The 63,255-nt window shown below is 35.2% G+C and overlaps 3 protein-coding genes and 1 non-coding gene across 9 annotated transcripts; 2 read left to right on the top strand and 2 right to left on the bottom strand.

Moving 5' to 3' along the window:
• Nucleotides 1-23,324: 23,324 nt before the first annotated feature.
• Nucleotides 23,325-26,754, bottom strand: LOC100802634 (uncharacterized). Its single transcript, XM_026125414.2, has 2 exons — nt 25,454-26,754; nt 23,325-25,375 (listed from the first exon to the last, which is right to left on the bottom strand). The coding sequence occupies exons 1-2, from the start codon at nt 26,742-26,744 to the stop codon at nt 23,325-23,327; spliced, it is 3,342 nt and encodes a 1,113-aa protein (XP_025981199.2). The 5' UTR covers nt 26,745-26,754.
• A 14,379-nt stretch (nt 26,755-41,133) lies between these two features.
• Nucleotides 41,134-47,240, top strand: LOC100787635 (probable pectin methyltransferase QUA2). Of its 4 annotated transcripts, none has more exons than XM_006596285.4 (9): nt 41,134-41,335; nt 41,915-42,928; nt 43,018-43,150; nt 43,613-43,853; nt 44,643-44,856; nt 45,017-45,192; nt 45,317-45,620; nt 46,209-46,344; nt 46,600-47,240. In XM_006596285.4, exons 2-9 carry the CDS (start codon nt 42,210-42,212, stop codon nt 46,756-46,758), a joined length of 2,082 nt encoding a protein of 693 aa, XP_006596348.1. In that variant the 5' UTR covers nt 41,134-41,335; nt 41,915-42,209; the 3' UTR covers nt 46,759-47,240. The 4 variants fall into 4 exon arrangements, with proteins under 4 accessions (XP_006596348.1, XP_003544795.1, XP_014622564.1 ...); XM_003544747.5 differs by having other exon boundaries at nt 41,134-41,457; XM_014767078.3 differs by lacking the exon at nt 41,134-41,335 and adding an exon at nt 41,569-41,585.
• A 9,197-nt stretch (nt 47,241-56,437) lies between these two features.
• TRNAY-GUA (transfer RNA tyrosine (anticodon GUA)) lies at nt 56,438-56,531 on the top strand. Its single transcript has 2 exons — nt 56,438-56,474; nt 56,496-56,531. It is a non-coding gene; the product is annotated as a tRNA-Tyr (tRNA).
• A 783-nt stretch (nt 56,532-57,314) lies between these two features.
• Nucleotides 57,315-60,938, bottom strand: LOC100801034 (uncharacterized). 3 transcript variants are annotated; one of them, XM_006596284.4, is made up of 5 exons: nt 60,476-60,938; nt 59,745-60,185; nt 58,394-59,645; nt 58,060-58,206; nt 57,315-57,945 (listed from the first exon to the last, which is right to left on the bottom strand). In XM_006596284.4, the coding sequence occupies exons 2-5, from the start codon at nt 59,796-59,798 to the stop codon at nt 57,482-57,484; spliced, it is 1,917 nt and encodes a 638-aa protein (XP_006596347.1). In that variant the 5' UTR covers nt 59,799-60,185; nt 60,476-60,938; the 3' UTR covers nt 57,315-57,481. The 3 variants fall into 3 exon arrangements, with proteins under 3 accessions (XP_006596347.1, XP_003544210.1, XP_006596346.1); XM_003544162.4 differs by having other exon boundaries at nt 60,520-60,938; XM_006596283.4 differs by having other exon boundaries at nt 60,571-60,938.
• Between the last annotated feature and the right edge of the window lie 2,317 nt (nt 60,939-63,255).

Here is a 63,255-nt window from a genome sequence, read left to right as displayed (position 1 = left end):
AAAACAAGCATTAAGCATAGAAAAAGATCAATAAAAATGCTTTATTGAATAAAAACAAGATAACAATTACATGAAAGTAGGACCAATAATTAAACCCTAACAAAAAAGAAGATTTAGCTATTGGCCATGGAGGAAGAAGCACTTGATGGAGAAATAATGGAGAATGAATCCCTCAACATCCAAAGTCGTCAAGAACGTCCTAGTGTCTCTTCATCTTTCAAATGTAAAACTGTCGAAACCTTTGACTGGGCAAAAAAATTCCTATTTGAAGCTATGAGCTAAATAGAATCTAAGCTCCCCCCCCCCCCCCCCAAAAAAAAAGGTAAAATTCTCATAGGGATTGTTGAAAAATGTGTGAGATCTATTGCACGGGTGTGGAATTTTCACACATTCAAAATTAACCTTGCACAAGTGTGCAATTATGTTGCACGGATATGCAATGTTTATAGACTTCAACCAATGGGATCCTTGATGCATCAAAATCATTCTTGGAGCACCTCCATTGTTTGGTCCTTACTTCCACAAAGCTCCTACAAAATAGAAGAAAACAAACTAGAAATCAAGCATAAAAGGCATAAACTAGAAAATATTAATTAAACCAAGTTTTTTGTTCAAACTTAATTCAAATGAACATGAATAAAGTTCAAAAACATAGAAGATATCAAATAATTGTCCCAAAATATAGGAACATATGACAATTATCAATATATTCATACCTTTTATTTAATTATTTTTCTTTTTTATCATTTCATTTATTATATTTGTTAACTTTTCTTTTGTCTTTCTACCTCTCATTTCTTTCTATCTATTCTTCTATCACCCCCATAATGCAATGGAAGTTTTATTATATTTTGTACATGCTATACTATTATCATCTAGATGAATCTTTCTATGGGCAAAAAAAAGGTGCAAGATGCCATAGAACAATATTAGAGGGTAATTGTGTCTGACACTTAGATCAACAAGTAATACATGTATATATATATATATATATATATGTAATTGATTTTTATGATTTATGCATGCACTTTATCAACTTGTGTTGAAGGAAATATTTTTTTTTTATTTTTAACATATCTTTGCATTGTACTTTTACTGCTAGGAGTAAGTTTTAATTAACTTCTATGGAATTTTTTTTTACTTAACCATTAATGATAAGTAGAGGTGGGTATGTGGATAATCCCACCGGTTTAAGCATACACCCACAACTCGCAACCCATATGACTCATTCATTAAGTTTGCATTTTAATCAAACTTCAATTTTGGAAGCCCACAACCACACCATTTATCTCGTGGGCTAAATGGGATAATCCACATCTATAAATTAAAAAAAAAACATAAAAGCAATTTTTTTAAAAAATCTGAAAATTGACAAATTTTTTATAACCATTTTAGAAACAATGATCTAAAAAATAAAATTCAAAAATTGAGTAAAATAGGAAATGAGTGTAGGATAAAATTAGTTTTAAATTAAATTCATGACTTGATTAACATAATATTAAAATCAGTTTGAGTGGAACTCATTTTAATATTAAAAGCAAAGTATCATGCAATGGTCCCAAAGTTTTAATAACATTAAGTAGTTTTAACATGAGTTTTATTTTATCATTCAGAAAGGAAACATAGAAAACTACTGACAAAGGTACAAAGTACTTATAGCATCAGTTGTAACAAAATCATTCAAAGAATTTGAACAAGTATCCAACAAAACTAAAGAGAAAGGAGAATGAGATCCCATCTCTTAGATAGACCATCCACACAAGTATTCCTTCCTGGTAACTATGATTAAACTTCAACACCTAAGGGTAAGAGGTAAAGGCTCTTATCCTCGAAATAATAATAGCAAAGGGATGATGATCAATAGACCATGTTGAATCAAATGAATAGCCATCAACAAATCTGACTCACAAATGATGTGAGACAAATTAGCTTCCCACACAATACGCAGTCCCTGATAAATCACAAGGAGCCTCGCATGCATGCATGATGGTAGTGTGATCATAATTTCCATAATAGCTAGTTAACCATCCTCCATGAGCATTACGAATGATACCTCCAAAACCTGAAATTCCAGGATTACCCAGGGAGCTATTGTCAGTGTGATCATGCATGATGGTTCTTGCTTAGCGCATTAGGCTTGCTTAGCGATCTGTAGCCACTTAGCGGGAAGATCTCGCTTAGCGTGAGGAAGCTGCTTGGAGAGCTTGAAGTCATGAAGATGCGTTAGGCGCGTGTTGCACGCTTAGCCCCAGTCACATACTCATGCTTAACGCGCATCCACACTTAGCGCAAAAACCGTGAAAACATAGATCAGTAGGGTTTTTAAGTGAGAAACATAGGGAAAAGAAAGACACTTCTGTGGGGGAATAACACAGAAAACCTAGATCTTGAAGGAAAAGAAGTAGACAACCATTGGGAGCCACCAACTTCCTCCACGCCTATCTTCTTTCCATTCCTCCACATAGTATTATTCCTTTTGTATAGTTAAGCCTCTCATGACAATGAGAGGCTAAACCACCCATTGTTGGGGAGCTTTCCACCAAACTCTCTTGATGTAATAACTCTCACTATCTATTTAATGTTATTCATAGTTTTCATTGTATCTTTATGTGCTTATTCACATATATTTGGTTTGATCACCCATATATATGTTATGTTTAGGTTTTAGGCATTGGGAAATATCTTTTTTATCCTTAGAACTGGAAAGAACATCTAAATACTTTAGTGCTAGGGATAGTGTGAAGTTGTTTAGCCTGTTGATGCATCTCCGTTAATCATACAGTTCAACTAATTTAATTCTTGAAGGATTAAGAAAGATATTAAGGGAATTAGGCTCTTTCATGTGAGAAATCACGGTTAGGGTACATTAATAAATGTAGGTGATAACTAGGGTAATATTGAAAAAGGAAAAATTACTTATATCGCATCAAGAGTAGTTTCAGTAGGAAAGCCCCCAACATATTCAAATTATGCGTTCACGACACTTCGCCACTCTCAGTGTTTGTTTTTCTTACTCAATCATAGCTTAGATTAGTATAGTTTGGTTACTTCACAAAAATGCCTCAAATTACTCTTCATAAATTTATTCATTAATTGTACAAAAATTGGATATACATCATCTTAAGTACAAATGAAATCCCTGTGGAAGCAATACTCAGACTTACCATTTTAAATTACTACTTGGATGAATTGGTGCACTTGCCAAGGAGTTAACGTCCACACCTACAACAAGAAGGTAAAGAAGGAAAATGTCGCATGAAGCGAAAAAAGCTAATAGGCAAACAACCCTATAAGTGAGTTGGATGAAGTGTTTTATATTTGGCAAGTGAGCCTAGGCCCGACTTTCTTCACGGGTATTTAGAATGGTGTTGTCATGGTCTAACCACTTAATGAAAGTTTTGGTAGAATAAACTCCAATTGAGGAAGGTTTCCAAATGAAAGTATCTGGAATATCCTCATGCAAACAGATATTCTGGAACATATCTATCACCCCTTAAGGAACCACAATAGATAAAGCATTCCAATTCCAAGAAACATTATCATAAATGTCGCATAGGCGCAATTGAGAATCACGAATATGACTAGATCACATTTTCTTCCCCTACAAACAATTCTGGTACCATAAAGAATAATTCCCACTCCCCACATGGAAATTGAATCTATTAGTGATAATGTGACTATAGACAGCAACACAACAAACCTAAGGGAGGAAGATACCAATGTCAGCAGGCCCAAGAGAACCATTACCAAGCCTATGCATTTCAGAGAATAAGAATAAAAGTTTGTTAGTAGATTCCATATGAATATAAGTTTGTTAGTGGATTTTGAGTTTGTTAGTATAGACCATGTGTTGTCATGGCCGTTAGCTTGTCCTTTCCTAATATTCCTTCATTGTAGTGATAGAGAACCAATATACACACATGGGGTACTCTTTCTATATATAGTGAATGAATGAATAAAATGGAGAGCAGAATTTCAGTACCTTTACTCTAAGAGGTCCCTTGTCCTCAAATTCAAGGAAATCTTGTAGTGACCCTATCAATTGGTGCTCTCGTTGTCTTTCATCATGGCCGATCAAACCTGCGACACGTCCATTGAACGCTTGGAGGAGTCTATGAAACTCCTCTCCATGTCACAATCTGACCTTGCTTCCAAAGTCGATTCTATCCTCACCCAACTTGCCAACCTTACTCCCACGCCTTCTTCTTTACCCCGTAAACACCACCTGAAACTAGATGTTCCCCATTTTAACGATACTAATCCCATAGGAAGGATCTTCAAAATTTCTCAATTTTTTGAGTTTCATGACACACCTGAGCACCAGTGCCTATCTGTTGCCTCCTTTTATATGGATGGCCCCACCCTCAGTTGGTACCAGTGGATGTACCATAATGGGCTCATCACCTCTTGGTCGGCCTTATTAAGCTTTGGAGTCTCGTTTTGCTCCTTCATTTTACGATCGCCCTTGCGGTGCTCTATTCAAGCTCACCCAGCATGGCACAGTGACAAAGTACCTTATCGGCTTCGAATGTCTCACAAATCACATTGTTGGCCTCCCTCACCCTTTTCTACTCAGCTGCTTCATTTCTTGTCTTCAACCAAAAATCCGCTACAAGGTTCAAGCCTTACAACCAATGGCCTTACCACAGGCAATGGCCCTTGCAAAGTTACAAGAGGACAAGTTAGAGGATTGTTGTCATTTCAATTGCTCTAAACCTCTCAGCAACCCCCTTCCACCACCTTTGCCACCAGCAAACCCACAACCTCAGCTCGTACCATCCACAATTGCCCCAATCCGCTCTGTTGCTCCATCTTCTCTGGCAACACCTCGACCCCACTATCATCGTTTATCCCTGAACGAAATAACAGACTGTCACGAGAAAGGTTTGTGCTATAACTACGATGAGAATTTCGGCCCCAAACATCACTGCAGGGCCCATTTCTTCTTGCTCATCACCAAGAACGAGGATGCTCATGCTCCTCCGAGAAGCCCAGCCAAGAACCGCTACCTCCACAAATCAGTTTTAATGTGTTGTCCAACCATCCCACCTACGAGGCTTTCTGTTTGCAAGGCTCTATCAACTACAACCTTGTTACGATTCTCAATGATGGAGAAAGCACACATAACTTCCTCCAGACCAGGGTCGTTAAGTTATTGGGTCTTTCTTCGCAAAGAAATAGGGCCTTGTGGGTCATGGTGGGTGACGGCTTCATCATCAATTGCCTGCACCGTTGTTCTAACATTCCCTCTTCCATTCAAGGGCACCATTTTGTGGCCGACCTCCATGATCTGCCCATCAGTGGAGCTCGTGTGGTCTTGGACGTCCAATGTCTTAAGGAACTGGGCTCAATTGTGATAGATTATAGGGCTCTTACTATGTCATTTATTAGGGACGGTACCCTCGTTGAACTCCATTCCCCCCTACTCACCATCATTGGATATTTCAGCCCAACAGGTTAAGAGTCTGGTCCAGACCCACGCTGCCTCGGCTTTCTTCCACATCCAGCTACTTCCAACACCCAAGCTCCCTGTCACTGGTTGTCCTGACCACCGCAACCCCCACCCATCCTCCTTGCTACACAAATTTCATCACATGTTCACTACTCCCCAAGATCTTTCACCTGATCGTCCTACTAACCACCAAATTCACCTTCACCCCAATTCCTCTCCAACCAATGTTCATCCTTACTAGAACCCACATTTTTAGAAATGTGAAATTGAACGTTAGGTTGATGAATTACTGCGTCCAGGCCTTATCCAGCCAAGTCAGAGCCCCTATTCTTCTCCATTGCTCTTGGTGAAGAAGAAAGATGGCACCTGGCACTGTTGTTTAGACTTCTGAGCCTTGAATGCAATAACGATCCGTGACAGATTTCTCATTCCCACCATTGACAAATTGATTGATGAATTGGGTGGTGCTTCATGGTTTTCCAAGCTTGATTTGCACCAAGGATTTCACCAGATACGCATGCATTCGGACGATGTACCCAAGACCGCCTTTTAAACTCACCACGGACACTATGAATATAGGGTGATGTCGTTTGGGCTTTGTAATACCCCGTCCACATTTCAAGCTACCATGAACAAGACCCGGGCTCTATTCCTTCGATAGTTCGTTGTTGTTTTCTCCGACGATATCCTTGTCCATAATTGTTCCTTGGTGGAATATCTCAAACATTTGGCCAGTGTCTTCACTTGTCTTTAGGAGAACAAATTCTATCTATGAGGTTCCAAATGTATAATTAGCCAACGTCACCTCGAGTACCTTGGTCATATTATATCACAGTCTGGAGTTGCGTCAGAACCATCCAAAATTAAAGCGATGAATGATTAGGCCACTCCCTCTTCTATTCGAGCTCTTCGCGGATTCTTGGAACTCACAGGATTTTATTGCAAGTTCATTAAAGGGTATGCTGCTATTGCCAATCCTCTGAACAATTACTCTAGAGGGGCTCTTTCCAATGGTCATCCAGTGCTCAACAGGCTTTTGATTCCTTGAAGAAAGCCATGACTGAGGCCTCTATTTTGGCCCTTCTAGATTTTGCCTTACCATTCATTTTGGAAACAGATGCTTCAGGTGTCACTATGGGGGCAATCCTTATGCAATCCAATCACCCCATAGCCCTTTTCAGCAAGAACTTCTGCCCCACACTTAGTTTGCACTTCCACTTACATTTGCGAACTACATGTTATCACATCTACTGTGAAGAAATGGTAGCAATATTTATTGGGCCACTTTTTCATTATTCTCACAAACCATAAGAGCCTCAAGGACCTCATGAAGTCAGTAATATAGACCCCTGAGCAGTAAGTTTATCTTTCGAAACTTTTGGAATACGACTATTAGATCCAATATCGTGTCGGACGACATACTGTGGTTGTTGATGCCCTTTCCCTCCTGGACAGCCGATGTCTGATACTTTATGTACCTCAATTTGCCTTCCAAGACGAGCTTCGGCGTAGCCTATCTTCAAGTGAGGCATTCCAAACTTTAGTTCACAACATTAACAAACACCCTATGGAATTTTGTGATTATCGCATTCACCAAGGATTGGTTATTTTCAAGGGTCGTATCTGAATTGATCCTACCATACCCTTTCAAACCATTTTGTTACAGGAATTTCATCAAACACCTATCGGAGGCCATACGGGTGTTACCAAGACCCTTGCTCATTTACAGGAGAACTTCTTTTGGAAGGGTATGCGCGAGGATGTCAAAAACTTTATAGCCCAATGCATCAATTTCCAATCTACAAAGTATGAAACCAAACGACAAACTAGTCTGCTCCAACCATCACCAGTTCCCACTACTATTTGGGAAGACCTTTCCCTCGACTTCATCACAGATCTTCCTTCATCCAATGGAAATTCAGTTATTCTTGTTGTTGTTGACCATTTTTCTAAGGCAACTCATTTTGGCGGTCTTTCGAGCCACCTCACGACTTTCAAGGTTGCTCAGTTATTCCTTGCATTGGTCTACAAACACCATAGGTTACCCTGTAGCCTGGTCTCTAACCGCGACCTTATCTTTGTTAGCAAATTTTGGTGTGAACTCTTCAAGCTTAGCAGCATCCAACTTCGCATGAGCACCGCCTATCACCCCAAAATCGATAGACAGATGGAGTTCCTCAACAGTACGTTGGAACAATATCTCCATGCCTTTGTGCATTCCAACCCGTCGAGATGGGGAAAATTCCTCACGTTACAGAATGGTCTTATAACACCGCTGTTCATTCTGCCACAGGACTGTCACCTTATCAAACAGTTTATGGTAAACCTCGTCCATCCATTCCCCATTATTTGCTTGGGTCCTCTACTATTGAGGCTGTTGACCAATTGCTTTCAGAGTGACAAGCTATGTTGCAAGCTCTCCATAAGAAGCTTTTCAAAGCTCAAACTGCTGTGAAGGTGCAAGCTGACAAAAAACGCATGGAAGTGTCCTATAGTATTGGTGATTGGGTTTATATTCGTTTTTTCCCCTACCATCAAACGTCAGTTTCCAGGATGACATATACCAAACTCGCGAAACGATTTATGGCCCATATCAAATGATTGAATGTATTGGGTTGTGGCTTACAAACTGGTTTTTCCCCCTCACTCCAAAATTCATCCAATTTTCCATTGCGCTTTACTCAAATTGCATAGAGTTACCCCGCCGGTTCAGCCTGAAGCTCTACCACCCACATTCCATGATCATCATCCCTTGATTCAACCACTTACTGTTCTATAATCTAAACGAGACTAGGATTCTACTCCTTCCGTTCATTGGGTTTTGGTTCAGTGGTTAGTCCTTTCCCCTAAAGATGCAACTTGGGAACCCTGGGATGATCTCTCTCAAACATTTCACCTTGAGGACAAGGTGATTCTCCTAGGAGATGGCAATGTTAGTGATACTATAACTACAAACAACAACACAACGAGCCTAAGGGAGGAAGAGACCAATGTCAGCAGGCCCAAGAGAACCATCACCAACCCATGTGTTTTAGAGAATGAGAATAAAAGTTTGTTAGTAGATTCTATAGGAATACAAGTTTGTTTGTGGATTCCAAGTTTGTTAGTATAGACCATGTTATGTCATGGTCGTTAGCTTATCCTTTCCTAATATTCCTTCATTGTACTGACAGAGAACCAATATACACACATTGGGTACTCTTGCTATATATAGTGAATGAATGAATAAAATGGAAAGCAGAATTTCAGTGCCTTTACTCTAGGAGGTCCCTTGTCCTCGAATTCAAGGAAATCTTACAATAACCCTATCAGAATCTTTCCTTCAAGCATTTGAAAGCTTTTAAGATTGACCTCCAAGTAAAGGAGCTCCCTGATTTAAGCTCAACTTGGAAAAAATTGTTGTTACTCAAGTATTTATTAGATAACATACAGACCCATAACCTCTCAGGGTCATTCATTAGTGCCCAAGCATGCTTGCCAAGCAAAGAAATATTTTGATGCCTTGCTTTCCTTATTCCCAAGCCACCCTTATGCTTTGGCTTTTTTACTGTCCCCTAGTGCACCCAATGAGTAGCATTCGAGCCCTACACAAAACCTATAACCTTGGTATCAATTGCTCCCCACGTGCCCTTAGGGATTAACATGTTCTGCATGGTATAAGATGGAATAGAGCTAATGACAGTTTGTGCAAGGGTGACCTTTCCAGCTCTACTAATTAACTTTCTTTTCCATCTCGCCAGCTTGGAATTAATACGATCCAAAATAAAATTAAAATCACTTTTCTCCACCCTGCTAGTCAAAATAGGAAAACCAAGATACTTGCCAAGATTAAAAGTGTGGGGGAAATCCCAAAATAGAGTTTTATATAACTTTCTAAAATAATATATATTAAAACTTTTAATCTTTATACTAGAAAAGGACATTTTTAAATTAAGGTGTAAAAAAGCCCACGAGCTATCCCCGAAGCTTCTTATTAAACTCATTTAACCAACAATTTAAAGGAGCTAAAAAGTTTATATCTTAAAATCTGGAGGGCTACGAATTGAGCAGATGGCCCACAAGCTCAAGCCCAAATAATCGCCTCAAGTAACAAGAAAAGAAAATATAGGTAAAAATTTTAACCTTTAATTATGGATATCTTAAAATTGTAGGTAAAATAAGCTTTTAGTGATAAAATACATCCCATCACTAAAAATAATCTATGGCTACAAGGTAATTTTCATGTAGTGATGTTAACATATATTAAATTATATTATTGATTTAACATTTTATTTGGAACTCTTTAACTTAATGTTTAACTTCTATGGATATTGGTTTCTATTTTTTAATAAATTTACAAAATTATTTCCACTCTTCTTTTATTTTGAGTTACATAAAACTTCTGTTATTTTCAAAATCTACATAAAAATTCTTCCATTTTTTAATAGAAAAATGATAGATTATGCATTAATAATGTAAATGTTATCTAATCACATATTACTATGTATAGTAAATTTATTAACTGTTACACTAACTTTTTAAAAATCATATTAGGAATGATTTTTTATTGATTCACAATGTTAAAGTTTTTATACTAATAATGCATGATCATTAAACTCTTTATAGTTTATAATACATATGTTAGTCTAATTTTTATGTTGCACCTTACAAAATTATTAGTCAATAATAAACTATTGATTTTATATTTAATTAACAAAAGTACTCTTATGAATTGACTAATCATTTAGAACTCTATTTTTAAAACTTACAAAAATCCCTAACAAATATATTTTATTCAAATATCCTTTATTATAGTAAAATTTCAAAATTATTAAATACTTAGAATATAACAATATTAAAATAATGATAATTTTTGTGCATGCTTATCTTTGCACTCAAGTTTTATACAACAATTATCTAATTTTCCTCATTTATTACTTAGTTTTGTCTCAATTAGTTATAATTTAATGCTTTCTTAACATCATAGTTATTTTTGTGTGTTTTTGAAAGTTATCACTGAAGGAAGACTCGCTCAACCAGTTGTGTTCGCCCAGTGAAAAAGCTCATAAAGAGAAATCATGTGACAACTCAGGAATGGATGGAAAGAGCAATGTCATTAGGAAAACTAACCTAGTGAGTACAGCTCCAGCAAACAGATCCCATTGACTTGAAGAATTTGGCATTGGAAATTGGGATTTTTGAATAAGTCCCCCAACGAGTCAAGTCTATTGAGTGGTGACTTCTGGAATTCTCGAAGGAGTCACCCAACAAGCAATGCTTTATGTGAAGTGAGAAGACAAAGGCTATGGGTCCAATATAAAAGGAACATTCTCTTGGGATCACCAAAGCATCATTTTAAGGCATTATAAGGGCGAAAAACACCGCTTCATTGCCATTTCTTCCATTTTCTCCATTTTCATCTTCTCTCTCTTGCAAACCTTCATTTTGTAAGCCTCTCATGTCAACGAGAGGTTAATTTTCCCATTGTTGGGGGCTTAGGCACGTAACACTTTTTAATGTAATTATGTCTACCATCTATTTGATGTTAATTTTAGCGTTATTACTTTTTTCCTTTATTAATGTCTTGTTTATGATTTGATCACTTGTATGCATGTTTATATAATGTGAACGAAATTGGAAAATGCTTTTGACACTAAGAATTGAAAGGGATTTCTAATGAACTCATGTTTAAGGATAAAATGGTATTTATTAGCTCTGTTTTTAATCCTTTTATTGATCCAAATCACTTGGCTTGACTTTCTAAGGAATTAGGAGTTGAGTTAAGTTATTTGGGCCCTTTCATTAGAGGAATCTTGGTTAGGGTACATTTGCAAATTAGACTAACACTTATTTTAGCATTGAATGGTGAAAAAAATATTGATATTGCATCTAGAGTGATTTAGGAAGGCCAAGCACCCAACTCTTACAAAGAATTCTTCACAAAACCCACATTAGCCGACAAATTGTTCGATAATTGGTCTAAGAGAGCTTTTGTTCTATTGTCACTTGTTTATTACTTTAGTTTAAATTCTTGCGCTATCTCTTATAACTTAAATTATACTTTGCCTAGAAAATTTGGTTTTGCACAAATTTTTTAGTACAAACTTAGTCCATATGTACGATACTCAAACTTTTCATTTAATAATACTTATACGATTTGATACACATGTCAATAAGTTTAACATCATAGGAACACTAAATAATAAATAATAAAATAAATTTTAATTGTATATCTTCAAAGTAAAAAAATGCTAAACATCTCATCGCATGATCTATTACATACTAAAAAGATACATATAAACTAATTTATCAAAATCAACTTTCAATTAATTAAATGTTAAAACAATTAAATATAACATTTTTAAGAGATGGATCTAACTATAAATGTCTCAACAATTATAATTATTAGGATAAGATTTGTTAACATCATGTGTAAGTCTAAACACTTACCCCAAACATTATTTGTTGATAAAATTTAATTTAATGGCTAAAATAATTTGTCTTTACATACCTTGATATTTGAAGTTTTGAACTATTTTTTTTTTCTTTTTCTAGACTAATAAATGACAATCCTATGCATTTTAAATCTTTTATATGTCCTAGGTCAAAAGCTTTGAGGTAGGGCATAACACTCGTTCCAACACTTAGATCAAAGCATCAACATATAAAATTAGTTATTCATTAATGGGTTGATTGTTGCCATCAAACCATAGGGTTGAATGATCTTAAAGTTAACATAACCAATGAAAGGTAGATTTATAGAATCAGTAGTCTACCTGAGTTGGTCGAATAAAATATTTAAATTATTTTAAATCTCTCAAATTTATCTTCTATTCCTATAAATAAAAAGATAGATTTATAGAAACAATATATTTTTTTTATCTAACATCATATGTATTTTTCAAAAGAGACAAACTTATTCAAACTAAAAAAATCATAATATGAGATTAACTCTCTTAATAAGATTCAAATCAAATTTTCAGATAGCTAATTTATCCATTAGCCTTTTATAAGTTTGTATTTGGTACATAAAATAATTAAATGATTTTTTTTTAAAAAAATAACTTCTCTGAGAAGACTTATCTACAAATTATTTTTATTTATTTATTTGGAGTATGATATTTTCAAGAATTATTGTAAATATATATTTACTTTATTTTCTATTTATCTCTACTTTGTTTTTTTTTTGCTCTCTATTTTCCTTATAAAATCACTTATCGTGTTTCTTTTTCTTTACTTTTTTCTTTCCTATCACTCAAATTCCTCTAAATTCGAGTGGACTATTAGAATTTTCCACTTTTCAAAGACTCGGAAAAGTCCAAAAAAGATGGATCTACTCCTACAAGTCTAGGTAGATCTACTTTCAGTTTATCTCTACAGGGCTATGAGTCAAACCATTGATAGAAGGAAAACCTCATGTTTGACCTTCTAACTTATGTAACGCATAGAGGTCCTTTTTCTAATGGGCTCCATTCTGTTAAATTCTCTTGCCATAGTATAATGGTTATTGATTTCAATGAAATAATAATTTTTTACAAGAAACATTGGAGTCAGATTAGGGACCAGAACAGAAGATCCTCCTGGACTTAACCAACTGTAAACTCCTCGAACAATGCAAAATGACCGACTTTCACTATTTTTCTGCAGCTACAGGCCTACAAATTTGTAGACTCAACAAAAAAAGAAGAAAGTGTTAGGTCCGTCCAAATTTAATGACTCAATTTTTTTTTTAATCTCAAATTGTTTTTAGCTACCGCCTACCGGCTATAGTATTTGAACTTAAATTGGATAATAAAGACCATTGGAAATAGTAAAATATTTCTTATCCCATATTTTTTTAATAATGATCGCCCCAAGTTTGAATTTAATTAGGAGCTCATGCATATCACATACTATTCCCAATTTTCCACCACCATTAGGGTTGACCTGGTGGTTTCTTATCACATTTTATTTTAATACAGGAACATTTTTAAGATTCATAAAAAAGTACTAAGACTTAAATATAGTTCATTAGACTGAAATAATGACTAACGCCCTTGTATTTTAGATAAAATAATAATATACAAACTAACTTAAAATTTAATAACTTAATTTTAACTTATTTATTAATATTAATATATTAATTAAAGTTTAATGAATAATTATTTTATTAATGATTACAATAAAATTGTATTAGAAATCAAAAAGAGATGTATTGATAACAACTTTTTTATATTAAAGAATACATTATTTTTATCTTATAAATATGCACTCTGAAGATACTTTATTGAAAACACTGATTACTGCCGTATTAACAAGACTTCATAAAGTGAGAGCAGCGAGAAATAAAGAATGGTTTAGTATATATAATTTTCTCTTAATTTGGTTAACAACTACAACTAAAAAAATAACGTGTTAGTAGTGATTAAATTTAATAACAAAAAATTATTTTTCTATTATTAATTAATTCTGAGGTTACTGGATTTTAATGATAATTTTTTGAAAATCATATTTAAGTTTTTTGTTACTAATTTTAAAATGAAAACTTATAAGGAGAATTGTATTGTAATTCAGCAAAGCAAGTACCCACTACCCTACAAAGACACCTTTTAAAAGTAAACTTTGGGCACCACCTATTAGGCGAAAATCATTGAAATCAATGAAGATATGATGTGGGTACGTGGTATTGAACTACAGATTGTGGGGTAATCACGCACCACTTCAGTACAGGGTTTGATTTTGGTGCAGTGCTATATCCACGTTCTACAGGGAGAGTGAAAACTGAAAAAAGCTTTTTTTTTTTCTTTGAAGTTTCTAAAAGCTTTTATTCGAAAGAATGAGATGACAAAAATTAATTCCGAACCATAGGATCATAGAAACGTTGATGTTATGTCAATGTCGTAAGTTAATTTTAAAATTAATTTAATTTATTAAATAAAAGTAATGTGAATATTTTATATCTAGTGACAACAAATAAGAATATGCTGAGAAAATGAAAACATATATAGGCGAGTAAGGCGACAGTATTAAGAATAGAAAAACGATTGGCATTGTCGTAAGTTTTAAGGTGGGGTCGTTTCAGAAGAAGATTGAGAGAGAGAAAAAAATAATATTACCCTTTTGATCCGTCGATTATGCATTAATAGGTGGGGCTTTAACTTAGAATTCACACAGAACAATACAATAAAGTAATAACGAAATCAATACATGATCTTAGATTTCAAGAGCTAATAATCTAATGGTGAACACGACAATCTAATGTATGATTAGGTATACCGGTATAAGTTTTAAATAATATTTTTTGTTGCTAATTTATAGTAATTTCGTGCTGATATTCTCTTTTTATTAATCTTCTGTTTACGCTGGAATTTGGTAAACAACCGCTAGTCTAAGTTAATTGCTTGCGAGATCAACTAGTGAATCTCAGGAGCATGTCATTTGTGTGTTTGCTTTAAACGTAAAACCTTTAATGTTCATCATTGCAACAAACATTCACTGGTTCGAAATTTGCAGAAAGGAAAATTCTTTGACAGAATCGAAATGCTGAAAGTAACTTGACAAGGGAAGATAAATTGCAGAATTAAAAGGCTCAACGAGTTCATTCGATCGAATGAACCATTTAAAAGACAGAAATTATAAAGTGAAGCATAAATTGCATTCGAAATGTAAAGTTTACAGAAACTTAAAATGGTTCACAATCATACATTTTCCTTGCGTACTCGTTTCTCTCTGCGCTGGGTACTTTGAGTATATAAGGACTTGTAGTAATGATTTGCGACCCTGAAATCTGACTAAAAAACTGCTATATATAGACATTCGAAAATAAACTGTCCTAACGGTCGAACACTATCCTAATGCCAAGTGTCCTGCTACGTACACCTTACATGCACATAACTGCTCCTTAGAACGGTTATCCACATTGCTCGAAGTCGAACTGATTTTGTGAAGTTTTGTCAGGAATTGTGCTAAGTCCAGAAATCTTGCTGCCTCGACTTCGACTCAACCATACTTCAGCTCGATTCGCCCAATGATTCGAAGCCCTCTTTCTTGTCTTAGCCTTATACTTCGTAAATATTTCCTTGAACTTGTGAAACCCTTTCAATAGACCCTTCTTTCCCTTCGATTCGAACAGAATCTGGCAAAATTCGTATTTAGAGCATATTTTTAGCTCATCAAAAATATGGGCTAACAAATTGCCCCCAAAAAATGTCTGCTTCGATTCGAGATCGAAGGAAGATGAGAAGTTGACATTTTTTCTCTTCTTCTAACAGTTTCCCTGGAACGGCGACACGATGGCACGTTACTGGTAACCGTCGCCTCGATCTCCCACTACCCATCATTAATTCCACCTTTCTAGGCAGAGTGGGACACGTGTCACGCTGGGGAGTCAAAAGGGAAATCTGATGTGATTGATTTTTGACCCTTGATTCTTATTATATTGTTTTTCCCTTTTTTAAAGTGAAACTCCATAAATAGCGCCAGAACTCCAGACAAAACCCCTTCAGCTTCTTCCAAAACCCTTCTTCTTCTTTGCTTCCGAAACCTTTTCTTCTTCTTTGCTTCCATTATTTCCGGCGAAACTTTCCTATTTCCAGATACTCGTTATTCCTTTCATCATCAACCTCACCGTATCTCTGAGCTTTGCCATTGTTCTCCGTGAGTCCAAGCTTTTACTCACTGATTCCATCAGCTACTAAACCTTTCACGAGAAAATCATCCCTTTTCAGATTTACAATGTCGCAAGGACAAGCAGTTCCGTTTGCTGGGAAATGGCACCGTTTTACAGTCAGGAATGACGGAGAGAAGGTGGTCCCAGAACCACATGGTGACGCCGAACAAACAGAAACCTGGGAATCAGAGGTGATGATCCCTTTTGCAGTGGAAAGGACAGTTTACGCTTTCGGTGGACCTCTGCCAGACCAAGAGTCACTTTCGAGTTCAATGAACAAAGTATTTCCCTGCTACCCAACTTGCGAACCTAGGATTTTTGATAGTGAGCCTTACAACTTCAATTGTTTAAGCAAACCCCACAAACTCTTTCGATCCGCCCCGTCAATAGCCCATAAGGATTACCTACCCTGGCTTGATCGAGTCGAACAAGCGTATGAGGATTTCTGGAAAACATATGGCATATTTGACTTGATACAATTCTCTCGATTTGGTCCTGAATATCGACCAGAAATGCTGATAGCAGCTATGCACTTTTTTGAGTCTTCTACCAACACCTTTCAATTTAAATGTGGTATGATGACCCCTACTCTCTTAGATGTAGCCGCCCTCACAGGCCTTAGGCCTAGCGGAGAAACTTATGACCCCACTAATTCTAGCGACAATATCAAGCTAGTATATAAGGAGAACACCTTTTCCAAATATATAGCTGAACACAAAGGAACCGTCGAAGAGGAGGTTTCTGATGAAGAGCACGTAGCCTTCTTAACCCTGTGGCTATCTCACTATGTCTTTTGCACGAAATCCTTGCAAGTAGCCAAAAGATTTATTCCAATGGCATTACAAATTCATGAAGGTCAGAACTTTGGATTTGGACGCCTCTTGCTAGCAGTACTGTACGAATCGCTTGGTGAGGCATGCGATGACCTGAAGAAATCGAAGGATGGTCTTCCTTCTTAGTATCTGGGCCTATGTGGCTTCTCCAGTTGTGGCTTAATGCCACTTTCGAACAAGAAATGGGATTAATAATCCCACAAGATTATGCTGAAGAAGTTGCCAATCCTTCGATCGAAGGCAAGAGAGCACTTCGACTAACACCCAAGTCCTTAAATCAAAGCTCACAAAAGCTGTTCCTAAAGTATATGAGGATTTTTCTGAGCTTTGACAAGTTTCTTCCCCAACATGCTCCATTCATTAGTCGAGAGGTTGGCCCAGCCTGGTTCACTGACTATTTCCCTGCTGTCGATCCGGACAATGAAGAAGAAGTGAACGAAATATGGTCCTTTTACTTGAATCCACAGATCCTGTCTTGTCGTACAGGTGTTCAATCGAACTATTTAGGCCTGGTTGGATACCAGCCTAATTTGGTTTCAAGACAATTTGGCCTCTCGCAAATCCGCCCTAAAAGCTTGTTCGAAGATCCTCGAGACGTCATAAGAGGGGCCAATCTTTCGGAAAAGACTTTCAAGAAGTTTTTGAAGATTTCTCTTAATGAAAACTATAACCTGCATCCTTTTGAGTTCAACCATTCCCACTTCTGCACCATGGGGTTTGTTACCTGGTGGGAGAAATATTATTCGACCCGTTCAATTGGAGACACTACTATCATGATCTCCAGACTTGAGAGTGGTTTTACACAACCAACGGTCGAGAATATCCGCTCAAACCTTCAAGCTCGAGGTATTAAATTACTTTTGACTTTCTAAATTGATATGTATTTTTGCCTTTTCTAATATTCTTATTTTTAGGCAAAACAATCATAACAAAGAAAAGCACCGAAACGTCTCGAGCTGATGTGAGACCCAAGAAACCCACTGGGGTGAAGATCCAAGAAGGGAAACAAGAAGAGAAGGTAACTCTTCTGAACTTATCTTTTACCCTTAACGTCTTTGCCTCATATTTCTTTATTTTTTCAGAGTCAAAAGAAAGATGATAGCACTGAGACTACCACGACCTCAAAACGCTCGAAGCATGCGGTCGTCGAATTAGACGAAGAGAAAGATGCAAGTTTTATTTCTAATGTCAATATTATAACTCTCTTTCAAGTCTATATTCTGACAATTCTTTACCCTCGTAATGCAGGAAGAAGAGGAAAGACCACTCATAAGAAAAAGAAAGTTACCTTCGACTTCGACCAAGTCCGCTGAACAAACAGAGACAGGCAATTCTCAGGCTCAAATGCCTAAGAAGAAAAAGAAAGTGAAACAAATCGAGCCTGAACCTTCTGTGGCTGTTGAGGGTGTTGAGCCAATCAAGAAGAAAAAGAAAAAAGACCAAGTCTTCAAAAGAACAAGGTGACAATCAACTTGTTGACGTCCAACCACCTTCGACCGATATTGACGGTACTGAAGTAGAGACTACTCCTTCTATTGCTGAGATGGACAACCCTGTCGAGCAACCGAACTTACCACAAGAACAACCTACCGTCGAGGTATCATTCTTAATGTGATTTTGATCATAGCTTATACGAAACCATTTGTTAACCTTTTCCGTGACAATTCGAATCAGGTACAACAAAATGTTTCTGTAGAAGAAATACCCTCATGTGCTCGAACATCTCCCGCTCCTGAGACGGATGCAGTGCATGTTGAGGAACAGGGTGAAGGTCAAGGTATTGGATCCAGCAGTCCTCATGGATCGAGTCAGAAAAGTTCATCTGAAGAAAACTTCTCCGATGAAGAGGCCATACAAGAGGCTGAAGCTGGAGGTTCGGACATTTACCCGGCGTCTTCAACATCTAAGCTTTCCGCTAGCATAGGGATCGCAGAAGATACATTCATTAAAATGCAAGACGAAGACCCAGCTGCAGCCCTTCGACTCCTGCTGAACACTAGTCAAGCCAACACCTCCAGTGAAAAGATCCCTGGTGCTTCGTCCTCATCTGATGCTGAAATAAACTCTTCAGTACGCCAAGATTGTCTGCTCTTGAAGTTATCAATGGAATACGCACGACCAGATGTGCTTAAATCTATTGAAGAGAACCCCTCTGCTGCCTTTGGGCATCTGAACTTTTTGAAGAAATTGCACAACCCCCTTACCTCTGATGAGATTCTAGGCAAAGTTATCCAAATCGAGGGCATCATTGACCAATTTGCAAGTACTATGCAGAAAAAACGCGAAAATGACGCCAGACTAGATGCCCAAAAACAGGCACATATCCTTCTGCTCGAGAAAGCCCGAGCTGCTCAACATGAAGTCGAACGTCTCACCAAAGAGGCGAAAGAAGGATCTTCTGAGATCAAAGCCTGTGATGATAACATCTCCTCCTGGGAAGCAACTATTACGGATTTACTGTCTCAGGTCGATGATCTAAGGCAGAAAATTGTGACAGAGCAGGCCAAACGCAAGGAACTCCAGGAGAAGGCCGCTAACTCGATTCAGAAGCTGATTGCTGAAAAAGGGAGGGAAGGCCTGAAGGCCTTTAGCGCATCTCAAGCTGTAGCAGATGAGGCAAGAGTTATGGAGAGTGCTGACCAGGTCTTAACTAAAGAAATGGCCACCTTGAAGAAGCTATATGAGGATTTGGTCATGACTTAGTAGAACTTATGATTTCTTTATTTCGAATTCTGTATTTCGATTCTACCTTTCGATGTAATATTGACACATGCCCTTTCGTGGCAATTTACTGTTATCGCCATTTTTATGCTTCCCGTATTTATCTTATTCTATGCTTATTTTAACTTTGAGCAGTGTTGGCTTATATTTTTTCAAATACTTACCATTTATGCTCAAAGTACGTTTCTGAGGGGTTAGCTCCTCTAACTCATAAGCACCATTCGAATAAATCTGAATTATTTTAAACGGTCCTTCCCAATTTGGGGACCATTTGCCCAAGGCTCGATCCTTACTATCCATGGGCAAGATAACCTTCCAAACTAAATCTTCAATATTAAAAGTTTTTGACTTCACTTTCTTATTATAAGCTTTAGCAACTCTTTCTTTTTGTTTAGTCAAAACTTCTAATGCTCTTAATCTCTCCTCATCTAAATCAACCAACTCATCTGACATCATTTTCCAATAATGGTCGATTGGAATGTCCATTTGTTTTTGTACCCTGGCTGATTGCAAATGTATCTCGACCGGAAGTACAACATCATGCCCATAAGTCAGTCGAAATGGGGTAGTATTAGTTGATTCCTTAGGAGAATTTCTACATGCCCATAGAACTTGATCTAACGTTTTATTCCAATTTCTTGGCTTTTGGGCAATGTGTTTTTTAATCAAGTTAATTACAATCTTATTGGCTGCTTCGACCTGACCATTTGCTTGCGCGTAATATGGTGTTGAGGTTAATAATCGAAAGCCAGTTTTTTGGGCAAATTCTTGCATTTTTCGTCCAGTAAAAACTGAACCTTGATCAGTGGTAATTGTTTCGGGAATACCATACCTATAAATAATATAATTTTGAATGAAACTAATTACTGCTTCCTGATCAACATTTGGCAAAGGGACTGCTTCGATCCATTTTGTAAAGTAATCGATACCAACTATAATATAACGCTGGTTCTTAGAAGAGGCAGGCTTGATTTCACCAATTAGGTCCAAAGCCCATCCTCTGAAAGGCCAAGGTTTGATTATGGAGTGTAACTCACTAGCAGGTACATGCTGTATCCCTGCATGCTTTTGGCATTCCTGACAACCTTTAGCAAATTCTATGCAGTCTTTTAACATCGAAGGCCAATACAAACCTTGTCGAAATAACAACCATTTCATTTTATGGCCTGCTTGATGTGATCCACAAGCCCCACTGTGAACATGGGAAACTGCTAAGTATGCTTCTGATTCACTTAGACATTTTAACAACACTCCTTCTGCAGTCTTTTTAAACAAATCATTTCCCATAACCACGTAATTCAAAGCCCTATATTTGACCTTTCGAGCCACATTACCTATTGGATTTTCCAAATAATCAACAATGGACTTTCTCCAATCATTATCTAACATATTGTCAATGGCCAAAATTTGAATTCTTTCCTGGCGATCATTCATGCTTTCATCTCCATTATTTTGTGGTATACTTGCCCCCACAAGTTTTGGCATTGGCAATTTAGTGCTTAATGGCTCTGGTAACACCAGTTTATCTTTTATTTCGATCAACTGAGTTAACTTTTCCTTCGACATTTTGTACCCTGAAGCTATTTGGGCTAAATCATTTGCTTCTTGGTTTTCTTGTCGAGGTATATGCTCAATGTTAATGTAATCGAAATGATTCAGAAGAGAACTGGCCACAACAAAATATTTTGCTAAGTGTTCATTAACACACTTGTATTCTTGTGTTAATTGCTTCAATACTAATTCTGAATCACCCCTTATGTTAACATTTCTTGCCCCCAGGCTAATTAAAATTTCAAGGCCTGTAATTAGAGCCTCATACTCAGCCTCATTATTAGAACAAAGCCCTTTGATTTTATATTTGAATTTAGTTGGAACTTTATTGGGGGATATTATTAAAACTCCAATTCCAGTTCCATGTTTGTGTTTCGAACCATCGAAATACAAAATCCAAGGCTCTGTATCCACATAGTCTTGCGGCATTTCGATCAATGAGTGATCTACAATAAAATCAGCCACAATTTGACCCTTAACAGATTTCAAAGGCTTGTACGTTAAAGAATATTCTGTTAATGCTAAAGCCCATTTTCCAATTCTACTGTGTAAAATAGGTTTTGACAACATGTGCTTAATAATATCATAATGAGAATACACATAAACATCAACAGGCTTTATATATTGCTTAAGTTTTGCACAAGAGAAATACAGACAAAGACAAAGTTTTTCTATGGCAGTATATCTAGTTTCTGCATCATTTAGTACACGACTAAGATAATAAATTGCATGTTCTATGCCATCATCATCTTCCTGAGCCAACATGCTACCAATGGTCTTGTCAGACGCAGCAATATACAACTTCATAGTCTTATTTCGACTAGGAGGCATTAACACGGGAGGCTTGATCAGATATTCTTTAATTTCATCGAAAGCCTTTTGATGCTCTTCATCCCATCTGAATGGTTCATCTTTCTTGAGTCGAAGTAATGGCGAAAAAATTTGAGCTTTGCCACTTAGATTCGAAATGAATCGCCTCAAGAAGTTAATTTTTCCTAGCAAAGACTGAAGCTGTTTTTTGGTCGAAGGAGGCTTCGTCTCAAGAATAGCCTTTGTCTTGTTTTGATTTATCTCAATGCCTTTTTTATGCACCACAAAACCAAGGAAATCTCCTGCACGTACACAAAAAGCACACTTTAATGGATTCATTTTTAATCCATGTTTCCTCATTCGTTCGAAAGATTGCCTAAGGTAATCCAAATGGCTATCTTCTGAGGAGGATTTGATGATTATATCATCAATATAAACTTGCATAAATGTGTCAATAAAATCATGAAACATGGAATTCATGGCCCTTTGATAAGTGGCCCCAGCATTTTTCAACCCAAAAGGCATAACCACCCATTCATAAGTGCCTAAAGCACCAGGACATCGAAATGCTGTTTTTGACACATCACTTTCAGCAATAAATATTTGGTTATAACCAGAATAACCATCTAACATGCTTAAAAATTCGAAGCCAGCTGCTGAATCTACCAACATTTCCGTTACTGGCATCGCATATTCATCTTTAGGTGTAGCATTATTTAAATCCCTAAAATCTATGCATACTCTAAGAGTTCCATTCTTTTTAATGACAGGGACTATATTTGCTAACCATTCGACATACCTGGCAGATCTGATGAATTTACACCTCAGCAGCCTTTCGATCTCTTCCTTAATTTTGAACGTAATTTCTGGTGCGAATCTTCTTGGTAGTTGTTTTACTGGTCTTTTTCCCTCCTTAATCGGTAATTTCATTTCGACCATTTCTCTGCTTAACCCAGGCATTTCGTGGTAATCCCAAGCAAAACAGTCTTTGAATTCTCTAAGAAGAGGCACCAGCTTTTCTTTTAGACTTGAGGTGATATTGGCACTGATATAGGTTGGCCTTTTTATCGAGCCATCTCCAATGTCGATCTCCTCCAAAGGATCTTGAGCCTGCATCTTTGGCACCTCACTTATGGGATTTTTCTCAAAACCCAGCGGCTCATCGTCATAAATGCAATCCAGTCTTCGATCCTTTGTTTCTTTATTTTCATGATCTTCGATCTTGGCTTCAACTGCCATATTTTGTTGAGATTCAGCCTCAAAGGCCGTATTTAGTCTATTTTCGGCCATATAAGCCGTAATTCTGGCCAATGCAGTGGCCTCAGTCATATTAATCTTCATACATATTCCACCCAGTTGGTGGAATGACTCCATCTTCAGAGGGAACAACATCGATTTCCTCCCTCTCCCATATAAACCCATAGGTCGGATGGAGTTTGACAGAGTGGATAACATTGTCACTTGATTCGACAACAGCCTCCTTGTCACCACAAGGTGCTATGTTAGCCAACTTTTTGTCAAAGGTTTGTGTAGTAACATTATCGACCTCCGACTTATAGAAGCTTTGATCCGCCTCTATATTTTCAACAATCCCATCCTCCCTCCAGATAATGAGTTTCTGGTGAAGGGTAGATGGCACAGCCCCAACTCCATGAATCCATTCCCTTCCTAATAGCAAGTTAAAATTAGCCTTAGACTGTATCACCAGGAATAGAGTTGGTCGAACTATACTGCCTACAGCAACATCTACTTGAATGGCTCCCAACGAATAGCCAGTTTTACCCTCATAATTCGAAAGCACAATGTTGTGGGCAGATAGATCAGTGTCATGTTTCCCGATCTTGTAGAGCATAGATCGAGGCATTAAGTTGACAGCCGCTCCTCCATCAATGAGCACTTTGTTGATTCCAACATTCTCAACTTTTGCCCTGATGAAAAGAGGTTTGAGATGACTTTTCATCTGAAAATCTGGCTTTTCGAAATAAGCTAATTGTTCTTCCACACAGCCATTGTTCATAACATAGTAACATACTGGCTTTGGGTCAGCCATATCAAAATGATCGAACTCACTTTCGATCTCAGTAACTTCGGATTGGACATCATATTCAAATGGCAGGATAGATACCACACAGATGACATCAAAATCTGGTTCAGAATCCAGTAGATCCTCATCCTCCATCTTATCTTCATCCACTGGAGGCAGGAGCCTCTCTTTTACTGGCCTCCTAGATACTTCTTTATACTGGCCCGTTTGCGGATTCTGTTGGGCCAATTTCTTCTGACGCTGGAACCTACGCCATTGGGTCCTCGTCATAGGATTCTTTCCTCTGTAATTGTTCCTATAAGAGTACTTATTAGCCTCTTGTGGGCCAACTTGCTTCGTTCCACTCGAACCACCTACTTCCATGATCCCTTTGTTGAACCTTATGAGTCCCTGGTGCATCCATTTTTCGACCGGAACTGAACCAGGAGGAGCGAAAGTATTCCTTCGACCAGACTTCTGATTAGTATTCGACTGCACCATAACTCTTTTGCCTTTATCGAAACGTTGGTTTTGCTTTGCCCCCTTGTTAACAACTTGGTATTTCTTGAGGCCCTCAGTAGCCTCCCTATCACACACTGCACTGCAGCGAGGGCAGAGCATCACAATCTTGTTTTCGAGTTTGCATCTGTTCAAGAAATCAATTAAATCCTCCTCAGCCTGAGGATACACAACCTTCATTTGTTCGTTGTAATCCTCTTCAGATATGTCCTGAACTTGCACATGGGACAACTCCATTGTTTCGACCATCATTATTTCTTGGGGCTCCGCATAGAGAGTTTCAGCAGCTTTGGATGTTTCAGCATTTGCCTGAACAACCTTTGGCTTCTCACCAAATTTGAGCCTCCCTTCGTCGAGAGCCTTTTGAACCAAATCCCTGAAAAGAACACAACGTGAGGTTTTATGGCCAAGGAAATTATGAAATTTACAATAACCCCTTTTCTTCTGTTGTTCGATTGGGGGTACTTTCAAGCCCTTAGGAACAACAATCTGGCCATCTGTGACTAATAAATCAAATATTTCATCACATTTAGTTATGTCAAATGTATAAGTTTTAGACACAAATTTATCATTTTTAGGTTCAACAGGGTTTTTTCCATTGGAAGGTCTAAGGAGTTGACAAACATAAGGAGGTCCAGGTTTTAATTCTGCTAAATCAACCTCATTGTCTTCGATATCTTCATAAATAATATCGAACTCCTGGTCACTGTCATTGGTTTCGACATATGCAACCTTTTCCTTCTTGTGGAATTTAGAATTTCTAGCCTTTTCAGCCTTCAATCGTTCGAGTTGTCGAACTCTATCAGCCAATTGAGCCATATCCCTTAAATACTGGGTATCTAATTTCTTTCTAATCGAATAGTCTAAGCCACCAGCAGCCATTTCGACTAATTCATGTTCAGGGACTTGGGTGAAACATCTTGCCTTTAAGAGTCTGAATCTGTTCAAATAATCATCAATTGATTCAGGTGCCTTGCGTCGAACGCTGGCTAACTCTTTAAGGCTGATCTTAGACTGTCCCATATAAAATTGCTCATGGAAAATCCTTTCCAATTGGTTCCAATTATGTATGGAATGAGGAGGAAGGGTTGTAAACCATGTAAAAGCATTTTTAGTCAAGGAATTAGGGAAAAATTTCATTCTTAAATTTTCATTATTAGCCAAATCCCCTGCCTCGACCAAATATCTAGCAATGTGTTCGACAGTGGACTCATTTGTCTCTCCTGCAAACTTAGTAAACTTAGGGATTTTCACACCCCTTGGTAATTCTGTCTGTAACACATACTCAGACAATGGAGACACAAAATTAGGCCTGTGTAAGCCTAAGTTCAAACCATTCTGCACCAAAATCGTTTCGACCATTTGGGCCAGGTTATTCTGCCTATCGAAACGGTTTTGTTGAATATTCCCTATTACTTCATCAGCATTTTGGTTCCTATTTACCAATACTATACCAGGGTTTGGTTCGACCTGTTGGACTGGTGGCTCTATGCGTGCCAATGGTTGTGGTGCTTGAGCCATTTGCATCCCTGGATTGTTAGGCATCTGTATCTCTTGGACAGGCGCCTGTATTTGGATCTGTCGAATTGGTGGTTGTTGTATGGGCGGTGCCCCAAAAAAGTCAGCAATTCGACTTATTTGATTTGTTAACATTTGGTAACTGTCATTTGTATTTTGAATTAAGGGGTTAATAACAGTTCCTATTTGTTGTGTTAACATGTTAACCATATCATGGTTACTTTCATCCATTTGTTGTCTAAGTGACAAAACGGATGTATTGGTTAAATGCTGAGGAATTACCCTACCTTGATTGCCCGCTACAGATCCTGATGGAGAGGACATATTAAGATTCTCTATATTTGGTTGAGAGTTTTGCAACCCTGCCATCAAAGATGTAGGCATGCCATATAGAGGGTTTTGAGGCGGTCGAAAGGGACTTCCACTGGGATTCCCTAAACTAGGGTTATTCCATGGGGCAAAAGCAGACGCTGACGTGGTCGAACTTGCCAACGTCATGTTGGTCATGGGAGAAGTTACCCCTGTCTGATTCATAACCGTCGAAGCGGTCGAACTTATCGTGCCAACAGTTTGGTCAGGAATTGCTCCTATGCCAGAATTTATATTGGCATTACTAACAGATGTCTGCGTTGGTTGCCCCTCCATATTTGGAAGGTCATTGTTTCGATTACTTGGGGGTGGTCTAGCCATCCTTGTACGAGTTTTGAATTCTGTTAAGTGTGGAACAGATTTCCCACTTCTTAAATGCATACAAAATCAAAACAATTAAGAATGCAATAAACCAACTGCACTAAACAAAACTTTAATAATAATTTAAAACCAAAACACACAATTGACGGGTCCCACCGGGCGTGCCAATTTGTTTACGCTGGAATTTGGTAAACAACCGCTAATCTAAGTTAATTGCTTGCGAGATCAACTAGTGAATCTCAGGAGCATGCCATTTGTGTGTTTGCTTTAAACGTAAAACCTTTAATGTTCATCATTGCAACAAACATTCACTGGTTCGAAATTTGTAGAAAGGAAAATTCTTTGACAGAATCGAAATGCTGAAAGTAACTTGACAAGGGAAGATAAATTGCAGAATTAAAAGGCTCAACGAGTTCATTCGATCGAATGAACCATTTAAAAGACAGAAATTATAAAGTGAAGCATAAATTGCATTCGAAATGTAAAGTTTACAGAAACTTAAAATGGTTCACAATCATACATTTTCCTTGCGTACTCGTTTCTCTCTGCGCTGGGTACTTTGAGTATATAAGGACTTGTAGTAATGATTTGCGACCCTGAAATCTGACTAAAAAACTGCTATATATAGACATTCGAAAATAAACTGTCCTAACGGTCGAACACTATCCTAATGCCAAGTGTCCTGCTACGTACACCTTACATGCACATAACTGCTCCTTAGAACGGTTATCCACATTGCTCGAAGTCGAACTGATTTTGTGAAGTTTTGTCAGGAATTGTGCTAAGTCCAGAAATCTTGCTGCCTCGACTTCGACTCAACCATACTTCAGCTCGATTCGCCCAATGATTCGAAGCCCTCTTTCTTGTCTTAGCCTTATACTTCGTAAATATTTCCTTGAACTTGTGAAACCCTTTCAATAGACCCTTCTTTCCCTTCGATTCGAACAGAATCTGGCAAAATTCGTATTTAGAGCATATTTTTAGCTCATCAAAAATATGGGCTAACATCTTCTGATCCCAACTATTATGGGTTGCTGAATTAGTGGATTATTAGTTCAGCTTGCAAACTAATTAATTGTTTTCACTCTTAAACACTACACAGCGCAAACAGTGGGAAATAAAGCTACTGAAGATTTATTGAATAAATTCAAAACTCAGTGACGAGTTTTTTTTAATGGTAAAAAATAAGAAATATTTAACTTGAGTGCTAAATGTTTATAATAAGAAAGTAATTATTTAATAAATCCATGATGCAAAGATAAAAGTTTATTATTTAGTGACTTAAAAATCATCCAATAATCATTGATGAACATGTTAATAGCTTCTCATAAGTGGAATATATGTTTAACCAAAATTTTCATTTAATTCAATTTTGGTTGAGTATTGATTATATATATATATATATATATATATATATATATATATATATATATATATATATATATATATATATATATATATATATATATATATATATATATATATATATATATATATATATATATATATATATATATATATATATATATATATATATATATATATATATATATATATATATATATATATATAGATATATATATATATATATATATATATATATATGGGAAATATAGCTACTGAAGATTTTTTGATTAAATACACACCTCAGTGACGAGTTATTTTTATTGATATAGAGTATAGAAATATTTATCTAGAGTCTATATATATATATAAAGATATTTATATATATATATATATATATATAATTTTTTATATATATATATATATATATATATATATATAGATATATATATATATATATATATATATATATATATATATATATATATATATATATATATATATATATATATATATATATATATATATATATATATATATATATATATATATCATTAGATTATCCTCATCGTAAAATTGAATAAGGTCTAAGAGCTGTAGCTTAAGTGATATTAAATTCCATCAACTACGAATGGCCTGATCTAGCTAGAGATCTAATATCTAGGTTACTTTGTTTTTGTTTTTTCCTTTTCATCAAGGAATTTGTTTGACATTCTTTGTTTAGTTATTCAATAATCTAATTGAAATTCATGTAATTAAATGGATGAATTTAAATAAAAGATAATGACTTTCGGTTGAAATTTTAGACATGTAAGTGCATACAAAATCAAAGTGAAAACTTTGTTATTTGTAATAATCTTATCCAATATTATCAATTGTTTGAATTAATTGATACAAAATTATTTTAGTTTAATTAGTAATTTTAATTTTGAGTTTTGATATATAGTTACACTAAATATTTGGAATGAACATTTTATCATTGTTGTAGTAACTGTTGACTCTATATTTGATTGGTGTCTCTACTTATTGCTTGTAACCGCTTTAACTGTCATGACTGTTATAACGGCTGGGGTTACTGTTATATATAACTTGTTAGCAGCACCAGTAGTGACGAAGGAGTAACTCGAGAGGAACGCCCGCGAAGGACCATCACACGACCCCGATACTTAGAAAGCTACGTATAGAAGATCCTGCATGCATGACGTTAGCTTTCTGTTAGTTAGTTGTAACTGCATGAGCCTAGCAGTTAGAGTAGTTAGTTGTTCGTTAATATCCACTGTAGCATGTATAAAAGCTGATAGCTTGTACGAAATAACGCAAAGAAACCATTTTTCAGTAAAGCTAGTTTCCCAGGAGGGACCTTGACCTCGAACCAAGGCTTTTCTTCTTCTTCCTTTCGTTAGTGTCATACCAGCGCATAACAACTGGTCCGACCTGCTACTATGGCAGAACACAGTACACGCCGCACCACCACAGACGACCTTGAAGAGGCCATCGCTGCTCTTTCCGAAAGACATTCTGATTTGGCCAACAAGTTCGAAGCCTGGTGTGAACATCTCTCGCACCTGACCTCTGCCACTCCAGCACCACACCAGCCTCCTTCACCTCCACGGCCACCGGTCAAGCTCGACGTGCCTCAGTTTGACAGCCATGATCCACTAGGGTGGATCTTCAAAATAACATAGTTTTTTTACTACCAGGGAACCCCAGAGGAAGATCGAATCACGGTAGCTTCCTTCTACCTCGACGGACCCGCTCTCAGTTGGTTTCAGTGTATGTTCAGGAATGGATTCATCACTTCTTGGCCAGCTCTCCTCCAAGCAATCGAAGCTCGATTCGCCCCTTCGTTTTACAATGATCCACGAGGAACATTGTTCAAGCTCGTTCAACGTGGGTCTGTGGCAGAATATCTCACCGAATTCGAAAGGTTAGCAAATCGAATCACTGGTCTTTCACCTTCAGTTCTATTAAGTGTTTTTATCTCCGGCCTCAACCCAGAAATACACCGGGAGGTGCAGGCTTTTCAGCCCATATCCTTACCACAAGCTACGACCCTAGCTCGTCTTCAAGAAGACAAGTTACTGGACCACAAGAAATACACTTCCAAAAGTTCATTTGGCCCTCCTCCACCACCAAACCCACCTGCCTCATATCCAAACACTCACCACACACCTTGCCCGAAGACCCCGTTTGTCCAAAGAACCCAGGAAGAAATGGCGTATAGACAAAAAAAGGGTCTATGCTATAATTGTGATGAGAAGTGGAGTTCGTCTCATAGATGCAAGGGTCGAGTTTTATTCCTTGTTGCAGACTCTGATGAATCCCCTTCCTCAAAGCTTACCTTAGCTGAATACCCACATTCTCCAATACCCGAACTCACCTTCATTCCAGACGAACCAAACCCCACCTCTGATCCTGCCTCTCTTCAACCCCACATCAACCTTCATGCATTGGCTGGTGTCCCCGCCTCCGATACTTTTCGCTTGTATGGACTGATCAATAGTGCTCGAGTCACCATACTGGCTGACAGTGGAAGCACTCACAACTTTGTTCAACCTCGTGTTGCAAAATTTCTCAGCTTACCCATGGAGGATACGACAACCCTTAGAGTGATGGTGGGCAATGGCTCAGTGCTGTAGTGCCAGCAACTATGTCCCAATACAAGGGTGCTTATTCACGGACATACCTTCACCGTAACGCTGCGTGTGCTTCCCTTGAGTGGGGCAGATATCGTGTTAGGTGTGGAGTGGCTCCACACCTTAGGACCAGTCATTACTGACTATTCATCCTTCACCATGCAATTCTCCTACATGGGCTAGCCAGTTAAACTTCATGCCGATGTGCAAGCCGACAATACCCCAGCGTTTGCTAACCAGGTTAAGCGCATGATCTCTATTAACTCCACCTCAGGCCTGTTTCATCTTTCTCTCTTGCCCATTACCCAACCCGAACCATCCACAGACCCCCCCTCACCCCATTCTCGCCATTAACAAACTGCTACTCAGATACCACTCCATATTCCACAACCCCTCATCCTTACCTCCCCCGCGACAACACGATCATCATATCAACCTCCTCCCTGCAGCCAACCCCGTGAACATTAGACCGTACAGATACCCACACTTTTAGAAGACGAAGATTGAAAATCAGGTATTGGAGTTGCTGGATTCCAGCCTTATCCGGCCAAGCCGTAGTCCTTTTTCTTCTCCGGTATTGTTGGTAAAGAAGAAAGATGAGACATGGCGTATGTGTGTTGACTATAGGGCACTCAATTCAATCACGGTAAGAGATCGTTTTCCAATTCCGATCATCAAAGAACTTCTCAATGAGCTAGGGAATGCCTCATGGTTCTCGAAGCTTGACTTGCGGCAAGGCTTCCATCAGATCTTAATGGCGGATGAAGACATCCCAAAGACAGCATTTCGGACACACCACGACCACTACGAGTACCGGGTCATGCCGTTCGGACTCTGCAATGCACCGTCAACGTTCCAAGCATCCATGAATGAGATGCTCCGCCCCTTCCTGCGCAAATTCGCAGCAGTTATTTTTTACGATATCTTGATCTATAGTGCCACACTCCAGGATCACGTTCATCACTTGGATTCTATTTTTAGCTCTCTTTCGAAGGCCAGATACTACCTCAAGCGTTCGAAGTGCCTGATTGGGCAATGCCAGCTCGATTATTTGGGTCATGTCGTCTCCGGTAGGGGTGTGCGACCTGATCCCTCCAAAATCCAAGCCATTGTCGACTGGGCCACACCACGATCCCCAAAGGATCTTCGAGCCTTTCTGGGTCTCACGGGTTTTTATAGGAAGTTTGTGAAAAGGTATGTCGCCATCGCAGTGCCTCTGACCAAGTTACTCTACAAAAATGCCTTTCACTGGGTATCAGAGTCTCAATCTGCCTTCGAGAACCTGAAAACAACCATGATTGCCGCGTCGGTGCTGGCTCTTCTCGATTTCACGATTCCTTTCGCCCTAGAAACAGATGCGTCCAGCACAGCTATAGGCGTCGTCCTTCATCAACAGGGACACCATATAGCATATTTCAGTAAACCCTTCTGCCCTCGTCTTCAACAGGCTTTTGCGTATGTTAGGGAGTTGCACGCCATTGTCGTCGCGGTTCGCAAATGGCGACAATATCTCCTTGGGCATAAATTCACGATATTCACTGATCATCGTAGTCTTCACGAGCTCATGTCTCAGATAATACAGACCCCGGAGCAACAATTCTATCTGGAAAAGCTGCTAGGGTATGATTACGATATCCAGTATAAGACTAGAGCTTCGAACACAGTCGCAGATTCCCTCTCGCATAGGGATGCCTTATCTCCAGGCTAATATTTTGTGCTTTCGGTTCCTCATTTTGATTTTATGACTCAGTTGAAGGGAACATTATTAGCTAGCTCAGAATTTCATAAGCAACGAGAAGCCATACTTTCCCACCCAGAAGCCTACCCTGATTTCTCTATCTCCGACGACCTTATCATCTTCAAGGGTGCAATCTGGCTCGACTCGCAGGATCCATTCATTTCGGCTTTGTTGCATGAATACCATGCGACTCCTCTGGGCGGCCACTTTGGAGTGAAGAAGACATTACATCGCCTCCGCACTAACTTCCAATGGATTAACATGCTTAAGGATATCAAAGCCTTGTTCGCAGGTGTAATGTGTGCCATCAAATGAAACACGTGACGCGCAAAAATGTTGGGTTGCTTCAACCCATTCCGATACCTACTGGAGTCTGGGAAGATCTTTCCTTGGATTTTGTCACTCATCTTCCAAGCTCCCATGGGTTCATTGTTGTTCTCGTTGTGGTTGATAGATTCTCCAAGGGGGTTCATCTTGGCACCCTACCCACTCAATTCATAGCGTTCAGGGTGGCCAATCTATTCATGGATACTGTGTGCAAGCTCCACGGGTTTTCCCGAAGCATCATCTCGGACCGGGATACAATCTTCCTCAGCTCGTTTTGGAAGGAGTTATTCAAGATGAGTGGTACAACTCTACGAATGAGCATTGCCTACCATCCACAAACGGATGGTCAGACAGAGGTCCTAAATCGCACGCTTGAGACGTATCTCCGATCCTTCGTTCATCATCAGCCCGCAGAATGGTCATATAATACCTTGCAACATTCGAATACCGGGCTCACCCCTTATGAAGTAACCTATGGAAAACCTCCTCCTTCCGTTCCCAGCTATCTCCGTGGCTCCTCCCGCAATGAGGCAATTGATACCATACTTAACACAAGGGAAGAAACTTACGCAACCCTCAGACGTAAACTCCTCAAGGCACAAGACACCATGAAACATTTCGCGGATAAGATGCGTCGCGATGTTCAATATGAAGTTGGCCAACTGGTATATGTTAAACTTCGTCCCCATCGACAACTTTCACTCCGTTCCCAACCATCCAACAAGCTTGCTAAGCGTTACTTCGGACCTTTTCGTGTATTGGAACGCGTTGGCAGCGTCGCATATCGCCTGCAACTGCCTGAAGGGTCCAAGATTCGCCCAATATTTCACTGTTCATTATTACGACCTCACCATGGTCCCAGTGATTTGCAAGCAACCCCCCTTCCACCAGAAACGCTTCATAATAACCTTATATTGGAGCCCTTAGCCATCCTGGACTCACGCGTGGATAGTTCAACTCAACCGCCCACGAAGCTCATATTGGTGCAATGGGTCAGTCTGGCTCCGGAAGATTCTACCTGGGAAAATTGGGACGATGTCCGTAGATCCCATCACCTTGAGGACAAGGTGATTTTCCTAGGGGAGGATATTGTTAGCAGCACCAGCAGTGACGAAGGAGTAACTCGAGAGGAACACCCGCGAAGGACCATCACACGACCTTGATACTTAGAAAGCTACGTATAGAAGATCTTGCATGCATGATGTTAGCTAGTTGTAACTGCATGAGCCTAGCAGTTAGAGTAGTTAGTTGTTCGTTAATATCCACTGTAGCATGTATAAAAGCTGATAGCTTGTACGAATAACACAGAGAAACCATTTTTCAGTAAAGCTAGTTTCCCAGGAGGGACCTTGACCTCGAACCAAGGCTTTTCTTCTTCTTCCTTTCGTTAGTGTCATACCAGCGTATAACATAACTCCTGGATGTTTGCCATGCATAGAGTGTGTATATAGAGCCAATATTGATTCGGAGAAGAATAAGAACAATATTCATTTTTCTCTGTGCCTTGTGTCTGCTTGTGATTATATCTTTTTCTAGTTTTGATCTTGCTTTGCAGCATAACAGTTCTTGAACCAACAATTGTTTATAATGATCTTAGACAATTGGAGCACACTCATCTAGGAGTAAAACAATTAAATTTCAAGTTTTACATCCACCAACAAAAGCAATATTTATTAATAATTTTTTTAAAGCAAAAAGGCAAAGTATATATGCAAAAAAGCCTCACTTAAAAATCTATTGAATTTCACTTTAGACATTAGTTACTATTTATAGAGTTGACAAAATAGATTGGCTCTATGAGACGGTTCGATTCGTCCGTCGGGTGTCAAACTAAATTGAACTAAAAATGTCGATTTAAATAGAATGAGTCCTATTTAAGATGACCCAATAAACCCGTTAAAATCATGATAGATTCAGAAAACATAAATTTAAATTCAACTATACCTACTTTTATCCAATATTTTTTAATTTTTAATAAAAATTTGCATGAATTTAGACTTAAAAAAAGTAAAATGACCAGAATCAATTCTCGATGATGATTGAACTAAAAAAATAAAGTTCATATAAAATATGAACTAACCCAACACAATTTATTTTGCACGATTCGCTCTAACCACCATCCATTTTGTTAACTCTAAGTGTTGGGTTAGATTGTGGAACTTGTTTGAGTACAATTACATCAAGTAAAAGATATGTATGATTTCTAAAAAAAATAATCTTATCCAACTCAAATATAATTATAATTATCCTTTGTAAGAAAAAATATCTCCCAAATTACAAAATAACCAGCAATGACATCTTATCCCATATTTATCTCCGTGAACCCCGTTGACACTCCCCAAATTTCAATTCCTCGTTGAGACCACCACAACAGAAAACAATCATAGTCAGAAAACAGCAACACTTCGCGACCACTAACCCAAGAAAACGAAAATTATTGATTCCATCTCCTGCAACACGTAACACTTCACCCCTCCATCCCTCGCCGACGCGTCACTTTTTTTGTCCACCGACACTGTTAACGCCGCACCACTGTGGTCCCACTCCAACCCCATATCCACTTCTTCTGACCTTAATTTTAACTCTTCTATGCTCTATCTTCTTATCTTCATTCATCAATCAATTTGCCCATTTTTCAATATAATTTATACCTAGCCATGCTACGTTTGTTTAACTAATTTCTACACATTTTAACTAATGTTTCATACTTTTCATAAATTCATATAAAAATCTATACTATTTTCCAAATAAGGCATTTTGCACACTCCAATAGTTGTCATTTTGTGCCTGCTAGTTTCAATGTTCGTCGTCTTACGGTATTCTCACATGAATTTCACGCATTACGTGACAAAAATTCGATTTACATGTAACGTACTTTCTTATATTCTTGCAGAATTAGTAACTATTCGTTATAACAATTAACAATAGTCTTTTTTTCTTCTTCCTTTTGCTTTCGATAATGGATTTTATTCTTCCGTAAGGATTCGAGAAAAATCTTCATAATTTATTACTGTGTAATTAATTAATCACTGTCAATTAGGATAATTAATTATAGCTATCTGTCCCCTGCGTTGTTTTATTTTTGACGTCTAATGAACGTCACTATGTCCTATTTTGAAAAGATGATGGCTACAGATAGAGACTGTATTAGTGCATATGACACACTTCTGAGCATAACATTCACCCGAAAACAAATACAACGAAAGGGCTCAATTATTTTGCACTACAAATTTGTTAGTGCAAATTAGATTGGTGTAGAAATATAAATTACTCGATATATATATAAATTGTGCCCACAATCTTGCTGATGCATTGAATTGAATTATTGAATCAAGACGCAAATCCATCTAACTAATGAGGCCTAAACAAATCAGGCAACACAACACAAAGGACACAAACGATTGGAAAAAAGAAAGCTACGTTAGCCCTACTGCAAATTGTGATCATCATCATGGTCATGGGTCACTTTCATCCTAAATGCTTCTCAACAAATTACCATACTGATTGTCTGAACATGTATCATGCAAAGGGAAGGGAAAGGTTAGGAGGAGGGGTGGGGTTTTAACTTCGAATTGCTCACCCAATTGGTTAATTTCTTTATCTTTTGTTTCTTCTTCCACGCATTCTTGTCTTCTTTTGGATTCGATCTACTGCAATAGACATGGAGCCCTTGTCCCAATTATACCTACAAATGTGTTAGATTTAGGTTATTTTTTAAAAAACAATATTTATTTTTATTAACTTTTGAAAGAATTATAAAGAAATTATTTTTTAGAATTTATATGGAGTATTAGTTATTAATTAAAATTGAACATATTAAAATTGAAATTTAATATACTAATTAATATATTTAAATTATTAGTATACTAGTTACTGCATTAAATTTAAATTTAACACAGTAATTAAATTTAAAATAGGTTAAATTATTTTTAAAATTATGTATTTTTTATACTATTTTAAAATATCGTATTTTGTGCCTAATACTGACATCCATATATCAGTTGACAAATTATTTTAGAATTTTGTACTAAAAATAAAATAATAAAAAAATTGAATGAAAAAACTTCTAAGATATTTTTTGTGCATAACATACATGATAGCATTAATATTATTATAATTCAAATAAATATTTTTCTTAATTAAATATTCAACATATTTATTATTTTTAAATTTATTTTTACAATACTCAATTTTTTCAAATAATATTAATTATGAAAATATTTATTAGTATATAATAATATGAATCGAAAACTTTTATTTACAAAACCAGTAACATAAGGTTTTTCTTATCTTTGCATTCTAAATCTCTCCAAAGAACTTTACAAATAATTATTTTCTTATACTTATTATACAAAATGTATTGGGTGGTATAGATGTTTAGTACTTAATCATGCCATTGAGGTCATGAGTTAAAACCTCACAATTAACAAGGAATCAAAATCCTATAATTTGAAAAATATGAAAACAATATATCGAGGAAGTAAAAATTGAGACTCACGTCAACACTCTTGTCAGCATTCTCACCATCATCTCACTTAACATAAATACATTCATAAAATATTGTGATCAAAATCGAGAAATTAAAAAATAAGAGTACAAAGTTGCCCAAACATTATGTTAGGGAGACAAAAATGCAATTAAAACAAACTTAATTTTCATTCGAATTTAGAAATACATACATATATATAAGGATTAGAATTATATTTTGATAAACTTATTTTAATTTTTATTTATCATATTTTATGAATTAGTTTAGACTTATATTTCATATATATATATATATATATATATATATATATATATATATATATATATATATATATTATCAAATTAAATTTTTCATATTTTGAGGAATTATTATGTTATTTTTAAAAACAAAAATGAAAAAAAAAACTGATTGAGGCTCATTTAAATTTAATTATATTTAGAACCTAAAAATTTTATTTAGTTCTATTTTAAACTAAAGCAATCATATAATTTTATATATAACCTTTTATCCTGTGTTTGTGTTTGGTTTAGAAAATGAAAATAAAATAATTTTTTTGAATTAAAATAAAAGTGTGGGTCCTGTTAAAAAAATACAAATTCTTTCTCAATATTATTTTCATTTTTCCTTTCAAACACACTTTTAGAACATAAAATCATAACTAAAGTTATTACTTTATTTCAAAATAGATGGATCTGATAAGAAAAAATTAATCAAGTAACAAATAAAAAATCTCAAATTACCACTTGTTTTTTAAAAAATAGAACCTTTTAAATTAGATCTACATATTTTTCTTAAAATTAATTAATTCAATCTAGTTCACATGACATACTTTTCTTTTAGAGCAGGCGATCTATCTGCGCGTCAATTTTCAAAACATTTGACTAATTAATGTTTAATGAGAAGAAGTGTCAAAGCTCTTTTTCCCTAACCCAATAGCTCCATGAATTTTCACCCAAAAATACAGAGCACCAAATGAAAACGTGTAATGTTCCTAACTCACTACAAAGTAATGTGCGTTTGTGCCAAAGTGCCACAAATATGTACGCGCAAATTATTTAACGAACAACGCCAACGTGACCTCATGCAATGTGAATGTGAATTTGGATCCGAACGTGCATCATTGTTTGATTTATTAAAAAAATATAGATTATTATATAATAGCTTAATACAAATAAAATAATGTGTCCGTCGGTGTCCCTCATTTCAGGCTCAAGTCAAATGATATATTACATTACCATTAACGAAGCAGCAAAGAAAAAATCCTATGACTTTTAGCAGTGTCTCAAGATCCCCTTTGTTTTCCACGTCTCCTTCTATTAGAAAAGGAACAAAAATTAAACACAGTTCTTCAAATGTTTTTAATGGTATTCTTTAATCATGATTAAAGTTTCACCCCTAGTAATCTACATTATAAAAATCTACATTAAAAAACAACATAAATTATTAAACTAAAGCTTTAGTTTTAATTAGAAAAATATAAAAGTATTTAAATAGCTATACATCTAAATTTTGTAAAAAATAGTTCCCCACTTTAATTTCCCTTTTTCTTCTATGCACCATTAGCTTGACCAGCTGGCTTTTGCACCTTATAAAAGTGAAGACAGAACAACGTAAGAAAAGGATCATGTGGCATTTTGATCAATATACGTTCCATTCTTTAGGCACATTAGTTGGCAACTTTTTTCTTGTTGGAGATTTAATTGGGTGCCTTCTTGTGAACTTTTCTATCCTATTGATTTGTTCTGTACATGAATCATGATTCATATTCTCTGTGTGCAGAGAATTAAAATACACGGGTAAATAAAAATAAAGCGCGTTCTGGAACTCTGCCAGTGAAGTTAAGCGCGTTCATTTATTAATTTATATATAACAGCTTATTTACTCCTACGACACTTGTTAATTAATTACTATTACTACCATTTCTTTTTTAGTAGAAATAATGGCTAGTACTACTATTTATAGTACCACTCTCTTTACATGCACTTTTAACATCACATTCTCACCAATATAGGATTTCATTTAATGAATTTAATTTCTTTTTGACCGAAGAATTTCATTTAAGTATATTGTTGCTTGCATTAAAAAGCAAGTTCAGGAGTACTGTCATTTATAGTATTAGTATAACTTTTTTTTTTTACAAAAAATAGTTAAAAATAAAATTACTTTAATTGAATGTTTGCTTTTTTATTTATAATTTTCTTAATCACAGATAAAAAAATAATAGTTAAAAAGTAGTTGTTAAAGAAATTAAATAGTAATGTTTGGCTCACTGACCAAAAATAATATTGAAAAGGTTTTAAAATAATATTGAAAAGGTTTTATATCTAAATGATGTTATTATTTTTATATCTTTTTGTCTATAAATATATATAAGAGGAAGGTTTTATATCTAAATGATGTTATTATTTTTATATCTTTTTGTCTATAAATATATATAAGAGGATAATACATGTGTATTGTATAAGACCCACAAAATCTATATGACATTTTGTGTAGGACTCACAATTTATGACATTCTACTTGACATGACATGTGTCAAACTTTCATGTCAGTCTTGTTCGACCCTGACCCTTATCCCCAACACATAGGTTATCTCTAATCTAACTAATATTTAAATATATTAAATTATCTATAGCGTCACATTATCTAATATAATTATCTTCTGCCTTTATCTATGATTAAAATGTTTTATCTTGACCAACACCCTCGCTTGAACAATTATAAATAAAGATTCTATCGAATCACTCTACACGACGACCTAATCACACACAGTAACAACAACAAGTTCATGTCCCTTTCTCATTTGAACTTATTGTAACATATGCTTGTTTTATTTTCTTTATATATATATTCTTACTTGAGTGTCAAATTCTTTTATATTGTAAGTCTTCCTCTTATTAAAGGTACCTTTACAAATCGACATAAGAACCCATTCAACCACGTCAATCTAATTCCAAGTTTTGGCAAGAACAACACATATTAAATAATATAGTCACTAACTTCATCTATATTTTCTTTTTAACTTCTTAACATCAATTATCATTATTTTTTTTGTCATATGTGACAAGTTTAATAAAATATTCAAGGAATTAAGTAGAAAGAATGGTATAACTGAAAAGATAATAGTTAATATTATTTGGAAGTTTTAAATAAAAATAAATGCAAACGAAATTCCATTTGAGTAGTAAACAAATAAAAGAAAGAATGAAAGAGTCCTTTTTTGCTTATTGAATAAATATTTTTAAAAGGTTCAAATTTATATAAAAAAACTAATTAAATGAAGAGTAAAATTCACACAATTTCATGAATTATAATAATTTTCATTATATATATATATATATATTATTAACATTTTATCCTTTTAAAGGTCTTTAGAATTACTTTTCAAAAAATACTTAATTTATTATCATATTATAAATACAACATATTCACGATTTTAATTATTGCTTAACTAATTTTCGATCACAAATTTAGCTAATTACGATCACCAAACCAGACGTGTGAATCAATTACAAATTTCAACATGAATCTTAAGTTTTACAACAACGTTAAATATACTCAAAAGAAAATGAGAATTTTTTCATTTATATTTATCCTATTGAGCTTTGAACATGATTACATATTTTGTCATTTAGCTACTTGTGAACTGTGATCCATAAAAGCAGTTACAGTTTTTTACATCTCTTTTTTAACTATGTTTTTTCTATTTACAAGATTGTACTCAAAATCTTACTTGAAAAATCCAAAATCAATTTCATTTTTGAAGCAAAATAATTATGGGTTTTCTTCAGCCGCATCACATTCTTTTTCCTCTTAAATTATTAATACTAATATTATTATATTGTCCCATGAGTAGTGTTTGTGTCACTATCCGATGAGTACAAAACCTGCTAACCTGCTTGCACACTCAGTTAGAATCACAGTGTCTCTGACTCTCTCTCTCTCTCTCTAATTTTCACTGCGAACACACACACGCTAATCATTCGACGAGGCGAGTGAGTGAGAGAGAAGAATCAGTCACTGATCCACACACACACACAAATCAGAACAAAACCAGGTACAGACGGCGTGCGCTCTTCTTGTGATTTGTGTTGCAAGCAACCAACCACCCTCACACACACACACACACACACACCTCCATAAATCTCTTTTTTTCTTCACTCCAACAAAACAAACAAGGTGCTACTACTAATACTTTTCATCTTTTTCTTCTTAAAATTGTTATTTTTCTTTCTCTCTAGCTTGATCTCAAGTACTCTCACACAGCAAATTACTTTCCCTTCTAAAAAAAAAGAGCTTGTGCCATGGTTAGTAGTGCTTTTCACTGCTCTGTTTCAGTGTTTACCCACCAACCCATTTGGCAATTACCGCGCAACTTTTCTTTTTTCTTTTATAAATGTTGGTTCATTTCCATTTCAATGCTGGGTCCGTGATGGATCTGGTGCGGTGAATTAATTACTGCTCTTCCTTGTCGTTATTCCCCTGTTTTTTGTTCCCTAACGAGAAAAAGTTTGTGTTTTTTTCTTTTTGTTTTTTTAATTGAATATAAATAATGCTGAGTTGGTTTTGTAACTTCACTGCTCTAAATGCACGCCATCAAGTTTGACACGGTTTCTCCTTTTTTTTTTTTTTGTAGGTTTGCATTTGCTTAACTGGAGCCAGATTCTGTAGCTGGTTCCATCCCAATAAATCTAATGATTCTGGAGTAACTAACTCTCTTCTATTGGTTTCTGAGTTCTCTTGAAGATTTGGTCTTTAATCAAGTGGAATTGGATGTGTGATCTACTTAGCCGACTTCACCTAGTGGCATAAGGCATTTGTTGTTGTAGTATTTATTGGTCTCTGTATAGGTTTATACATTACTAGTGTTAACATAAGAACATTTATTCATAGTTGAACTTGTTTGTGCTACTGTTGTGGTTGGTCAGAGAATGTCTAGGCCTCTGCAAAGAGGTGTGTTAGGTGGGGTTAGGGTCCCTGAGAGGGGCTATGACTTGTGGGACTCCCAATCTAAAGATAAAATAGAAAAGGAAGATTTGGATAAGAGGGGTTCTGCAGATCACAGCCCTTTTGCTTTGAGGTTTCCTCTGAGGGTTCTTTTGGGAAATAATTCTGAGTCAAAATATGGCAATGTCAAAGCTGAGAATGGTTTTGCTTCTGATCCCTTCATGGTTGGCACCCCGCGAAGCCTGCTTAAGTTGATGTTGCTTTCTTTGAAGTTCAGCTTAGTGTTTATAGTTGTTCTGGCTCTTACTGGATCTTTTTGGTGGACTTTGTCGATTTCATCCTCATCAAGAGGTCACATTTACCATGGTTATAGAAGGCTTCAAGAGAAGCTTGTCTCAGACCTTTTGGATATTGGCGAGTTTTCTCGTGGTCCGTTGAGGTTGAAGGAGTCGGAATTCTGTTCTGAGGAGTTTGAAAACTTTGTTCCTTGCTACAATGTTTCTGAGAATGTGGAATTGGGAGTTTCCGATGGCAATGAAGTTGACCGGCAATGCGGCCGTGAGCTTAGGCAGAATTGTTTAGTTCTGCCACCAGTGAATTACAAAATTCCCTTAAGGTGGCCTACTGGAAAAGATGTTATCTGGGTTGCTAATGTGAAGATCTCAGCACAGGAGGTTCTTTCTTCTGGAAGCTTGACAAAGAGGTAAATGACATATGATCATTTCTCCTACTTGCTGTTGCACTTTTGGCTATTTTTGATACCTAAAGTTTTCATTTGTAATTTAATTACAGGATGATGATGCTGGATGAAGAACAAATTTCATTTCGTTCAGCTTCTCATATGTTTGATGGTATTGAAGACTACTCGCATCAAATCGCTGAAATGATTGGACTTAGAAATGAATCTTACCTCATTCAAGCTGGGGTAAATACGTTTGCTCTCTCTTGAAATGGACACATCAAGTGTTTGGTGCTTGATTTTTCATGATGGCCATTATTCATTGTACTTATATTTCAGTAGTTTGATACATGCTCACTGTCAAATTCAGCATACTTAATGCCATCTGTTTTACTCTAAAGAGCTTGTTATCTCCATTCTAGTACTAAAAATATATAAATATTAACTATCTTGGTGAAATGATAAATGAATATTCTAAAAAATATTCACTGTGGGCATAAAATGGTAACCTTGTATATGCCATAAGCCATAACTCTTGTATACATGTACCATCTAAAATTGTTTGTCATAAAGTGCCTTGGAGGGACTTGTTTTAGATTTTTTTTTGGGTTATGGATGCATTGGATCTGAACTCATGGAAGATTGACTGTGATATTCCTTGCCTGAAATCTTATTTGATTGAGAATGTTGTCATCTTAAAATTTGCAGGTTCGAACTATACTAGACATAGGTTGTGGCTATGGTAGCTTTGGAGCACATCTCTTCGACAGTCAGCTTTTGACTATGTGCATTGCAAACTATGAGCCTTCTGGCAGTCAAGTTCAGCTCACTCTGGAGAGGGGTCTTCCTGCTATGATTGCTTCTTTCACTTCAAAGCAGTTGCCATATCCATCTCTTTCCTTTGATATGTTACATTGTGCAAGATGTGGCATTGATTGGGACCAGAAAGGTATCTTTCAACTTTCAATCTATTCTACTTTGTGTTGGACCAAGATGCATTTATCATATTCTGTACTTATTTGACAAAAACATTTATTTTCTGGACTATATAGATGATACATCATACTTTATGTGTCAATGGAAGAAGTTAGTTGTCATCAAATAAGAATAGAATTCACTCCTTGGTTCTTCAATTGCATCTGTGTTGTAATTTTTCCCTATTGAACCTAGACATTCAACACTATTTTGTGACCAATGAAAAATAATGCCAGTTGACTGGCTTCTATTTAGTTCTGGCCCTTTCAACTACGCTAAATACCTAGCTCTTTCTCATTCCGATGAGAAAAGTGTGTTGCTAACCATATATATCACTTGAACTAAAATGCTTTTGTCTTGAATGTCTATAAGTCATTAGGTGCATTCCTTATTTGTTTCTGATGTAACAAAAACTAATTTTTCCGTGCAGAGTTAAGAAAAATATACGGTATATACTTTTGGAAAATACCCATATTTAGTTCTTTGTTACATGGGTTCCTGAAAGTTACACCTATTAAAATAAGTAGACACCTTTTAACGTTTACTTGCCATATTGGTGAAGTATCAAACAAACTGAGGTTGACTTTTGAAACTCTTCCTTCTGAGTTCTGATGTGTAAAGGCATTGAATCTAAATCTAATCCTTCAACTTGCCTTTATTCTGTTTTATTTACCCTCCCCTCCTCTTTGATTTGTGTAGAATTTTTATCAATATTTTAGCACCATGTGATTTATTAACATTCATATTGCATGGTATGGTATAGATGGCCTTCTCCTGATTGAAGCCGATAGACTCTTAAAACCGGGTGGATACTTTGTTTGGACATCACCACTCACAAATGCTCGTAACAAAGAGAATCAGAAAAGGTGGAAGTTTATACAGGATTTTACATTAACACTTTGCTGGGAGCTTCTGTCACAGCAAGATGAAACTGTCGTATGGAAGAAAACTAGTAAAAAAAGTTGCTATGCATCAAGGTAATGCTTTCATGCATGTACTTCTGGAAAATTATTTCACTTATGTGTGTTTTAGGAAACAGATTTCTAGTAAATATATTCTATACAATGTGTATATATTTGTTTACCATTTTGAAATTAATGTCGCCTGATTCTTAGCATGGCCTATATTTACTTCCAGAAAGTCTGGTTCTGGCCCTTCTTTGTGTGGTAGAGGTATTGATGTGGAGACTCCCTATTATCGAGAATTGCTAAACTGCATAGGTGGAACACAGAGCAGCCGTTGGGTTCCAATTGAAAAAAGGGAAAGATGGCCTTCCCGGGCTAACTTGAACAACAACGAGTTGGCAATCTACGGTAATTGTTATGTTCTTCAACGCTAATTTATATAGCTCTTTGTGGAAGTGATTGCATTGTAATTACTGAATCAAATCTCCTATTTATTTGGTTAACTTAGTTTGCCTGTATTTAAATGTACTAGTCTTGCAGCCTGATGAACTTACCGAGGACTCTGACAGCTGGAAAATAGCAGTCCAGAATTATTGGTCACTCATGTCACCTTTAATATTTTCTGATCATCCGAAGAGGCCCGGTGATGAGGACCCTTCACCGCCTTACAACATGTTCAGAAATGTGCTAGACATGAATGCTCATTTTGGTGGCTTTAATTCTGCATTGTTGCAAGCTAGAAAGTCTGTGTGGGTGATGAATGTGGTCCCAATAAGTGGACTCAATTATCTTCCCTTGATCCAGGACAGAGGATTTGTTGGCGTTTTGCATGATTGGTATGCTAATCTCTTTTCTCTTGTTCTTATTTCAAGTGTCATGCTTCTCTACTTCAATAAATTTGTTTTACTTAGCTTAATATGGATTCTCAGACACATGCTAAATTCTTTTTTTCTTCCATTCTTTTATCTCAATCCCTTCTAAACACTTAGAGTTATTGGTATTTCTTTTCTTTTTCCAAAATCTAAAGATTAATTTCATTATCCAGGTCTAACTATTTTTCAGTTGAGGACTGAGGTTTATACCTGTTGTAACATTTACACTTTGTGAACCTTCTCAATTTACACTTTACAACATAATTTACATATTTATTGAACTCGTTGACCATACGGAAGGTTACAGATGTTTTGATAAATAACTCCAAAAATTATGGAGTTATACTTATATGAAATCATCTTATGTTTGCTCAAGAATGAGTAACTGCTTACCAGAGTTGACTAAAAAAATCAAACTTGGTGATTTACCATTTACTTTTCCAATTACACCTGGCTCATAGTCGTTGATAAGATTTTGTGAAGAATAGTTTGTTGATAGGTCCTACATAGAATATAGTTTCCTTAAAAATTATGATTTTTGGTGGCTTCTAGGTGCGAGGCTTTTCCAACGTACCCTAGAACCTATGACTTGGTGCATGCAGCAGGACTTCTGTCCCTTGAAACTGAGAAGCACAGATGCTCCATACTTGACCTGTTCATTGAGATAGACAGGATACTTCGCCCAGAGGTATGTGAATTTAGTTAATATTGAACCAAAACTGCTATAGTATTTTCTCATGAAACAGTTCATTAATATTATGTGCAGTTTGTTATGTACAATGTGTACCAATTAGGCAGCCCTTCTATTGTTGAAAGTTGCTGAGTGTGATGTGATCTCTATGTTCATGCTAGATTTTTTTAGAACAATTAAAAATGTTTCATGATTTCATCCTCTATACATGTTCAAGGACTTCTGATATGCTGACATTGGTCATGTGTGCAGGGTTGGGTAATAATTCGCGATACAGTTCCCTTAATAGAATCAGCTAGACCTCTAACGGCACAGCTGAAGTGGGATGCAAGAGTGATAGAAATTGAAAGTGACAGTGATCAGAGACTCCTGATCTGCCAGAAACCTTTCTTCAAGAGACAGGCAAGCTAAAAAGAATTGAAGTTTTGAATAAATTAGACCATTATATACATATATTCATTTTCCATAATGTTCATTTATTACCATAAAGCTCCAAAAGTGGGGGTTGAAAATTTTGAACATAAAAAGAACACAATATATAGAGGAAACAGAGTATCCTTGTCAATGATACCACCACATCATCTATGTAGCCGTAAGGTCTACATAGGGCCATGTAATTACCAAACAAGCCACAGAGCAGATCAGAAACAAGTATACTGGTAGATTAATTTACTTTTCCATGTGATACACACAGATAAAATATTAAGATTGGGAGCATGGTGATACAATAAGTTATTGTTGTAAAATGCTCAGTGGTTGATTCCCCCTTGTAGAATTATTTTTCTGCTATCTTTCTATAGGTTCTTGGATGTTTCTGGTATAAGCTTGGCAAAACTGTACTTTTTAGTTTGTCAATGTTTATAATGTGAAATCAAAATCATATTGTTCATCAATCCATTGAAGATTGTGACTATGACTTCTGGTTGGATAGTGGCAATGGGACATTTTGCTTCCTGATGTAAATCAAGGTAGTAGAACTATCAAGATTTTAATGATAGTAACTCATGTTCTTGGATTTTTAAATTGAAACTAATGATTAAGCCTAAATTTTCAGATAAGGGTTTCAGTAAATCTGATAATAATATAAACGTTAATTATCAGGATAAAGTTGCAAATATTGGATAACTCAACTGACTAACCTACTTCCAAATTGCAATTAAGCCCACTTGGCTTGATCTCAATTCTCATGTTCAAGCCTATACCTTTACATGCTTGCTTGAAAGCACTCAAAATTAATCAATGTGGGATTAAATACTTTTTAAAATACTCTAATAAAATCATGCATATTAATTTTGCGAAGATGAGGGTGGGTCGTTGACCAATTTTTCTTCCATACTTTGAGAAGTAATATATCTTTTTACCTTTTTTATCCTAAAACCAAAGTTTAAAATTACATGAGAAGTATTATGTGTAAGATAAATAAATCTACCAAGAACGAATTTATGAGTTTAGAACACTGACATAACATTTACTTGTTGAAGACATGATCAAGAAAACGAGAATAATATGTGTGTAGCGTGACCTTTAGAAACCCAAAAGCTGTCTTTCTTTGTCTTATCACATTCTCTAATTCTAGAGTTTTCAATCATGCAAACCCTAGAGAGAAACTAATAATGTGACAACAAAGGAGACCTAGTCTTGCTATTTATCAATCCTAGGCACCTCCCATTATGGGCCCAGTGGTTAGACCCACTTATTTTTTCACACTAATCATAATTAGGTGTCTAAAGCCCGTAAACAATTAATCACATTATTAATGGACTTAAGTATCATCAAAGTTTTACAAAATAAAACATTAAAATCATTAGTAGTCTAGAATAATATATGGGAAAATTTTAACATTTTCCCACCTCGCAAAATTAATTGCACATTTTTTTTTAATTTTAAAAATGAATCTCGGGCTAATAACATATTTTGGCGACAAAACAAATGATCCCAAGATACAATACCTAATTAAGACTCCATCCAACAAAAAGCCATGTAACACTGATTCATGACAGTAAATACATCTCTCATTGACGCAATAGCTTTCCATGGTTACAAATATTACCGACTTCGTCGACTAGGCATCAATGTGGAGTGTAGTAAGAAATGACGCGACAATGTGATTAAAAAAGTCATATTGTCATTTTCTTCTTTAATCCTCAATTTCTCTCAAGTACTTGAAAGTCAGAGAAATTTCATGATTTATCAAGAAATCATCAAGCATCAGCTCCGATCCTGGTGTCGATCGCTGACACAATGATCCTAACTACACTAAGCTTTAATATCATTATGTTTGAGCACCAATTCTAGTGTCGATCACTAGCACAATGATCCTGACAACATTGAACTTTAATAATCTCACATTTGATACACACACACACAAAAGGAATCATAATAAAATTCATATCATCATTTATCAAAGCTAGTGTAAGATGTCATCAATACATCATTTTCCAAAATTCAAAATAAGGATCCAACAACATGAAAAAAGAAATAACATGAATCTAAAGCTCCCACGAACCAAAAATAACAAAAGAACTCACAAAGCCCAAGTTTTCAACTTGTCGTTTTAAAACAACAAGCCTAAGTCCCTTGGTCAACAAATCAACCAACATTTAATTTGTGTCCACATGATCAACCACTATAGAACCATCTTTCACAAGATCTATAACAGTCTAGCAATTCAACTCCAAGTTCTTAGATCCTTTAGAAATCTTATTATTCTTTGTATAAAACATAACAATGTTGATATCACATAAAATCTTCAGTGGCCTAGCAATAGAGTCCACAATGTGAAGTCCTGTCACAAGATTCCTCAACCAAACAACATGAGTACCTACAACAAAACAAGCAATGGACTTTGCTTGCATAGTAAAAGAGGGAACAAGAGTTTGTTTCTTACTCTTCCAAGATATCGCACCCCATCCATCATAAATATGTATCCATAAGTCGATCTCCTATTGTCAGGGCACCCACCAAGATTTGAATTTGTGTACCCTACAACTTCCAAGTTGTCAACTCTCCTATACACAAACATATACTCCTTAGTCTTCTGCAAGTACCTCATAACCTTCTTGGGAACTATCTAGTGATCATTCCCAGGATTCGATTGGTATATACCAAGAACGCTAAGCAATATCGGGTCTTGTGCATACCTAAGCATAGATGAGGCTACCTAGAGCACTCTGAAAAGGTTTTTCGTTCATCTCTGCTCGCTCAATCTCATTCTCAGGACATTGGTCCTTGTTGAATTTGTCACCTTTGACAACCGAAACATCTCTAGGTTTACAATTTTGTATATTGAATCTCCCTAAGACTCTATCAATGTAAGTCTTTTGAGATAACTCGAGTGTATGGTGCGACCTATCTTTGTGAATCTTAATCCCTAACACAAAAAAGGCCTCATCAAGATCCTTCATGTCAAAAGATCTCGTTAGCATATGTTTTATCGCATGTAGCATGCCAAGGTCATTAGAAGCCAACAATATATCATCCATATATAGCACAAGGAAGATAAATTTTCTCCCATTGACTTTGAGGTATATGCACTATCATCAACCTTATTTTCCTCAAATCCCATGGAGGTCACCACTTCATCAAATTTCAGGTACGGGCGTCTAAAAGCTTGTTTCAAGCCATAAATCGACCTCTTTAGTTTACATACCAAATCCTCATTACCACTAATACAAAAACCTTCAGGCTGTTGCATGTATATTGTCTCACGCCAATAACCATTTAGAAATTATGTCTTCACATCTATTTGGTGCAACTCCAAATCAAAGTGAGATACGAGGGCCATAATGATTCTAAAGGAATCATTTGTTGATACAAGCAATAAAATCTCTTTAAATTCAACACCCTCATTCTATATAAAATCCTTTGCCACTGGTCTAGCCTTGAATATCTCAATGTTACCATTTAAGTCCTTTTTTGTCTTGAAGACCCATTTATAGCCGATTGTCTTAAAATTATTAGGTAATTCAACTGGCTCCCATACGCCATTAATTGACATAGATTGCATCTCTCCATTCATTGCATGCATCCATATTTCTGGCTGAGGGCAAGAAACAACTTCTTGACTGCTCTTTGGATCAACAATATCTCCAACGTCATATGCATCCTCACTAAGATAGACTTGAAAGTCATCATCAATAGCAGATCTCCTCTCTCTAGTTGACCTCCTTGAAGGAACATATGGAATCTGCTCAGCTAGTTTATGCATTCTCATCGAAATTAGAAGGATTAAGCATATCATTGGCTTGAGAGTCAATTATATCTCCAGTTGCAACTATGGTCCTAACTAGATGTAAATGATTGTTTTCAAGGTTTCTCCCCACATAAATTCTTGCAAGTTACATCTACTTATCATGCTTCTCATCATATCTTTAAGTGTTCTATTACACCTTTTGGCTACACCATTTTGTTTAGAAGTCATAGGCATGGTGTATTGTGGAACTATCCCATAATCCTGCAAGTATAAGGCGAATGGCCCTATATGTTGCCTCGCGGAACCATATTTACCATAACCACGATTAAACCTTACAATCTTGATGACTTTTCTTAACTCCTTTTCAACTTCGGTTTTAAAAATTTTGAACTTTTCAAGTGCTTCAAATCTTTCTTTAATCAAGTAAAGATAATCATATCAGGAAAATCATCAAAGAATGTAATGAAAAAATTTGTCACCACAAATTGTAGAATTTAAAGGTCCACTAATTTATGTATGAATGATCTTTAAAAAGATCTGAACGTCTAGTTATGCCTTTTTTATAGTAAACTTTTCCTTTATACAATCCACACAAGTACCCAAGTCATCAAAAGCCAAGGAAGGTAGAATATATGTCTTTGTCAATCTCTCAACCTTTTCCTTAGAAATATGACCTAAGTGCTTGTGCCACATAAATGATTTTTCTTTAACTTTAGACCTTTTAGTCTCAATAACTAAGAAATATTATCTGGATCCAAAGACAATTTATATAAACCATCAACTAAAAATCCATAACCAATAATTTGGGAGTTTAACATCAGATTTACTTTCCTATCACCAAAAGTAAAACTAAAACCAAGTTTGACTAAACAATAAACATAAATCAAATTTCTCCTAAAAAAAGGTACATAAAAGGTATCCTTCAAAACCAATTCAAATCCAAAAGGGAAAACTAGGTTGATGTTTCTCACTTTCTCAATACAAACTTCAACATCATTTCCTACCCTTAACTTACTTTTCCTCAAACTAGGCTCCCTTAAATTTATGAACCCCTCTCGATTTTTGCTTGCTCTCTAGCCAAGCCTTGAACTTTCCACAATCAGATTTCTTATTCCCTTTTTCCCTACACCAGAAACACCAAATACCTTTCTTAAAGATAGTTAGTTGTTGATAGAGTGACAAGTATATCAATTCGTCCCAAGTAGTAAAGTTAGAATGGAAGTCCGAGTATTGTATCTACAAGGACTTTGTTTGTATTTAGGTAAATAAATATTTGATTAGTAAAAGAAGTTAAAGAAATTTATTTGAAAAGGTTATGAGAAAAACAATAATTTAAATTGGAAGAAAATTAAATCAAACAAGAGGATAAATTGAACATGAATTAATTAAGGACAAAAAATATAAAAAAATCCAACATTATTGTAGAAGGAAATTTAGAAGATGAGAATGTTGGGAACTTAGTCTACCAGAGCTACTCTTTGATGTGATGTTAATGATTTTTTTCTGTTTATAATTATTTCAATTTACACCTGCATCTACTAGTATACTCTAACTTTGATCCCCCACATGAAAGAGCCTAATTTATGTATTTTCTCTCCCAAAATCCCTATGCAGAACTAAAATAGTAAATTATATTAAGAATGACTAAACAAATATCAACCATCCCTAGTGATGACCTTATTTAGATATCCTTTCTGAGTTCTATTAGAAAATAATATTTTCTAATGATACTTCTAAAACTTACCATTTAAATGGATGATCAAGCCACAAACAATAATATTAAGCATAGGAAAATATAATGCAAATGTAATATTCATAAATAAATAGGAAGAGAAATTATATCAAGAGTAGTTAACGGCCAAGTTTCCAACAAAGGAAGTTTAACCTCTGATTGTCATGAAGGTTTTACAATTGCAAGAGGGGAGAAAAGATAAGAAAGGGAATGGGGAAAGAAATGACTCCGAATGTTTGTTTTTTTTTTTCCTAGCCTTTGTCTTCTATAAGGAATTGTAATCTCTTGGGATTTCTATGTGTCTTTTCTTTCTTCTCTCTTCTTCTTTTATAGGTGCATATTAATGGACTTTTGAATTAGTATGCTTTCCTTAATTAGTTCTTTTTTCCTTAATTAATCTCCTTTTCTTAATTAGTTTTTTTCCCTTGATTATTCTGTTTTTCTTAATTAGTCTTACTTTCCTTAATTATTCTGCTTTTCGTAATTAGCCCTGATTTCCTTAATTAGCTATGTTTTCCTTAATTATTCCAACCTTCTTGAATTATCCTGCTTTTTGGGCTTTATTTTACTTACTAAGCATCATAAATTCATCACTTTTAATATTCTTTGAACAAAAACTTAAATGATGTTAATTTAATAATTATTTGCTCAAAAAGAAAAAATTAGGAGAGAAAAATTACAAATTCTTATATAATTTAACCCCAAAAATATACTTATAATTGACAATTATTATTAGCCTAGAACTTCCTACATTGTGGTGTTGACCTTTACCTGGTTTCTTGAACCCTAGTATCTATGAGAAACATTAAATGCACTCTTTGTATTTTTCTAGTGCCCCTTGCCAAAAGTGGGTTTGCCATGGACTAATGACATGGCTATGTTATTCTTTTCTTTATTGAGTTTCGCTTCCTTGACAACATACCTGGTAATAAGGTCATTCACAGTTCATTTCTCACCAACGGTAAGGTGGACAATTTTAATTTGTGTGAAATTAGTGGATAGACTATTAAAGGCATGTTTAACTATGAATTTTTCATTAAGGTCAATTTGGTGAGATTTAAGCTTGGTTTGGATGTGAACCATCTTTATAATGAATGCCCTTACACCCCTAACATTATATCTTATGTTTTCTAACTGCCTCATTAGACATCTAGACTCGAGAATATTAGATACTTGGTACCTCTTTCTTAGAACATCGAGGAACTCCTTAGCTGTCGCTTTCTTTAGCAGATCACTTAGAAGATGTTCAAAGACATTATTCTTGATAGCAATCAAATTCAACCTTTTAGACCTCTCTCACTTAGCCAAAAGTTCCTTCTATTCATACGTGCTCTTTGAATTGATTACAAACTCATCCTCACATAAAGCTAAATGAAGATCATAAATTCCCAAAGAGAACTCCAGATCTTGCTTCCAATTATGGTAATCTGATGCATTCAAGATCTCAATGGAAGCAAAATAGTTGTTCACAAAAAAGTTCACTATTAAGTCAAAATAAGAATGCATTAGGACATATTACAAGACAAGATATAGTTGACAAAAAAAAAAAGAAACAAGCTATCAATGAGGCCAATAGAATAGCACATTCCCATTTGGGCAAAATGCACAAACCAAAGTTACAACCTAGGCCAATATCTCATATGGGTTAGTCCTGGAAAAGACAAAAAATTTAAAAATTGTTCCCCTTTGAGGGAAATAGTCCCCCAATTGGGGGCATCCCGTGGCATCTTCCCCCTTTTTAAATTTTTAAACCCAAAAATCCTTCCCCCCCCCCCCCCCCCCCCCTCCCTTGGGCAAACAATCACATGAAAAGACTAAAAGCATTCCTCAAACTACAAAAAAATTTCATGAATTGATATAAGTCATCCCACTTTGGCGGTAATGACTTATAATAACCCATGAAAATTTTCATATAGGAATCAATTTTCTCTTGTCCAAAACCATGACCGGTCAATAGGAAAATGCATCAAAAGAGCATCATTATTGACCACAAATTAATTAAAGAGCATTCTCCACATGTTTTGAACTCAAACAGTAATAACCATAAATTAAGGCATTCTAGCATTTAAAATTTAACTAAACAAATATCAACAATATTCATAATAGCAAAAATTAATAGGATGTAGAAGATATATATTTCAATTATTAACACTAGTTCATACTTATAAAAGAAAATAAAAAATTAGCACATTCAAGTAACATGAATAGGTTTGGTTTAGTGAGTATATCATAGATTTGAACTTGCAAGACGTTAACCACAAATTCATTATAAGTAATTCCCAATAAATCATGTTGAAACCCCACATACATCATGAAACAAATTGTGTACAAGAGGTTCAACATAAAAAAAACTCAATGTGCATTCAGTAACCAATATAATAAATAGTATTTATTAATGTACAACAACTAGCTTAAATTGAAAAAGAAAAAATAACTTAATACCATCATTATTGAAAACACACAAAATAACAAATCCTTTTTTTATCCATACAAGATAACAAAATGCGTACATAATTGTTTATATTGCTATAAGTAAATGCTTACATAATATAATATCATATTTATTGGTACAAAAGATCGTAGGGATAGCAATTCAGTTAAAAAAATCGAATTTCCCAATTGCAATTAACAACGAACGCGCAATGATAATCAAAATCAAATGAATGTAATAAATAACGATAAAGTTTTAAATCATATAAAAATTGGCTTTGATGCTAAATATAAGATTAATAAATCTATCAAAAACAAATTTATATGAATTTAGAATACTAACATAATATTTACTTGTCGGACATATGATCAAGAAGATGAGAATGACCTATGTATAGTACAATCCTAAGAAACCCAAAAGTTAAGTCTTTCTTTATCTGATCACACTAGCCAATTCTGAAGTTTTTAAAGGGAGCAAACCTTAGGGAGCAATTGATAACATGACGGTAAAGAGAACCATCCTTGATTAGACCTACACTATTTTTTCACACTAATAAAAATTAAGTGTTCAAAACTTGTAAATAATTAATCATATTATTAATGGGCTTAAGTATGATCAAATGAATCATAATATTAATTTGTTTTTAGCAAAATAAAATATTATAATTAATTATAACCTATAAGAATATATTAGAAAATTCTAACAGTGTTGAAAGCTGTTATGGACTATGGTCATGGCCTTTAGTTGGCGTAATTTTAAATTATAATAGTCAAATAATTTCTGGAAAAAAATAAAGATATTGTGCTGAGTGTGTAAAATAAATTACTGAATCTAAATGGTAAGGAAATGTCCAAACATATATTAGTTTCATCACAAAAGAAAAGTTCACATTTAAAAACTTTGAACGAGTGCATCGATGACAACTCTTATAACACTAGATATTTTACAAAAGCATCCATGACAACTCTATTTTACAATTTAAAATATTTGACAATTATTTCAAAATTTTGTAAACTACAATTGCAGAATAGAATAATTCTAATATAGATAGAGCAAACAGAAGTTTACAAAAAAAGGGCATATTTCCCATTTATTTTACCATAATTTGAGAAATTTTGTATACAATAATTAAGTGAAGAGGAAATTCTCACCAAAATTTTCAGTGTCAAATTTTTGTTGTATTTGCTTTTAATTCTATTGTAGTTTTAAACTTATAAAGAATCTATTTATTTTATTATAATAAATAATTTCATTTAATTTGATGCCAGATATTCTTCTTTCGAAACAATTCAAACATCTTATTCTTATAATAATGAGATGGACTGCACACCACATATGAATTAAGATGTTATTTAACAAGAAAATGAAATGACATAGCTTCTTTACTGATTGAAATTTACATATATCTGACCATATAATTATTTTTATATAAAAAATTAACACTATATGTAATATATAATTTCTTTATTAATACCATGTATATATATATATATATATATTATTTCTTATTTAATTTTTATCTTCTTCATTTACATGCGTTTGAAAAATACAACCAAAAACTCTTGCTTGTCAATTTTGTTGTTCACAAGACCTTTTGCCTAACAGTAATATGTAAAGACGTTCAATATTAAAAATTTCTCTTTACTTCATTGGATGTAACAAAAGGTGTGTGTGACTATTAAAACAACATCACAGTAATTAGTTTTATATGTTGTTTTTGTATTATTGAACAGAACCGATCTTAGCTCAGTTGGTAGAGCGGAGGACTGTAGTTGGTTAACTACCTAATAGACATCCTTAGGTCGCTGGTTTGAATCCGGCAGGTCGGATTTTTCTTATCATATTTTTTTATTACTTTAGTATTTATGCTGTTTAATAATCTAACTTCACCGTTAATTTTCCCCTCTTAAAAGCTCAAGAAATTATTAGAACAAACTTTATGCACTGTTATGTTGAAAGAAAGCTTACTGAATGTTGAAATTCTTCAATTATTCCATTTACTAACAGCCATGAAAATTGCGAATCTACTTTAATAGTGCAATTGAAATATGGTCCTTTAAAGAGTGCACACACCGTGGTTATGCTGGAATCATTTATAAGCTAAAAGCAAAATATGTTAATTGGTTGATATTTAAACAAAAAAGTATAACATGGACTGATTAATCAATCAGAAAAAAGATTGTACACCCTTTGACATAGATTGTGAATGTTTGTGTTAGTCGTTCGGATACTTCATAGCATCTGAACTGAACTTCATAAAACAAAATTTAAATTGATTAGATGTCTCGTTTATTATTAAAAAAAAGATGCCTCGATTATTCAGATGATTTAATATTGATAACTGATACCAATTATTCAATTTGCATAATGTTCATAGAATTATTGAAACCCAGATGATCATTTATCAAGTTGGAGAGAAAGAAGACCCCATTACTTCAACACTTTTATCAATTAACAATGTCATGAATCAAACGTTCCAAAAGTTCAAACTGTAGGATGAAAGCAAATAATGACTTTCATTTTAAATTCTAACACACCCATTCATGATAGAGTCCCTTGGCCTTGAAGAGACTACATAATTATGAGGGCTTCGGTAATATATCAGGAAACAATTATCTTAAACGTTTAAGCTATTTAAATGAAATTTTACATCTCTCACAAACAAATCAAGAGACAGCAACATCTAGAACACAGTTTCCTCTGCTATAACATTGAGAAGAACCAAATGAAAAGTGTTCCATTGAGTTGTTCCTTTTACATGCAACTAACAAGTTCAATTTCACCTCCTTGTCCGGTTCATGCTTTTCTGGGAAACACTGGCATTTCTACTATTCCCTCTGGAAAGATTTGATCCTCCATGGCCAACTCTTCTTACTGATCTTCTTTCACAGCTCCGTGTGCTGTTCCCGAGTGCAGCTCTGGCAACACTATCGCTTAATATTTCGCGTGTCCTATTGGCCTTAAGGGGTTGCTTGTTCAGGTACACCACCTTTGGAAGGAGACCACAGACTGCTTTGCTAAGCTGGTCATCATTGATATTGCTTTGAATCGGATTTCCAAGGAGATTAAGGGCCTTAAGTGAGTTGTAGTTAGCCACTAGCTGGCCTAATGCTTTTGTTGTTGTGATCTTGTTGAAGCTCAACTCTAGAACTGTTAGCTTCAATAGCCTGTGTAGCCCTTCAACATCACTTAATTTGTTCCCCACAAGATATAGCTCTTTGATAAGTGTGCAACTTGACAAACCTGACCAAACCACACAATGAATGAATAATTGCAATGTAGAGAAGGCTAAAAATGAAGGTTAACCAAATTTGAGATGCAAACCTCATTTTGAGCAAAAATTAAATCAAAACTGACCTTGTCCAATTCTCGAGATACGGTTGTAGCTTAGGTCAAGTACCCGCAACTTGGTCAATTCTCTGAGGCCCTCAAGGGCACTGATCTTGTTTTTTGATAAGTTAAGTGTTTGAATACCCTTTGGTAGAACTCCTGGTGAGATGTGAACTGCATGATCAATGAAAAAATGAGCCAATCAACACAGCTAGTGATTGATTAATTGATGGTGCATCAAGTGTAGAAGGGAGGGGGGAGAGGTCGCAGGTTTGAATTCCCCAACTGGCATTTTTAACAAAACTAACAAACTAACATTTGCTGAGAAAAAAAGTGCTACATTCTAGTTCCAAAGTCGTACCTATGAAATTATTTGACAAGTTGACAGAGCGGAGATTGGATAAGTGTGAAATAGCAGGGATGGCTTTTACACCAATACCAGATATGTGAGCAATAGTTGAAGCTGGATTTAGAGACTGGACTACACTAATCGCAGTTAAAGCCTCTTTTGAAAGATTGGCATCTGGATAAGTCAACTGAGATGTGGTTCTCATCATTGACCCACCAGCATTAGGAGAAGGTGGGAAGACAATGCTTCTTCTGGCATTGTCATCATCAAAATCATCCTCAGGAAGCATTTGCTGAATTTCGAGACCCTTCACCCATGCATCCACTCTGGAAAAAGAAGATGATTCTGTTGAGAAAGCAATCCATTGGTCGCTTTGAAACCTGCTCCCCCTTTGATTATCAATATTTTTACCAATTCTTCTTTTGTTAAAGGATTCCATAGTAATTGAATCAGAAGATTTCACAGGCCTCAATGCCTTGCCTTGTTTCAGTTCAAGGGTGTCTGAAGAGTATCCACTATTTAAAGCAGCACTAGTAGGAACTAGTGTTGAATTGCTAGGGAGAGTTCTGCGTGTGTTCCTGTGGCTCCATAGGATCATCTTCCACCACAGTTTTTTACTTCTAGAAGGGAGTACCTGACTTGAAGAGTGCCTTTTCAACAATACTCTATCAGCACTGTAGTGACTCATCACAGACCTAGGGCTTTCAAGATTAACCATTGCTGATAACTCCTGAAAATTCTCAAAAGACTTCGACTTTGAAGCCGGCAAGTGACGAGTTATCTTCCCATGCTCATCAAATTTTTCAAGGTTGGAGAAGTGTCTCTTGAACTTTGGAGAAGCCCAGGAATCAGCCTTGCCAATTCCAGGATCAGTGATGTGTCCGCTTTCAGTTGTATCGACACTCTTTTGGCTGTATCTATCATTTTTGTCTTCCAATTCATTGTTGACTTGGTTTTCATATAAAATGGGGTACTCTACCTTTTTATCTGTTGTATCATATGCGTTGCTTGCAACAGCTTCATGATCTTGGAGATCAAAATCAGAGAGTTCTCTCTTGATCAATGGTGAATCTTCATCTTTATAAGTTTCATGTGCTTCATCCTTCACAGGACTCTCAAGGGTCATAATCCTCGTCGCATTGAACCTTGAATTTTTCTGAATACCAATGGCATCAAAAGTGGTTGACTCTGATGTTATTTTTTTTGTAGATTGTAGTTTGGCAAGTAGAGTGTTAAAGTCCTCTTTTGAAGACCTTTCATTCCCCTGAAGAAACAAACAACCAGGTTAATCATAATTCACAAGGTTTATAGGAATCCCACAAGACAAAATAAGAGACACACACAATACCCAATTGAATTTTACCTTGTGTTTGTCCTTCCTCACAGGCAAAAGAGAGAAGCACCTAACCATGGCCATCCCAGAAGATAAAGCTTGTTCCAAAACCTTTCAATTCAATCCCCTTTGCCGCTTTTCAATCCGTTTCACTTTCTAAGCAATCCTAAACAGCTTTGAACATAGATCCAACAATTTTTTTCCTTTCACAACAAATTGCATTGAAAAAAAGTAGGAGGATGACAATACAAACATACTAGTAGTTGAGTAGCTATCACATTGAATCAAATGTTAGCCATAATCTATGGGAAGGCGCAGAACAAGAGATAAGACCCTTTCTGGACAAATCTGACAACCGGAAATAAAAAGACCTAAGCCTCTTCCGGTTTGAGAAGATATCTTTAAAGAGTTGGCCAGAGTTGTATATGCTCCTCTTCAAATCTCCACCAGTATTTTCCTCTCCAAATAAACCTATACCCAGATGAATAACAATAATAAGAAAAGCAATTAAATGTACCAAACATTATTCTACGAAAATTCAAGAACCAATACCCCACAAATAAATTCCAAATTAAAATATCAAAATCAGAGATCACTTCATAAAAATTCTAAACCCCTCTTAGACACACAACACAACACACCCTCATGAGTAATGTACTACTAGGAATTCAATTCAATGGTCTCTTCTCTAGAAACAAAGTGACAAAATGAACAGAAGACATGAATGATTGTAACACAAGTCAAAAGGAAGACACACATACTAATCCCTCCTTGTGATTCTAAAGCAGACTCAAACAGAAACTACCCCACGCAAATTGCGGCGAGAAATTCGAGCATTGATGCAGAGAGGACGAACCTTGAAAAGCAGAACCGCGACGCTAATAAAAACTCTTTCAGACAGTATCTGTGCCTTTGTGCTGGAATCTTCAAAAGCTTTGGGATGCCAAATGGCTATTATAAAGAGTGTTGGTATGGTGTGTGAGAAAGAAAGAAGTGAAATCGAGGAAGTTAAGGTTGTGTGGTGTTCGCACGTGATGTCGTGTATGAGATGCAAACCAAAGGAACAGAAAACACTAGAGAAAGAAAGAGGTACGTAGTTGATAGTTGTTGTTAAGAAAGTGAAAGAGAAAGAGAAAGAGAGAAGATATAATAAGCGGCACCAACACAACTACACGGTGTGTTTCTATCTTTCTTTCTTTCTAGTTTCAACCAGTGAAGTCACGTAACGACGTGTGCTGTTTCAATAATTTAGCCACCGGTATATATATATATGCCACACACACATAGATTAATTGATATGGGACCATCTTAACTTCACTCAGATTTTAGATTCGAATTTTGGATACATAATTAAATAGTCAAAAAAGAATTTTATTATCTTATTTAAATCAAATATGACTTATCTTCAATTAAAAATTCGGAATACTTGTGTTCTAATAAAAATTAACTCAGCATTTATATTCTCCTAAATTCTCAAGCACCTTTTTTCCTGTGTTATGCTATAATACCAAAATTGGGTTCACCGAGGAAAATACTCCTTTTTTTCCCTCCAAAATTATCTTATCAGTTAAAAAAACTCAGCGTAACCTCTTTTTTTTTTTCTCATTACTATTTTATTTTCTATCAGTATTTTTTTTTACAATCTTGTTTAAGATCTTATCAGATTTAAATATAAACACCTTTATCAAAGTTGATTCAAACCTTTATTAGCGATATAATGGGATACTAGCTAGCTTCCTCCGCTGGATTCAACACCCATTAATTTCTTATTAATAAGTATTGTGCTTTTTTAATTAATTTTTCTAATGAGTATGTGGTTTGGTAAGATACGTACTGGAAAAAATTATAAACTCTTTTTAGTTTATAAATTAGTTGGACCAAAATGTGAATATTAATGTTTTCTATAATTTTTAAGACAATAAACATTTTAAAATAAATCAAAATTCTAAATAGATAAATATTTTTATTACATGAAGAGGGATGAAGTTACTTTATGAGTAAATGTAATTAAAATTACTTTTATTTTTAACTCTTTGTATATACTAATGTTTTTAAATTTAATTATTAAATTAGAAGTTTTTATTAAATAAGTGAAGTTTACAATTTTTTATAAATTTGGCACTTCATTGCACTAATTCATTTTGTTTAAGTATAATAAGAGTTTATTATTCATACATTATTAATAAGGTAAAATATTTTTATATTATTGTTCAAGTATAATTTAATGTTAATATGACTTTTAATAATTTTAATAAAAGTTAACAAATTGAAGATGTGAGGATGGGATAATGGTAAAAAAAATTTACACTCTCAGTATATAAAACCTTTTGCACTCTGTTAGTGTGTAGTTTTTTTTTTCTTTCTCTTGTAATAATATGTGCCTCATGTTCTTAAGACCCTCTAACCTCTGACTCGTTCATTGATCAATTCGCGACCTCTATACCTCCAGAGAGAGAAGTAAATATTAATTTTAATATTAATAACCACTAACCACCCTAAAAAAAATACCGACCAACCAACCTCCCAAAACATATTAATTAATGAAAGGAACTATAAGCAGCCGAGCGGTACTTTGGTTTTTGTTAAAAAATAAAGAGAGAACATATTTGCTTGATTTTTCCTTTGTGAATAATCATATGAGCAACATCTTTACCAGTTTTTTTCATTATTATTAAGTAAAAGTATGCAGATTTTAGTAAAAAATAAAAGTTACTTACTAAATTAATTAAAGGTGAGATTCCTGTAGGATATATGTGAATTTTAGTCAACAATAAAAGTATTTATTAATTATTTTTAAAGGCTTTGGTTAAAGATTTAAAACTATTTTTTTTAGAACTATTTGTTACTCCTTATTAGAAATTTGGAATTTGGAGTATATATCAAGTATGTCTATTTTTGTAATATTTTTAGTAATTTAGAATTTTTAATGAGGTATCTTTAATAACTATAGAGTAATAATTAACAAATTTGGTCATTAAAAAATAGCTAAAAATGATAAACTGATAAAAAAAATATGTTAAATTTTGACTGGGAATCAAACAAGGTACATTCAAAACGGTGATCAACTGTTCACCTCATTAGAAACGGAAACCTAATTAATAACTCAGCAGAAGCTTTCAGATTTGGACAGTGAAAGAGAAACTGCATGTGGCAGCGTCAGACCCCTGGTGGTTGGCAAATTATAAACAATCTCCTCTTAAAATAATTATTATTTTAATAATTTTAATTTATTGTACGTTGTTGTCTTTGTTTAAAAAATTTAATTATTTTTAAATAAAACAAAAAATATCAATAACATTGAACAACAATATAAGCAAATAAATTTATATTTTCCATAAAATTCAAATAATTATTGAGTTTTTTTTAATTGATACATTACATTTTAAAAGAGTAATTTGCATCCAATTACAGATTGAAAAATTATATTTATAGATGAACCTTTAAAAACAAATTTATAAATAAAAGTGAGAAAATATAAGATAAATAAGTAACATAACAAAAAGAAGTAAAAGTGATTCATATATTTGTAAAAAAACAAAGT

This window comes from Glycine max, chromosome 14 (genome assembly GCF_000004515.6).
Source record: "Glycine max cultivar Williams 82 chromosome 14, Glycine_max_v4.0, whole genome shotgun sequence".
Lineage (NCBI taxonomy): Eukaryota > Viridiplantae > Streptophyta > Magnoliopsida > Fabales > Fabaceae > Glycine > Glycine max.
This window is presented reverse-complemented; position numbering and strand designations above follow the sequence as displayed.

Excerpts from the sequence above, each read along its gene's own strand:
- LOC100802634 (XM_026125414.2), bottom strand. The coding sequence starts at position 26,744 with ATGGCTAGACCACCCCCAAGTAATCGAAACAATGACCTTCCAAATATG. Across the intron at positions 25,376-25,453 it reads CAGACTCTTAAAGGCAAGAT|ATACCCAGTATTTAAGGGAT; the intron begins GTTTCACCCAAG and ends GAAAGAAATTAG.
- LOC100787635 (XM_006596285.4), top strand. The coding sequence starts at position 42,210 with ATGTCTAGGCCTCTGCAAAGAGGTGTGTTAGGTGGGGTTAGGGTCCCT. Across the intron at positions 43,151-43,612 it reads CTTACCTCATTCAAGCTGGG|GTTCGAACTATACTAGACAT; the intron begins GTAAATACGTTT and ends TAAAATTTGCAG. Across the intron at positions 44,857-45,016 it reads AAAAGTTGCTATGCATCAAG|AAAGTCTGGTTCTGGCCCTT; the intron begins GTAATGCTTTCA and ends ATTTACTTCCAG.
- LOC100801034 (XM_006596284.4), bottom strand. The coding sequence starts at position 59,798 with ATGGCCATGGTTAGGTGCTTCTCTCTTTTGCCTGTGAGGAAGGACAAA. Across the intron at positions 59,646-59,744 it reads TGAGGAAGGACAAACACAAG|GGGAATGAAAGGTCTTCAAA; the intron begins GTAAAATTCAAT and ends TTGTTTCTTCAG. Across the intron at positions 57,946-58,059 it reads TATCTCGAGAATTGGACAAG|GTTTGTCAAGTTGCACACTT; the intron begins GTCAGTTTTGAT and ends TGGTTTGGTCAG.